Here is a 72,089-nt window from a genome sequence, read left to right as displayed (position 1 = left end):
AATGTTGAGTAAGAAAACAAAATAACAGGAGAAGTAACCAATAGCGTATACAAACACAGACATTTGCTTCTAATACTACAGAGACTTACAGGCCCACTGACCATCATTGTCACATGAGGCATTGGGAAACAATAAATGTTCTGGGGCAGGGGCTGGGCTCCAGAATGTAACAACGGATCAGTAAGTCCACATATGTGATATGTGATTTATTCATCTCATTACTTTTTTTTTTGTTTTGGTTTTTAGGGCGCAAAACTGCTATGGTCATTAGCGCCCGGTCCGTGACTTAGGAAACAGTAAAAACCGAAAATGGAAACCAGCAGCAATGGGAACGAAACTCAAAAAATTGGAGAAACTAAAAGCAGAAGGAAGGCTTAAAAATCCACTACAGAAAGGGGTTGGTTGTCCCCAAAAAAAGCTTCAAATGACTGACGTCATTTCACTGGCACTAATAAACTCGAGAACGCGATAAGCCGAGCGCGTGTCATCTGCTAAAATCGATGATATATCAGGTGACAGCTGTAGACGGGTGCGTAACGGAGTAAAATAGGGGCACTCAATTAAAAGGTGTCTTACCTTCCACACAGCTGAGAGCAATGGGGACAGTGGGGGAGGATCGCCACTTAAAAGATGTCGATGGCTAAAAAGATAGTGCCCTATCCGGAGTCTAGTTAAAATTACCTCCTCCCGACGACGCGTTCGGGAGGAAGAGGTCCAAGCACAAGGAAGAGCTTTCACGTCCCGCAATTTATTATGGGGAAGTGTCGACCAATGTGCGTCCCATAAAAGAACAACACGACGACATAAAATGCTCCGTAGATCAGCAAAGGGAATCGATTGAATAGCTGGCCGAAGAAGAGAGACTGCAGCCTTGGCCGCTATATCGGCCGCCTCATTTCCACAGATACCAACGTGTCCCGGGAGCCAGAGGAATGCCACCGAGACGCCCCCAGGTGGAGCAAGCGCAGACAGTCCTGAATCCGGTTGACCAGAGGGTGGACAGGGTAAAGAGCTTGGAGACCGAGGAGAGAGCTGAGAGAATCTGAACAGATAACATACTGTATCCGCTGATGGCGGTGGATGTAGTGGACAGCCTGGAGAACAGCGTAAAGCTCCTCAGTATAAACCGAACACTGGTCAGGAAGCCGAAATTGATTTGGGGTGTCACCAACAATATAGGCACTCCCTACACCTAACGATGTTTTCGAGCCATCAGTGTAAATAAATGTGGCTTCCTTCATTTGTGCACATAGAGCAGCAAATGCCCGACGATAAACAAGTGAAGGGGCACCATCCTTGGGAAATTGACAAAGGTCACGGAGCAGGCAGATCCGGGGCCGGAGCCAAGGCGGTGCTGTACCCCAAGTTGTCAAGAAGGTTTTAGGAAAGCGGAAGGAAAGAGAATGGAGCAGTTGACGGAAGCAGACTCCCGGTGGTAGTAGGGAGGAGGGGCGGCCTGCATACCCTACATCAAAGGAGGCGTCGAAAAATATGTCATGGGCTGGATTAGGAGGCATGGAAGACAGATGGCTAGCATAACGACTCAGAAGGACTGCTCGCCGATAGGACAGCGGAGCTTCAGCAGTCTCAGCATAAAGGCTTTCCACAGGGCTGGTGTAAAAAGCTCCAGACACTAAACGTAATCCACGGTGGTGGATAGAGTCGAGACGACGAAGAATAGACGGCCGAGCAGAGGAGTAAACTATGCTTCCATAGTCCAATTTCGAGCGCACTAAGGCGCGATAGAGGCGGAGAAGGACCTTCCAGGAGGTACCATTCAGGACACGGAGGGTGTTGAGGGATTGCAGACAGCGAGCCGAAAGATAGGAAACGTGGGAGGACCAGCACAGTTTTCTGTCAAACATAAGACCGAAGAATTTAGCGACGTCCGAAAATGGAAGGTTGACAGGTCCTAGATGTAACGAGGGTGGAATAAACTCCTTACGCCGCCAAAAATTAACGCAAACGGTCTTACTGGGAGAAAAACTGAAGCCAGTTTCGATGCTCCAAGAGTGGAGGCGATCGAGACATCCTTGAAGACATCGTTCAAGAAGGCTGGTCTGTTGAGAGCTGTAGTAGATCGCAAAATCGTCCACAAAGAGGGAGCCCAAGACATCAGGAAGGAGACAATCCATAATTGGATTTATGGCAATGGCAAACAGTACAACACTCAGCACGGAACCCTGGGGTACCCCGTTTTCTTGGGAGAAAGTACGGGAGAGAGTAGTGTTCACCCGCACTCTAAATGTGCGCTCTGCCATAAATTCGCGAAGAAAAAGGGGCAGCCGACCTCGAAAGCCCCAAGAGAACAGTGTGCGGAGGATGCCTGTCCTCCAACGGGTATCGTATGCTCTCTCCAGATCAAAAAATATTGCCACTGTTTGGCGCTTCCGGAGAAAATTGTTCATGATATAAGTGGAGAGAGCAACAAGATGGTCAACTGCAGAACGATGCTTTCGGAAACCGCATTGGGCAGGTGTTAAAAGACTGCGGGACTCCAGCCACCAAGCTAAACGGCAATTCACCATATGCACCAAAACCTTACATACACTACTTGTGAGAGAAATGGGGCGATAGCTAGAGGGGAGATGTTTGTCCTTTCCAGGTTTCGGAACAGGAACGACGATAGCTTCCCGCCATCGTCTGGGAAAAGTACTGTCGGTCCAAATTCGATTATAAAGGCGAAGGAGGTAACACAGACTATGGGTTGATAAATCCAGCAACATTTGGATGTGGATACCATTCGGTCCTGGGGTGGAGGAGCGAGAAGAAGAGAGTGCATGTTGGAGTTCCCGCATGGAGAAAACAGTATTATAGCTTTCGCGATTTTGAGAGGAGAAAGCAAGAGGTTGCACTTCCACTGCACGTTTCTTCGGGAGAAACGCTGGCGTGTAATTTGAAGAGCTCTAAATCTCAGCAAAGTGTTGACCCAATGAGTTAGAAATTGCGACGGGGTCCACTAACGTATCATGCGCGACAGTGAGCCCAGAGACCGGGGAGAATCTGGGCGCGCCAGATAACCGTCGTATCCGACTCCAAACTTCCAAGGAGGGAGTGAAGTTGTTAAATGAGCCAGTAAAGAATTTCCAGCTTGCCTTCTTGCTATCACGGATGACGCGACGGCATCGCGCACGGAACTGCTTATGGCGGATACAGTTGGCCAAAGTAGGATGGTGGCGGAAAACGCGAAGAGCACGTCGACGCTCACGTATTGCGTCACGGCATGCCTCGTTCCACCAAGGAACTGGGGGGCGCTGGGGCAATGCGGAGGTGCGTGGTATTGAACGTTCCGCAGCTGTAAGAATAATGTCTGTAATATGTGTGACCTCATCGTCGACGCTAGGAAAGTGACGGTCATCGAATGTCGCTAGAGACGAAAAAAGTGTCCAATCGGCTTGGGCAAACTTCCAGCGTCGCGGGCGCATATATGGCAGTTGAGGCTGCAGTCTAAGGACACATGGAAAGTGGTCACTCGAGTGTGTATCATCAAGGGAGAACCATTCGAAGCGCCGAGCTAGCGGAACAGTACCGACCGAAAGGTCCAAATGAGAGAAGTTTGTCGTGGAGGCAGACAAAAATGTAGGGACCCCAGTGTTGAGGCAAACTAGATCCGCTTGGTGGAAGACGTCTAGCAATAGTGAGCCATGTGGACAAGGATGTGGAGATCCCCAAAGCGGGTGGTGGGCATTGAAGTCCCCAACCAGCAAATAGGGGGGTGGAAGCTGACCAAGAAGATGAAGGAGATCAGCTCGTGCCATTGGTGTTGACGATGGAATGTATACAGTACAAAGAGAAAAGGTATATCCAGAAAGGGAAAGACAGACAGCGACAGCTTGGAAGGAAGTGTTTAAGGGGATTGGGTGATAATGGAGAGTATCATGGAGAAGAATCATGAGTCCTCCATGTGCTGGAGTGCCTTAAACAGAGGGGAGATCAAATCGGACAGACTGAAAATGGGGGAGAACAAAGCGGTCATGGGGACGCAGCTTTGTTTCCTGAAGACAGAAGATGACCGGCGAGTAGGATCGTAAGAGGATCGACAGTTCATCCCGATTTGCTCGAAGGCCGTGGATATTCCAGTGGATAATGGACATAGGGTGAACAGAAAATGGAGGAATGTGACCAAGGTTGCCGTCAAGTCAGCGACTGCTCAGAGCTTGCGACCGACAGCATGGAATGGCAGTCAGCCGAAGGCAGAAGATCCTGATCCATAGGTTGTTCAGGAGCAGCTCCTGCCACCAGCGATCGACCGGTTGGTCGGCCACCAGCAGTGCGCCTCGGCGACACAGAAGACGGCCGAGGGCGATTACCGTCAGGTGGTGCTGTAGATGAGATACGCCTTGGCAGAGAAGGAGATGAACTGGGTTTCTTACTAGCCTTCTTGGAAACATGATGTTTAGATGAAGGAGGAACCGATGGTTGTGAAGTTGGGGTACGTAAAAAATCTTCACGAGTATGCTCTTTTTTCGAAGTCTTGGTGTCTGACTTTTGGGCTCGAGATTTAGCAGAACCCGATGAAGGGTGAGCCATAGAGTGGGCAGGCGAAAGTGGGGAAGTTGAACGGGCGATCTTTGCGCTGGCCGATCTGACGACCGTGGCACTAAATGTAAGGTCACAAGTCTGCGTGGCCGCCTCCTTTGTTGGCCGAGGAGAGGCAAGGACAGTGCTGTATTTTCCTGTCTGAGGCACAGTGGGCTGTCGACTGGCGAATAATTTTCGAGCAGCAAAGGTCGACACCTTTTCCTTCACTCTGATTTCCTGAATGAGCTTTTCGTCTTTAAAAACGGGGCAATCTCGAGAGGAAGCAGCGTGGTCACCCATACAGTTGATGCAACGAGGGGATGGAGGTGGACAAGCACCCTCATGGGCATCCTTGCCACACGTAACACATTTGGCCGGATTGGAACAGGAGTGGCTGGTGTGATTGAACCGCTGACACCGATAGCAACGCATAGGGTTTGGGATGTAAGGGCGAACGGAAATTGTCTGATAGCCTGCTTTGATTTTCGATGGGAGTTGAACTTTGTCAAATGTCAAGAAGACAGTACGGGTTGGAATGATGTTCTTGTCAACCCTTTTCATGACTCTATGAACTGCCCTTACGCCCTGGTCAGACAGGTAGTGTTGAATTTCCTCCTCGGACAATCCGTCGAGGGAGCGAGTATAAACGACCCCACGTGATGAATTTAAAGTTCGGTGCGGTTCCACCCGGACAGGGAAGGTGTGTAGCAGTGAAGTACGCAGCAATTTTTGTGCCTGGAGGGCACTGACTGTTTCTAACAACAAGGTGCCATTTCGTAATGTGGAACAAGACTTTACAGGACCTACAATTGCGTCGACACCTCTCTGAATAATGAAAGGGTTGACCGTGGAGAAGTCGTGACCTTCGTCAGACTGAGAAACAACAAGGAACTGTGGCAACGATGGAAGGACTGTCTGTGGCTGAGACTCATTGAACTTACGCTTGTGAGCTGACATAGTAGAAAATGAGGAAACCATTGCGAAAGTATCCCCCATGATTGCCAGCGTCTCCGATGGCGCGCTCCTTCCTTGTGGGGGCCCTCTCTGAGGGCACTCCTGCCTTAGGTGATTGTTCACACCTCAGGTCACACCTCCCGACAAACGGACAGAGGGACCAATTGGCACTTTTGGAAGGTATCAGCTCAGGTAATCACCCCTCCCTGGGCCTGGCCGTTACCAGGGGGTACGTACGTGTCCTACCTGTCTACCCGGGGCGGGAAATTACGCGTTACCCCGTCACCGGCTACGCATGGAAATGCGTGGGTCGGCCTTCAGACACGCACAGGGAGGAAAAAAGAGAAAGGGAAAGGAAAGAAGAGAGGTCTCAAATGCCGCAGCGGAGAAAAGGGCAAAGAGAAGAGGTAAGGAAAAGAGAAGGACAGAGGAAGGACGAAGACTTACAAGCGGAGAAAGCAAAGAATTTGTTACAGTTTCGAGCATCTGTCTCCGGATGTAGGCACAAACCATACTCCCAGAGGGGGAGAAAGGGAAGGAAAGAGCCAGAGGTGAGGGGGGGCGGGAGAAGATGGGGGATGGGGAAGGATGCGGAAAGGGAAGGTATGCAGCCCGGAAAGGAAGGAAGGCCACGTTAGCTCAGGGTCCTGTGCTCGCTATGCACGTATCCACAAAAGAGTTGTGGACCCCCTGGGGGGTCATCTCATTACGTACAATTTTCAAATCATTTGATTTGACGTACAGGACACATATCAAGGTTTACAAAAGAAACTTTTTCGGTTTTTTTAAGAGAAATACAAAAGTTTACATTCTATTTTACATTTCTAAGTTACAGCTACACATGTACATAAAATAATACATGTAATATAACCCCTGTGTTCAGACTGAAGCTGTCCTCAATGAATTCATTGACAGAATAATAACACTTTTCCACCAGAAGAGTAAAGAGCAATCTTTTCAGTGGGCCAAGCTCCATTTTAAATATATTAGTGTCTTATTTTATTGAATATTTTTAACCCCATATACTCTGGCATTTGGGCATAAAGTTTTAAATGATGTGTTAGAAGTTTGAAGTTATCTCTGTGGCAAGAGCTGCAGTTGTGGTCAAAATGGAAAGTGTCTAGTGTACGTTGATTTTTATGTAGGAACACCACCATCTGATATATGTAAAGTGAGAGGATAGATAGTATTTTTAAATTTTTTAACAGTGGTGGACAGGATTCCCTTTTTTTTGCAACACACTTGTTTCTAATTACTTTCTTTTGTAATACTAGGAGCCTAGTGACATTTGCTGAATTTCCCCAGAAGATTATGCCATAACGAATAACTGACTCAAAGTAGCAGTGATAAACTATCTATCTGGTATCCATGTTTGTGGCACCTGACAAAATACACATTGCAAATGCTAAGTTGTTCAGTTTATTTGCTAAGTAATCTATGTGTACCTTCCAATTTAAATTTTTGTCAAGATTTAGGCCTAAGAACTTCATGTGGTTTGCTTCTGTGTCATCCTGAACAATGCAAGTTATCTTTATTTCAGTCCTTTCTACTGATTTAGCTTCAAATTGCATCATTTTTGTTTTAGTTACATTTAGTTTCAGTCCATTTTGATAGAAGCAAGATTCAAGTTTTTCTATAGTATTTTTGGCTTTTTCTGGAATATTTTCAGATACCTCATTTTCAATTAGAACTGATGTATCATCAGCAAATAAGACTGAATGAACATCAATAGCAAGTGGTAGGTCATTTACGTAAAAAATAAACAGATAGGGACCGAATATCGAACCTTGTGGGACTCCTTGGGGAACTGTTTTCCAGTCTGAGGAATAATTGATTCCATTTGAAGTTAAAATTACTCCGTTTCCTACCTGACAGGTAAGAGCTAAACCATTTTAAATCAGTGTCCCTCATTCCATACACCTGTAATTTGTGGAGGAGTAATGCATGATTCACTGAATCGAAAACTTTAGTTAGATCACAGAATATTCCTGTGGCCTTTCTACCTTTATCTAACGTGGAGCATATTTTTTTGGATAAACTCATTTATGGCACTCACAGTGCTTTACCTTGTTGGAATCTGAACTGGTTTTTAAAAATTATATCATTTACAGTAAGAAATTTATTAATTTGTTTTGCTGCAATCTTTTCAAACACTTTAGAGAAGACCGGCAAGAGAGAGATAGGGCAGTAATTCCCCATACCTATTGTCAATCCTTTCTTGAATAGAAGTTTGATCTCAGCATATTTCAATACATTTGGAAAGCATCCCTGTTCAAAAGACTGATTTATAATATTTGACAGTGGTTGAGAAATAATATCGTACACATACTTGATTACAGATGTTATTTCATCCCACCCATGTGAAGCTTTGTTTTTTAGAGACAATATTTCCTTTTCCACATCCCTTTGGGTGATTTTTTCACATTGTTTGAAAGATGTGTTCTGGCTGTTTTCCAAATTTGTAATGCCCTCATAGAATGTCATATCCACATCCGATATTACTACATTTAGGAAGAATTCATTGAAACAACTTGACATCTGAACAGGGTTTACTATAATTTCATTTTCATGTTTAATTTTCAAAATCTCTTGAATTTTTACTTTGGCACCTAATTCAGACTGAACAACTGACCACACTGCTTTTGTCTTATTTCTGTGTTCTCATGAATTTATTATTTGCCATATTTTTAGCTGACACTACAACTTTCCTAAATACAGCTTTATACTGTTTGACATAAGTAACAAAATCCAGATTTCTGTTTGATTTTAACTCATTGTGGAGCTCTCTCTTTCTGGCACTAGAAATTTTTATTCCTGTTGTAATCCATTTGAGTTTACCATTTACTTTCTTTTGCTTATTTCTACGAGGAAATGATTCATTAAATACCTCTAAGAAACATTTTAAGAATTTGTCATAGTTTATCGAGCTTGAAATATTGGGGTCTACAGGCCAACTTATCATACTTAATTTACTGCAGAATAAATCCATTTTACTTTTACTGAGATCCCTTTTTATATACACTTCTGCAGGCTTTAGGTTATTTGCTTTTGGTAGCTCAATAAACAGAGTTGAGTGATCTAAAATACCCGAGTCTAAGCAGTATTTGTGCAGGTCACTGATCTGCTGTTTTCCCTAGTGCCTTCAGAAAAATTAAGCTTGAAACCAGATTTCTGAATTAAGTCACGAAATTTTGTATAATCATTGCTTTCAACTAAGACATTTAAGTTGGAGTCTACTGCTATAACAACTTTTATCTTTCTTTCTTTCTGGAGTTTTCCAAGGAGGCATTCGAATTTGGCTAAAAACAATTTTGTTACCGCACATCCAGGAATTCTGTAGATTGCTATAACTAGTGTGTTCAGATCACTTAGTTCCACAGAGCAACTTTCAAACCCACTCTCTTCATTTAGATAATTAAAACTATCTCTTACTGTATAACTTACAGAAGAATTGACAAGAATGCAAGAGCCTCCACGAGATTTGCTTATTCTACAAAAGTTAGCAACTACCTTAAAATTATTAATACTTTTTAATACTTTTATACTATCTTCTGTTAACCAGTGTTCGTTTAGGCAGATTATTTTAATATTTACGGATTCTGAAAGCAGAATTTTTAGTTCATCGATTTTTGATTATGTACGATTTGGTAGTTCTGCCCCTAAGCCATTTATATTCCAGTGCATCAATAGATCATTTTTGCTTTTATCTATTTCACGTGCATCCTTTGTTTGGTACCTAAACTTTTTATTTTCAGTTTGAGTTTTCTCTTTGTCACCTCTATCAGAATGAATTAGTTTCCCTAGCTTCTTAGGATTTTACACCCACGATCTTTCGGGTGGCTATACAAGTGCAGGCCGTCTTTTCCCAAACTTATAGTTAAAGAACTTGTTTGGGTCAATGAAAAAAATAATAATAATAAATGTATGTGAAATCTTATGGGACTTAACTGCTAAGGTCATCAGTTCCTAAGCTTACACACTATTTAACCTAAATTATCCTCAGCTGCACAGTCTATGACTGCAGCGCCTCAGACCGCTCGGCTAATCCCACGTAGCTGGCGTCAATGAATACTGCACTAAGTCTGTTGCACTGTTCCCTAATGCCGGTATTTATCCTGTTGGTGTAACTATCACTTACTGATCTTCGGTGAATAATTCCACTAATTACCAGCCTGGATGTTAGGTATACAGTTTTCGTCGATCCAATCAGATTCCGTGTTTCATTCACGATTTATTCCTCACTGTTACTAAACGAGCTACTGTTCCTTGGCCACTAAGAGGCCAAGTGTAAGAAGTTGCTTGAAGAAGAGAACAGTAATAAGGAAGCTCAAATAAAACCAAGAATTTCAGGGAAAGATTTCAGCAAGGATGTAGGTATTCATTTAGATTCAGGGAACAAGGTATATCTAATACTGCACAAACTAACATTAACTACACAAAATAAGTATGTGTACTTAACAGTATCAGTAACTGGAATTTATGTTGTAGGTATAACTGGAAATAAAGGAAAGGGAAAGCTGATAAAGGAAGAAATGAGACTGCCCATAGTTATTAATACCTCTGCCTGCTATCAAAAATTATTAATTGTGCCAAACCAAAACTTAGATACGATTCTTGTAGTAACACGATTCACGTTTCCATCGCACTTCACCACTTTCGGCAACTACTGTCCGTGACGCGCCGTGCCGATGTGCGGCTCCCGCGATCTTTCGGGTGGCTACTGCACTTCTAGGTCTAGAATAAATATTGGGAAGTAAAGTGTCCCTCAGTTTTGACACAAATAAGAGTATGGCAGAAAAATGGGAATACAATACATAAAGTACCTTTTAAGAGTAATTTAATCACTATTAAACAGGAATTAAAAAAGGTGGAACAAGTCCACCTGGCAGCTACTGCTAACACAAATCCAATATATTGACCCTATAACAGAAGTGGGAAATAGAAAGAAGTGTTTTCTGATAAACCGGTTATTATTGATGAATATGTTTGTAGATTTGAGATAAGGGATGAGAAGACTTTCTTCTGCAAACCATATCCAATACCCAAGAGCTGTGGTGTTCGAAGAAGACATACAAAAGATGATCAATGATGGTATTATTGAGCCCAGACTGAGTGTACACATTGCCTTTTATAGTGATGGAAAAACTCACTGGAGGCTTTTGGTTGGTGTTAAATGCACAAACTTCAATCAACAGAGTGGGATAGGACTGTAAGTACAGGAAAATTGGACAAAGTTTGAGGAAGCCACTTTTTTCAGCTCCATGGTCTTAACTGCTGGCTACCAGCATTCACTATGTTGCTCATAATAATTCCCCTGCATTTCTGTTTTCTTATTCATTATTAGACTTAATGGTGCATTACCTCTCTCTGACTTTTTATTTATAACTCTGCACTGACCTGGCTAGAAGTCCTGTTCTTTCAGCTACCGCACTTCACTAATTCCCACTATAGCACTATAGGCTTATCTAACTCACACACACACACACACACACACACACACACACACACACACACACACACACACATCTGTGCGTGGTGGTGGCTGGATGCACAATCAATCGTGTGACACCATGTCAGGTTTGTGTGTGTGTGGATTTCTGCACTACATTTACATCTACATTGATGCTCTGCAAACCACTGTGGAGTGCAAGGCAGAGGGTACATCCCATGGTACCAATTATTAGGGTTTCTTCCCACTCTATTCACGTATGGAGCACAAGAAGAATGACTCTTGCCTCTGTGCATGGTGTAATTATTCTAATCTTGTCGTCTTGATCCCTAAATGAGTGACACGTAGAGGGTTGTATTATATTCCAACACTCATTATTTAAAACTGTTTCTTGAAATTTGTTTGTAGACTTTCTTGGAATAATGTTCTTCTACCGTCAACAGTCTTCCATTTCAATTTGTTTACATCTATCTTCAAGACTCCTCTAGTTCAGTTTCTTCAGCATCTCTGTGACATGCTCCCTTGGATCAGATAAACCTGTGACCATTTGTGCTGCCATTATCTGTGTATGTTCAACATTCTCTGTTAGTCTTATTTGATACAGGTCCCACACACTTGAGCAATGTTCTAGAACCTGTTACTTGGGTGATTTCTGAGCATTCTCCTTTGTAGACTGGTTCCACTTGCTCAATATTCTACCAATAAACTGAAGTCTACCACCTGCTTTACCCATGGCTGAGCCAATGTGATCATTCCATTCCATATTCCCACACAATGTTACACCAAGTTGTCTGATTCCAACAGTGACCCACTGATATTATAGTCATAGGATATTACATTTTTTCATTTTGTGAAGTGCAAAATTTCACATTCTTGAACATTTAGAGCAAGTTGCCAATCTCTGTACCACTTTTAAATCTTATTGACACCTGACTGAGTATTTATGCAGCTTCTTTCAGACAATACTTCATCATGGATAAATGTATCATCTGCAGAAAATCTGAGGTTACTGTCAATTTTGTCTGTAAGGTCATTAATGTACCACATAAACAGAAGGGCCCCCAGCACACTTCCCTGGGGCACACCTGGAATTACTTCTACATCTGACGATGACTCTCCATCCAAGATAACATGCTGCCTCCTCCCTCCCAAAAAGTCCTCAATCCAATCACAAATTTCACTTGATTCCCCTTATGATCATATGTTTGACAATAAGTGCAGGTGTGGTATTGAGTCAAATGCTTTATACAAACCAAGAAATACTGCATCTGACTACCTTGATCTAAAGCTTTCAATATATCATGTGAGAAAAGTGTGAGTTGGATTTCACATTATTGATGTTTTTGAAATCATGCTAGCTGGTGTTGAGGAAGTCATTTTTGTTCAAAATACCTCATTATGCTTCAGGTCAAAATATGTTATAAGATTCTACAAAAACCAATATTGGACGGTAGTTTTGTGGATCACTTCTACTACCCTTCTTGTAGATGGGTATGACCTGTGCCTCTCCCCAATAACTGGGCACGGTTTTTGTTCAAGAGATCTATAATAGATTATAGTTAGAGGAGGGGCTAAGTCAGGAACAAATTCAGTATAGAGTCTTATGGGGATTCCAACAGGCCCTGGAGCTTTGTTCAGTTTTAACGATTTTAGCCGTTTCTCAACACTAATACTTATATCATTAATCTTTTTAGTGGTACAAGGATAAAATTGGGACAATTCTCTTGGGTTTTCCTTTGTGAAGGAAGATTTGAAAATGGAGTTAAGCATTTCAGCTTTTGCTTTGCTACCCTCAACAGAATTTAGCATTTACGGTTTTTCTCTGCTACTCTTAATTTCATTTCCCGTCTCAATCGCTAGGGACTAGACACTAACTTTGGTGTCATTAACAGCCTTTATATATGACCAGTATTTCTTTGTATTTGTGAAATATGATTTGACAATATTCTGCTATGTTGGTCATTGAAGACATCATGCGTTGCTCACACATTTAATTCAGCATCTGTATATTTATAGTCCTATAATTTGTTTTACGCTTGTTATGTAGTAATGCCTGTTTCTTTAGAAGTTTCTTTGCAGTGACTGTATACCATGGGGGTTTCCTCCCACTGTGAAACCTTCTACTGGGTATGTACCTATCCAGTGAATGGTCAACTATTCTTTTAAACTTGAGCCACAGTTCCTCTACATTCTCCTGCCCTGTGCTGAAAGTTTCAAGTTCCTCACTGAGATATGACAGTGTTGATTTTTTATCCAGTTTACTGAACATACATATCTGTCTGCTTGTTTCAATTGTCATTTGTACTTCGATAATGATTGTTGCCACAAATACTCATGGTCACTAATAACAGTATCAATGTGGACATTTTAGTAGAAGTCAGGTCTCTTTGATGCCATTAGATCCAATACATTTTCATCATGAGTGGTGTTCCTAACTGTTTGTTCTAGGTAGTTTTCAGAGAAGGCATTTATAGTTTCACAGAATGTCTTATCATATCCACCACTAACGAAACTATAATTTTCTCACTTGATTGTTGGATGATTAAAGTCTCCACGAATGATTACAGGATGACTGGGGAACTTACGTGCAAGTGATTTGAGTATCTTGTCTATTGCCACAAATACACTACATCCATTTCCCATTTGCCTATACTTTTGATACACAATGAAAATTTCCCCAAAAATCTCACTGCTACCAGTTTCAGGTTTCAACCAGTTTTCTGTACCTTGATGAGGCCAAAAAGCCGACAGTGGTTTGTGGGACCAGGAGAGTAAGTAAGTAAGAGTAGGGAACAGCAGAGGTCCTGATATGCTACCCTGAGGTTCACTACGACTTATTTGGTAATGCTACCTCAATTATGACTTCCATTGATCGAGTAAAATCTGTTTTTTTGCACCTCCTAAATAGACAAGTCACAGCGGATGTAGGACAAAATGCCTCATGAATCTACAACAAGACTTGGCAGTCACCCACCATTCTGTCGATCATCACGCTACCTAGAGGCCACTTCCGTTTGTGTAGAAAGTACAGTTGGAAATAAAGGGGGTAATTTCCAAGAATGTTTCCTATCGAAGCCGCGCGCTCCACACGATAGATATCGAACGTGCGATTCTAAGCCGATCACGCAGCTATGGCGGGGGCGCATTATGAGCATGTTTATAGTGGGCACTGCAGCAACGGCAAAAGAAGATCGTTACAGTTGGAAATAAAGGGGGTAATTTCCAAGAATGTGTGCCTATCGAAGCCGCGGTCTCCACACGATATATATCGAACGTGACGATTCTAAATCGATCACGCAGCTATGGTGGCGCGCAGTATGAGCATGTTTATAGTGGGCACTGCAGCAACGGCAAAAGAAGATCGTTACAGTTGGAAATAAAGGGGGTAATTTCCAAGAATGTGTGCCTATCGAAGCCGCGGTCTCCACACGATATATATCGAACGTGACGATTCTAAATCGATCACGCAGCTATGGTGGCGCGCAGTATGAGCATGTTTATAGTGGGCACTGCAGCAACGGCAAAAGAAGATCGTTACAGTTGGAAATAAAGGGGGTAATTTCCAAGAATGTGTGCCTATCGAAGCCGCGGTCTCCACACGATATATATCGAACGTGACGATTCTAAATCGATCACGCAGCTATGGTGGCGCGCAGTATGAGCATGTTTATAGTGGTCACTGCAGCAATGGCAAAAGAAGAGCGTTACTAAAATAGTTGTAACAACAAAGGAAACGACTTACCACACTCGACGTCGACGTTGTGGTCATGAAGTCCATTTGATGTGTATGCTACGGGAAGAATTCCCTTTTTGCCGTAACCTGGGTAGACTCTGCAAGTGTCAGGCAGAAATATGGGTAGAGTGTCACATTTCCTACAAAAATTGAAACAATTTTCTACATTGCATAAGCATGGAATTAGATTCTCCCACGTAAGGCAATCGGCCGAAGAAGCGTCTACAATACCAGATATCCCACTCACTACCGTCATAAATCGTTTGGGTTTTTCTAGCCTCTCACAAATAATTTATCATAACGCGCGCCACCATTGCACATTCGATATCTATCGTTTGAAGCCCGCGGCTTCGATGGGCAAACATTCTTGGAAATCACCATAAAGGGTGTCGGCTGTGATGAAGAGAGGTAAGGACATTATGCAGCACCACCTAAGTGTCTCTAGGCGATGTACTATGCAATGAGGTTAGAACCTGCTTGGTACTAAGTCATTATGAGCTATCCTAGAACAATAACGTATTGTTTATTCTTCGATTTCATTTTTATTCGTTGACTTCGTATATTCTGCGGTTAACTCGAGGTGTTCCGATTGTTCGTTCTCGCGTGTATATTAAAATGTTGTTAATAAAGTGCTCGTACTAAAACTCAACGGGAAATAATCTTTCATTTCAGACAGTAACGCATTAACAATTTATTAGTGATTTAGCAAATTCCATGTTGTAGTGATTAATAATAGCCATAAAATTTACTAATTCGTTCAGACTTACTCCGAAGAACAAGATGCCTTCAACTTTGTGTAAGAAAAGTAGACAGTTTCGTTGTGTTTTAAAAATAGAAATATTAGTATCTGCATACCATTATACGCGTTATTATCGTAGAATAAAGAAGCTTTTAGTCACTTAAAACTAATTATGACGATAAAAAAATGTACAGCACCATTTTATTCAAGCTGTAATTGCCGTAGACCGTCAATCACATTTTTAATCATATTTTCACAACCACTCATTATAGTATTTTTATCCGAAACAAATAGGAAGAGAGAAAAAATTCGCAGTGAACACGCCCATGGATTATTTACGTTTTTGTACATTGTTTATATGCTATTGTGGCCAATAACGTACATGACTGAAAAAGCAGAAGTCGTGCGTTGCCATTTGAAAAAGGCGCCGTACAAGTACAAGATCAAAAGCGCAAAGCGAAGACGCAAAGCGATGCGCGGAATGCAATAACAAAAACATTTCATAATGTAGGCGCTATTAAGTTTATCTTGCTTTTAGAGGTGAGGAATGTATGATCGAACATGTGGACAGCATTTTTAATGCGTATAATAAGAAAAAGAATTGTGCTAGGATTGATTTTCGCCGTCTCTTTTACTTACTGCGTGGTAAGCTTCGTGAAAGAGGTACGTTGCTAAAGGTTAGGACATCTGATACTTGATCCAATACATTTCCTACAGCGGAAATGTATGTATGTTTCTTATTTAGTGTTTAATTTATTTGTGAGAGCAGATGGAGGCCGTATGATAAGGGAGAAATTGTTGTTTTCAATTGTGGTAATGACGCCTCTCAGAAATCAGGAGAACTACGAACCATTGTGACCAGTGCCAACACATGCCGAATACGTCTTTGGAACTTTGTGACGATTATTGCATTAATAAAGAGAAAAGTTTTTTGCAGTTCATTTGCAAAGCTCCGTTGCCTTGTCTCTTGTAAACAAGATAAACGTAACTACTCTGGCAGAAAAGAATGTGGTTTTGTAGTCTTTATTACCACTTTATATCATTTGTGTAAGGCAAGTAGGTTTCATTATGATATTGAACTGGTCATTTTTTTATGACATAGGAATAAAGCTGTTCAATTAGCCTTATGCAATAGGATGGAATGCATGCAACCATTCCACAGAAGCTATACAAATCTTACGCTATAATTATATTAATTCGATAATAATTGACACATTTAGCTTTGAACCTTTTGTCAGGTACATAATACTAATACTTTTGGAGTAGTTAGGCCTGAACATCTGTTTTAAATGCTGAAATGCCTTGATAATTTTTGATGTCACAAAGTAATTAGTTGTACAGCTTGTTTCTTGCTTGGAATGGTCCACTTTGTCTTAGTTTTGTATCTGAATATTCGACATGTATATCTTGGTTTCCTCTCGTGTTACATAAGTGAATATCTTGGTTTTTAACTACAAACCGTTTATCATCATCTAAGATTTTCCTAATAAAAATACTTGAGATAAATATATAAACAAGGTAATGGAAAGACTTGTAAGTCTTTTTTTTTTTTTTTTTTTTTTTTTTTAAAAAAGAGAGAGAGAGAGAGAGAGAGCAGTTGAAATACTTTCTGGAAGCTGCACCTTCTATGGCCCATATTGTGAAACAACTTTTGTTCGCTGCCACTTGAGTTTCACCAGATTATTACACTGTATCGCATTAGAGATTCTGCTTTGGCAAGAACATCCTTTTGCTTTTCCTTTGAAAGCTTGAAAGAATTTTTATCAGTATTAGATGTCAGTTTATTGGTTACAATTTATAGTGTAGCGTATGTTTAGTGGGTTACTTAAACATCATTATAAGGTATTTGACACCAACTGTCAGATACAGGCAACCTCCATCACATTTCCAAGAACTGCAGTATTCAACTGTACATGTTCATGTTGGTCCTGTGCGTTTTTTGAAATTATCTACCCATCTTCTATTAGGTCATCGTCTTTTTCTGTCTTATTTTGTGGAATTTAGCAAAGACTTTCCTTCATCTGCCGCTGTCCATTTGTCTGCCTATGTGTCCTGCCACTTCTGTTTGATTATCATTACAGTTTTGATTACTCCTTCCGTGCCATCCTGGTCCTTATGTTTGTTTTCCTAGTGATTTCCAACATATATCTCCCCGCCTACCTGTGGAGCAAACTTCTGCTTTTGAATGATTTTCATATGTAAAGTCCATTACCTGCTGACAGTAATTCAAAACTGATTATACTCACTTGTTGCTAACTTTCCCTTTCAGAACACTGGAAGTTTAATTTAAGGAAATCTAATTAATTCACCCAGCCATTTTTACTCTTCTGTTCATTTCCTTTTCTGTCCATCAAGCCATTGTCTTCAACTGCCCTGAATACAAGAGCCTGTTTGCTTTGTTTATTGTTTATTTGTTTTGTTTTATATTCATTGTGTTTGTTATGTGTTACCTTTCTGTCAGTTAGCTCTGTTAAAGTCTTCTGTCCATTATTGAAGTGTATCAGAACCAGGTAAACACTAAGAACTATAATGTTAATGTGTTTCCTTCTTCATTTTTCCCAGTTTAAGGCTCTGAAAGCTTATTGATTTTAAGGTTTGTCCTCTCAGATTTAGTTGACAACATGTCAAAAACATTATTACAATCTATGAATCTTAGGCACAGTGGCTAATTCCTAATAATTTGATCATTGTATTATTTCTTTTTGACTTAGATAATGATTTGCGGCTCAATATTCATTCCCCAAGGAAAATACAAAGAACAGACAAAAAAGTTAAAGTGTACAAGCAAGGAAGCAAATTAGTTTGTAACAATGCACAAGAAGAGCAACAAGAAATAATTAGTATGTAATGATGGACTAGAACCAAAGATTCAATTTCTAATTTGCTTTTTGTAATGAGCAGTTGCTTACCAAATGACCAGTAAGGAGAGCCATACTGTAAAAGATATAATAAAGAGTAATTGTAAATGAAAGATCTGTTCATTCGTTGAACACTGTTCTGTGAATTGCAGAGTAATCGTAATTGAATTGAATGAAATTTTATTGTCGGTTAGCTATTACAGAAATTGACAAAGTCAAGTTACATATATACAAGTTATACAGCATATGTACATGGGTTGAAGATCAATATGTCACTCTTGGTTTTCCATATAATACAATATTTAAAATCAAATAATATGAAAAACATTGCATCATAAATTACTCAGTTAAAGAAATTATGCTGTACTCTCCATACCAGTAAGATATTTTACAGTCATAAAATTCCTGATGTGTTTAGCAAGGATTTGCAGCTAACCAACTGAATAATTTGTCTTTAAATAAATTAAATGGAGCTTCTACCCATTCTAGTGGCAGTTTGTTAAACATCATATCCACCATTTCGTAGCTGTTCAGTGACTTGGATAATCTGTAGTAAGGTATGTCAAGATGGCTACTATTTCTGGTTCCATGAGAGTGTACATCTCTTCCACGCTGGTATTCTGATAAGTTGCTCTTTATATGCAGTAGAGCAGTGTAAATATACATGTTTATAACAGTTAATATTTTTAAGTTGATAAACAGTGGTTTGCAGTGGGCCAGTTCATCACTGTTTGTGATAATTCAAATTACTTTCTTCTGGAGTACCAAAATGTCGTGAAGGTGTGAGCTATTGCCCCATATTAAAAGCCCATAAGATATGCTTTGAAAAAAAGCAAAGTAGGCCGATCTTGCATAGGCCGCAGGAACATGGTTTTTTAAATTCCTTAGCAAATACACCACTCTAGACAGCCTTGCACTAATGTATTTAATATGTGGCTCCCAAGTCAATTTACAATCTGTAACAATACCTAAGAACTTAACACTATCCATGAAGTCTGCTACTGGCAGAACTCTTAAACTAAATACAATATTTTGAGTTTTACTCTCACTCGGCAGGAACCCATTAGCTTGAAACCAGACTGATTCTTGTGATATTGTGTCATTTGCTACAGTTTGCAGCATATCCTTGGCTGGGCTGATACTGAAAAAAGTGGTATCATCTGCATGGAGAATGGAGTGAGTATTTATGTAAGATGGTAGATCGTTTGTCATTAGGATAAATAGCAGACGTCTTAATACTGAGCCTTGTGGCACACCACACTTACCTTCAGCTAGCTGTGATCTCTGTTTACCAATACAAACAATTTGTTTGCGGCTGCTGAGGAAAGATTAGAAAATGTTGTAAACTTCACTGTTTGTGTTTCCGTAATAAACTAGTTTGTTGAGGAGTGAAATATGCTCCACACAATCGAAGGCTTTGCTAAGATCACAAAAGGTAGCCTGAGCAAATTTTTTTTCCTTCATAAGCACTAAGCACTTTTTTAATCAGGGAGTCAATGGCATGGACTGTGGATTTGCCCTTCCTAAAGCCAAATTGTACCGCAGTAATAATGTTATTACATGTCAGATAATCACACAACTGGGAGTTGATGATGGATTCCAAAACTTTAGATAAAATAGGTGTCAGAGGTATTGGGCGATAGCTAGATGGGCAATTTTTGTCTCCTTTCTTGTAAATGGGCACTACTCTGGATAATTTTAATACATCTGGAAATACTCTTTCAATTAGACATCTGTTTATACATTTAGTTATAGGATATACTATGTGCCCAATTATCTTTTTTAACTTATTGCAAGAAATACCGTATATATCTTCACTGTCAGAGGGCCTAAAATTATTTACACTAGTTAAAACAACATCTGGTGTGACCTCTGTTAAAAGGAATTTATCTTTCAGGGTGTAGTTTACATTATGATATTTAATGAGATCAGCTACAGTTTCGTGCGGCCTCCCAGTGCTTTCCCTAATTTGGTTAACAGATTTTATACAGTAGTTATTAAATTCATCTGCTGAAATTTCTACCTCAGCTTTCTACTTGCTTTCGGCCACTGAATTTATTATAGTCCATGCTTTTTTGCATTTATTTTTTGATGACTCAATGCTGACTAGGTTATGTTGTTTTTTGGCCTCATTTAAAGCATACTTATATTCCTTTTGTGCTCTTGAGTACCTTTGTTTAGCCATATCAGTTTTCTGAAGTCTGTAAGAATCTCCATACAACAACAATCTCCTTTTGATATTGGCTAGTTGAGTGGTATACCATGGATTCTTATCCCTATGTCTGTCACTGTTACTTTTAGGATTAACTTTAAATTTGTATTGAGGGCAGTTGGTCTCGAATATATTTAAGAAAGAATGAAAAAATCTTGTCGAACAATGTATTGCCAGAGCCCTGGGCATTATTGTTAAACATAGGTGACCAGTCATAATTACTGAGTGAGACCATGAAATTCGACAATTTTTCTTGCGTTATTGGTATTATGATGACTAGTTTAGGCTCTTTAAACTCCTTATATTCCATATTAGGCCCATCTGTACCTATTTTTACCCAAACTGAGTCATGGTCCGAGAAATCGAAGACAGCTACAACTGAAGATAGTATCTCCCTATTGACATTTGTAAGTATGCAGTCAAGACAAGCGAACTGTCTTGTGGGTTTGCAGTTCATAAAAATGAAGTTGAATTGTCGTAACGAGTTTTTAAATTCGTCTTTGTTTACATCAAATGTGGCATTGATGTCACCACCAATCAGTATACTGTATTTCTTCCACTGAGGACTAAGAACGAAAGTTAGTAAAGTCTCAAGTTTTTCTAAAAATATTTGTGTGGATAAATAAAAATGGGGGCAAAGTGTGGGGAAAAGATCTGGGGAGCCCAGGTATTAAAGGAAGAAAAAAAGATAATGTACAATATAAATATTGAAATGGAAGAGTGAAGCCTAATCAAAATACAAAATAGAACTAGATAGCTTAATTACAACTTGTGGATAACACAGTTCAAAATTATACTAGAATATGTATAAACACTTGGACTGTCATTGATTAACTTACATCATTACTAATATTCTGTCTAGTAAATATAAATGCCTTGTAAAAGACGTAAATTTATCAGTTCACAGATCACAGACAGCAAAAATAAAAGAAGTAGGGAAATTAGGTATTCTCAACTTAATCTGTTACTGAGATATTAGCAGTTCTAACATAACAGACCTACAGATAAAACTACAAAATGAAAAGATGTTCAGAAATGTACCTCTTTGATAGTGTTAATGAAAAATATAACTGTCTCCTAGTCTATTTACAAATTACTGAAGCGTGTTTGCCATGCAACACTAAACCACTAAGAAAAAAGGGGGGAAATCTGCCATGGCTAACAAAGGGATTGTTACAGTCCTGTAAAGCTGAAACTTCTTCACGCAATTTGGAAAGTTCCAGATAAGCCTATTCATTTAGTTGAATATTGTTGTTGTGGTCTTCAGCCCGAAGACATTTATTTGATGCATCTTTCTTTGCTACTTAGTGTCTCACATCCTCATCTGATTCCCTCAGCGTCACCTGATGTGATTTACCACCACTCCATTACCCTCGTTTTGCTTTTGTTGGTGTTCATCATATATCCTCCTTTCAAGACAGTGACCATTCCGTTCAATTACTCTCCCAAGTCCTTTGCTGTCCCTGGCAGAATTACAATGCCATCAGCAAACTTCAAAGTTTTTATTTCTTCTCCCTGAACTTTAACTCCTAAACCAATTGCTCCTATGCTTTTTCTTTACTGCTTGCTAGATGTTCAGATTGAATAATGTCTGGGATAAGCTATGACCATGTCTCATCCCTTTCTCAACCAGTGCTTATGTTTCATGTTTCTCAAATGTTATAAAAGCCGTCTAGCTTCTGTAAAAGTTGTAAATAGCCTTTTGCTCCCAATATTTTAACCCTGCTACCTTCAGAATTTCAAAGAGAGTATTCCAGTCAACATTGTCAAAAGCTTTCTCTAAGTCTATGAATGCTATAATCGCAGGTTTGCATTTCCTAATCTGTCTTCCAAGAGAAGTTGCAGGGTCAGTACTGCTCTCGCATGTTTCTGTATTTCTACGGAATTCAAACTGATCTTTGCCGAGGTCAGCTTCTACCACTTTTTCCATTTTCCAGTAAAGAATTCGTGTTAACAGCCTTTTAGTAATTGGAATCATAGTATTCTTTTTGAAGTCTGAGGTTATTCACCTGCCTTATACATCTTGCACACCAGATGGAAGAGTTTTGTTATGGCTGGTTCTTCCAAGTGTATCAGTAGTTTTGACAGAATGTCTTCTACTCCTGGGGCCTCGTTTCGACTTAGATTTTTCAGTGCTCTGTGAAAATCTTCTTGCAGTATCGTATCTCCCATCTCGTCTTCTACGTCCTCTTTTATTTCTGTAATAATGCCCTCCCTTGTACAGATCCAACCACCTGTCAGGTTTCCCTTCTTTGCTTAGGACTGATTTTCCATCTGAGCTCTTGATATTCCTGCAGCTGCTTCTCTTTTTGCCAAAGACCTCTTTAATTCCCTGGTGGGTGTTATCTATCTTTCCCCTAGTATACAATATTAGAGAAGGAAAGTGGCTACTCACCATATAGTGGAGATACCGAGTCACAATAGGCACAACAAAAGGATTCACACAATTATAGCTTTTGGCCATTAAGGCCTTTGTCAGCAACACACACACACACACACACACACACACACACACACACACACACACACACACACGTCTGCAGTTTCAGACAACAGATACCACACTGGCTTGTTTGAGACCGCAGACATATGTACAGTTTTTTTTGTCTGTGTGTGTGTGTGTGTGTGTGTGTGTGTGTGTGTGTGTGTGTGTGTGTGTGTGTCTATTGCTGACAAAGGCCTTAATGGGTGAAAGCTATAATTGTGTGAATCTTCTTGTGCCTATCGCGACCCAGCATCTCCGCTATATGGTGAGTAGCAACTTTCCTTCTCTAATATTGTTACATTCCATCCTGGATTTTCCATTGTTTGATTTTTCCGCTAGTATATATGCTTCTAACTCTTTATATTTGCCCTCTAGCCATTCCTGATTAGCCATTTTGCAAGTCCTGTCAATCTCATTTGTTTGATGTTTGTATTCCTTTTCACCTGCTTCATTTACTGCATTTTTATATTTACTCCTTTCATTAATTAAATATCTCCTGTGTTGTCCAAAGATTTCCACTCGGCTTTGTCTTTCTACCTATTTCATCCTCTGCTGCCTTCACTATTTCATATCTCAAAGCTATCAATTCGTCTTTAATGTAGTTCTTTCCCATGTCCTTGTCAGTTGTTGCCTAATGTTCCCACTGAAACTCTCGCCAATCTCTGGATCTTTTAACATATCAAAGTCTCATCATCTTAATTTCCTACCTTTTTGCAGTTCTTTAGTTTTAATCTACAGTTCATAACCACTAAATTGTGGTCAGAGTCCACATCTGCCCCTGGAAATGTCTTACAATTTAAAATCTGGTTCCAAAATCTACATCTTATCATTACATAATCAATCTGGAACCTTCCGGATCTACAGGTCTCTTCCATTTGTACATCCTTCTTTCATGATCCTTAAATCAAGTGCTACCGATGGTTAAATTATGCTCTGTGCAAAATTCTACCTGGTGGTTTCCTTCTCCATTTCTTTCCCTCCATCCATATTCACCTACAGTTTACCCTTGTCTTCCTTTTCTTACTATCGTATTCCAGTCCCCCATCTTTATTACATTTTCGTCTCCTTTAACTGTCTAAATAATTTCTTTTATTTCACCATACATTTCTTCAATCTGTTCATCTGTGGAGCTAGTTGGCATATAAACTTTTGCTAGTGCGGTGGGTGTGGGCTTTGTTTCTACCTTGGCTGCAGTAATTCATTCACTGTGCTGTTCATAGCAGTGTACCTACATTCCTATTTTCTTATTTATTACTAAAAATACTCCTGCATTACCCCTACTTGGTTTTTTTTTTAAATTTATAACTCTGTATTCACCTGGCCAGAAGTGTGTACCTTCTGCCACTGAACTTCACAAATTCCGACTATATCTAACATTAACCTATCCATTTCCCTTTTTAAATTTTCTAACCTACCTCCACGATTCAGGGATTACACACTCCGATCCACAGAACACCAGTTTTATTTCTCTTGTTGTTGATATTCTTCCCACCCAGAGATCCAAATGGGGGACTATTTTGCCTACGGAATATTTTATCCAAGAGGATGCTATCATCATTTAACTGTGCAGTAGAGCTACATGTCTCCAGGACAAATTATGATTGTAGTTTCCCCTTGCTTTCAGCCGTTTGCAGTACTAGCACAGCAAGACCATTTTGGTCGATGTTACAAGGCCATATTTAAATCAGTTAATTGATTAAAAATGATGATCAAAGTCATTTCAATGAAGATCTAAAAATAAAATAAAAAAATTACTGCACCTGGTGATATTCAAATCCACAACATCCTGCATATGAACCTTCTGTCCTATCCATTACAGCATGCAACCAGACTATTTCATGCACCCTATTTTAAAGCTACTGAGCATCACACGAAGTTCCAAAATTTTTTTTCGTCAATTACTTGCTAGTGAGGGCCCACCAGGTTGAATGGCTGCAATGTATGATACCTGGGATCTTAAACTACATAACCATATAGATGGTTTCAAAAAATTGATCCCACCACTGGGGACCTCTCCTTGTTAGAATGTGTGTGCCTTATGACTGTCTTGTGCCTTATATCTAAAATGACTTAACCTTGGTACAGAGTTATTGTTATTAAATTTTCTTTCATTTATGTATTTAAAATACACTCCTGGAAATGGAAAAAAGAACACATTGACACCGGTGTGTCAGACCCACCATACTTGCTCCGGACACTGTGAGAGGGCTGTACAAGCAATGATCACACGCACGGCACAGCGGACACACCAGGAACCGCGGTGTTGGCCGTCGAATGGCGCTAGCTGCGCAGCATTTGTGCACCGCCGCCGTCAGTGTCAGCCAGTTTGCCGTGGCATACGGAGCTCCATCGCAGTCTTTAACACTGGTAGCATGCCGCGACAGCGTGGACGTGAACCGTATGTGCAGTTGACGGACTTTGAGCGAGGGCGTATAGTGGGCATGCGGGAGGGCGGGTGGACGTACCGCCGAATTGCTCAACACGTGGGGCGTGCGGTCTCCACAGTACATCGATGTTGTCGCCAGTGGTCGGCGGAAGGTGCACGTGCCCGTCGACCTGGGACCGGACCGCAGCGACGCACGGATGCACGCCAAGACCGTAGGATCCTACGCAGTGCCGTAGGGGACCGCACCGCCACTTCCCAGCAAATTAGGGACACTGTTGCTCCTGGGGTATCGGCGAGGATCATTCGCAACCGTCTCCATGAAGCTGGGCTACGGTCCAGCACACCGTTAGGCCGTCTTCCGCTCACGCCCCAACATCGTGCAGCCCGCCTCCAGTGGTGTCGCGACAGGCGTGAATGGAGGGACGAATGGAGACGTGTCGTCTTCAGCGATGAGAGTCGCTTCTGCCTTGGTGCCAATGATGGTCGTATGCATGTTTGGCGCTGTGCAGGTGAGCGCCACAATCAGGACTGCATACGACCGAGGCACACAGGGCCAACACCCGGCATCATGGTGTGGGGAGCGATCTCCTACACTGGCCGTACACCACTGGTGATCGTCGAGGGGACACTGAATAGTGCACGGTACATCCAAACCGTCATTGAACCCATCGTTCTACCATTCCTAGACCGGCAAGGGAACTTGCTGTTCCAACAGGACAATGCACGTCCGCATGTATCCTGTGCCACCCAACGTGCTCTAGAAGGTGTAAGTCAACTACCCTGGCCAGCAAGATCTCCGGATCTGTCCCCCATTGAGCATGTGTGGGACTGGATGAAGCGTCGTCTCACGCGGTCTGCATGTCCAGCACGAACGCTGGTCCAACTGAGGCGCCAGGTGGAAATGGCATGGCAAGCCGTTCCACAGGACTACATCCAGCATCTCTACGATCGTCTCCATGGGAGAATAGCAGCCTGCATTGCTGCGAAAGGTGGATATACACTGTACTAGTGCCGACATTGTGCATGCTCTGTTGCCTGTGTCTATGTGCCTGTGGTTCTGTCAGTGTGATCATGTGATGTATCTGACCCCAGGAATGTGTCAATAAAGTTTCCCCTTCCTGGGACAATGAATTCACGGTGTTCTTACTTCAATTTCCAGGAGTGTATGTGTGCCTCATAAAATCTTTTAGCCTTATTTCTCTAAAATTATGTAAATTTACAGAAGTAGTATTGTGGCTAAAATTTATTAGTTACCTAAGTAAATTTGCAATTTGAATCAGTAAAACTAATGTTCTTTTAATGTAAAACTGACAAAGCAAATAAATACTTGGCCCTGCTCCATAGATATGCTTAATAAATAAAGAAGATAGGACCCAGTCAAGGGAAGAGACTGCGGTGAATTCAAACCATATGGGCAGATGGGCTAGCATTCATTTAAAACTTTCCCTTTGAATACATTTCCTTTCTTAGCTTGTGATTTATTTCTAAAACCAAATGGTAAATCTGCCAGCAGATTATCCAACAAGTGAGTTATGTTCTACATTGCAACTTCAGGCAGCTGCAAGAACAGCTGTTCACACACAGTTGGACTTACTGACAACAGGCATATAATAAATCAGCTCTTCATCTTTATACATATGGTTGACTTGAGTTCACAACTTTTATGACCTTTCTTGACTTATTTTGAGAAGGATATAATCATTGTCCACCTCAGATGCACAAATCATCTTTATTGTGTTTGTTTTTCAGTGCTGAAAGGGTGTAATGTATTTGGAGCAAATATAACTTTCCATTACTTTATCCTAGATGGAATTTACTTGAACTCTGAAGGTTGTAACAGATAATAATGTTCAATTATAACTCTGTGCAACTCTCTGCCTTGTAGAAGAATTTCTTAGCAAATGGTGTGATATATATATTCTGACAATTATTTTTTGTGTTAGTTTGCAATTCTCAGTGTTCCTTTGTGATTCACTTTCTTTTTCTCCCTTCTATTAAAGGAAATTTAAGGGAACTCTTATGTACGACCATCAGTATCATTTTATTATTACAGAATAGCTCCCAGAATAATGAAATTGAATCCTTGCCTGTGAGAAGATTTCAGCAACCATTTCTGTGGCATTCTCCGAAAGATGATTCAAATGGGACAGATGTCAAAGTTACAACGTGCAGGAATTCTGTGCAAGGGAAGGTGCTTATAGTTGATGACAGAGGTATGTATTTCTGATTTCTATCGTTTGCCTATTATCATTATATGTAGTGATGTAGGAAAGTTGTGTGTAGCTCCTGCCTAAATCTTTTACACCTGGTAACTATAAAATACCAAATCAAATATAGGCTGAAAATATTTTGATATAGAAAGAAGTTAATATATGTGTTGGTACTGTTAGAATAACAATCTAAAAATGGATTCCAACTTTGTAATCCTACCTGCCAACAAAGGCTCAGCCACTGTGGTTATGAACTGCAGAGATCACCTTGTGGACTCCACCAGCTATTATGTACATCCACTTACAAGCCCTGCCACAGTGACCCCATTCCAGAAATCCAACAGGTTCTCCAGCCCTTCCTCAGATCCATGGGTCCACCCTAGAACTTCCCCCTCGAGTCTCTCTCTCTCTCTCTCCTCATCCCAAACACTCACTTTACACCTATCTTCTAATTGTTCCTGAATTTTATAAACCCAACCACTGGGATGTCCCAATTGTGGCTGATAACTGTGCCCTCACAGAATCTCTACTCTTGTGGTAACATCTTCAGCCTATTACCCACACCTACACACCTGTATAAAATACCCAAACATTTCCTCCATTGACTCATCACAGTTCTTTTTCCTTTATTACCCAACACCCACCCAGACACCGCCGGTGGCACCTCCCTCTACACTCACATCCCCATGTCCTTGGCCTTGCCTACACTACCTTTCCTAGTGCCTGACTGACTCTAAACCTATAGCCTCCTTCCTCGTCACTATGTCCAACTATATCCCCACCCATAATTACTTCTCCTTTGAAGGCAACATTCACAAATGAACCCAAATGGTACAGCAATGGGCTCCCCCATGGCACCATCCTTTGCTAACATATCCATGGACCATCTAAAGGAATACTCACTAACCACCATGTATCCCAAACTCCTCAACTGTTTCAAATTAATTGATGATGCCTTCATGATCTGGACCAAGGGTGGGCATACCCTATTTACATTCCTCCACAGCCACAACAATTTCTCTCCATTTGCTTCACCTGTTCTTCCTCATCTACCTTCCTCTATTTTGACCTCCATCTCAAGGATGGTTACATCAGTCCACATCAGACCAACAAAGGAACTACCAATAATACCTCCACTTTGATACCTGCCACACATTTCAAGTCCCTTCCATACAGCCTAGCCACCTGTGGTCATCACATCTGTAGTGATTAGCAATTGGGAAGCTGAGATGGGGTCTATGCGAGATGTACATGAGAAAGCTATGGATGCCATTACAGCTGCGCATGCCATTTGTCCACCACTGATGAAGCTCCAGTCTAATGTGCAAACTGCAGCAGTGCCATTGCAAGCTGCCATGGCTGTGAGAAGTTTAAGGCCGTGGTAGCTCATCCTGAAATGAGAAATATTCTCTGTACTGTCATTACCACCCCTCCCAGAGTGGCATTCTGTTACCTACCGAACCTATTCATTAGCATTGCCCCCCCCCCCCCCCCCACACACACACACACTGCTGCCACCCTTGCCTCATCGCTCATATCCCTGCAATAGATCCAGGTGTAAGATCTGCCACTACCACCTACTCCAGTCCTGTCACAGGCACTCCTACCCAATCAAAAGCAGGGCCACCTGTGAAAGCACCCGTGTGATCTCCAGACTTAGCTGTAACCACTGTGTTGCATTCTAAGTGGGCTTGGCTACTAGTGAGCACAGTTACTGTCCACTTGAATGACCACCACCAAATTGTGGCCATGAGACGGAAGGATTGTCCAGTTACTGACGAGATGCTTCACTTTAATGACTGTTTCACAGCCTGTGTTATCTGAATTCTTCCCACCACCAGCTTTACTGAACAGTGTGGGTGGGAACAGTCTGTGAAACATATCCTTCATTCCCATAACTCCCTGGCCTCAACCGTTGAGGATGATCAAACGTCGAGAAGGTTCTAGTGTGAAGTGTGTTCCAGAAATTTCGTGTAAGTGGTGCTGTCTATAGAATATATATATGAGTACAGGAGAATAGTTGACATGTTAGTTTCATGAGAGTATTTTCTGTGTAAAGATCAATGTATCTGTTGTAAGAGTAGTAAAATCTGAACATGGTAGTGTTGAGTGGTTGTTAACGAAATAGAAGATTGTTATTTGATAAAGTATTGATTTGTGAAATTGGTCATGACTGATGTTAAGATAACTAATGGTTGGTGGAGAGGACCATGGGAACTGAGAAAAGCAAATGGATGTGTATCTGAAAATGAATAAATCTCGGACAGTAGCTTCAAGAGCAAAAATGAGCATGGAGAAGGCGGATACTTGGAACGAAGAAAATCTGAACACAATGAACTACAGATATTGGTTGAGTGATTACCAAAAAGCAGCTGAGATTTGTGAGTAATAACAGGGTGTATACACCCCGGGAGATCCGGGAAAAACCCGTGAATTTTTTCATCCGGGAAAAACACGGGAATTTTTTAGAACTCCAGGAATTTTTCAGAGTTTTTGTTTTCAATTAATTTTTTGTAAGTTTGATTGCTAACAACTGATAGTCTAACCTCGCTGCTACAGAATTATTTTGCAGCTATAAAACATAAACAAGAGAAAAAAATTAAGTAAAACTTAAGTTGCAAAGGAAATGCACCATTTACAACAAAACAAGCTGCACACACAAACTTTTGCCAACAACAAAACGTATCAAAGGCATTAGGACGAAAGACTATGCAGTACTTCATAACAGCAAACAGCTTGCAATGAGCATGACGTCACAATTGTTTACGTTAACATCATTAGAGAAGAAGCCAGTCGCGTATGAACAATACATTCTCCCGCTTCTGGCTACTTGGAAGTGTGGCTGTAGCAAGCAGCCAGATGCTACCCGTAAAATTTTTTCTGGCACACAGTGTTTACATTTAGTTATTTTGCTGTTTCCTCTTCATTTACAGATCTCACGTCATGAAAACAAAACGGACTTCTGTGGCCGGGAGCCATCAATTCATAGATTTCATAGATAAAATATATTCACATGATTATGGAAGACTAAAATATGTTATTCATTTCAGTTTTTTGGTTTTATTTTATTTCCAGGTTTTTAACAGTCAAGCATTAATCGCCTTGCAGAACGGTGAAGTTATTTTCGTCTGTTTGCTAAAGAAATTTGGCTGTTCTTAATCTTTTCCGCTGAGGCAGTCAGTTTATTTGAAACGAAGTGTTTCGTTCCATACTTTTGGCTAGTTTCAACTGTTTGCGATTTCAAGTGTTGGTTTTCATCTTTTGGCACGTATGGAATTATCAATATAATGAAATGAGAGTATGGCATAATTGGCCGGGAGGCCCCTATTCGGCGAAGTTCGGCCTCCAGGTGCAAGTCTTTATTTCATTCGACGCCACGATAATAAAGAACCAAACACGGGATCTACATCTACATCTACATGATTACTCTGCAATTCACATTTAAGTGCTTGGCAGAGGGTTCATTGAACCACAATCGTACTTTCTCCCTACCATTCCACTCCCGAACAGCGCGTGGGAAAAATGAACACCTAAACCTTTCTGTTCAAGCTCTGATTTCTCTTATTTTATTTTGATGATCATTCCTACCTATGTAGGTTGGGCTCAACAAAATATTTTCGCATTCGGAAGAGAAAGTTGGTGACTGAAATTTCGTAAATAGATCTCGCTGCGACGAAAAACGTCTTTGCTTTAATGACTTCCATCCCAACTCGCGTATCATATCTGCCACACTCTCTCCCCTATTACATGATAATACAAAACGAGCTGCCTTTTTTTGCACCCTTTCGATGTCCTCCGTCAATCCCACCTGGTAAGGATCCCACACCGCGCAGCAATATTCTAGCAGAGGATGAACGAGTGTAGTGTAAGCTGTCTCTTTAGTGGACTTGTTGCATCTTCTAAATGTCCTGCCAATGAAACGCAACCTTTGGCTCGCCTTCCCCACAATATTATCTATGTGGTCTTTCCAACTGAAGTTGTTCATAATTTTAACACCCAGGTACTTAGCTGCATTGACAGCCTTGAGAATTGTACTATTTATCGAGTAATCGAATTCCAGCGGATTTCTTTTGGAACTCATGTGGATCACCTCACACTTTTCGTTATTTAGCGTCAACTGCCACCTGCCACACCATAAAGCAATCTTTTCTAAATCGCTTTGCAACTGATACTGGTCTTCAGATGACCTTACAAGATGGTAAATTACAGCATCATCTGTGAACAACCTAAGAGAACTGCTCAGATTGTCACCCAGGTCATTTATATAGATCAGGAACAGCAGAGGTCCCAGGACGCTTCCCTGGGGAACACCTGATATCACTTCAGTTTTACTCGATGATTTGCCGTCTATTACTACGAACTGCGACCTTCCTGACAGGAAATCATGAATCCAGTCCATAGGCCCGCAGCTTGATTAGAAGTCGCTTGTGAGGAATGATGTCAAAACTTTCCGGAAATCTAGAAATACGGAATCAACTTGAGATCCCCTGTCGATAGTGGCCATTACTTCGTGCGAATAAAGAGCTAGCTGCGTTGCACAAGAACGATGTTTTCTGAAACCATGCTGATTACATATCAATAGATCGTTCCCTTCGAGGTGATTCATAATGTTTGAATACAGTATATGCTCCAAACCCCTACTGGAAACCGACATCAATGATATAGGTCTGTAGTATTGGTACTCCTAGAAAATTTACATACAGAAAACCACACTGAAAAGCTTAATATTAGGTTTGGACCTACTTCATTGTGAATCTGGACATACGAATGTACACTATAAGCGGAATTAGGTATTTTAGTATGGTTTACGTAATTCTGATGCTCTTGGATTATCGTGTGATGTTCTGTTTCTTTTACTACGTTATGTAAGTTCTCTTAATGCTTTAAACATACGAACATACAGGCTGCTCACGGGCAGTAACAACTGTTTCCTGGCGGCCAATGGCAGCTGAAGAAACGAACCTGTTTCTAATAGCTCAGGAAAATATCACGAATGGTGGTTTGAAAAGCGTCAATGTAAATATCCTTTTAAGCAAGATGAATTATGTTGCGTATGAGAATATTCTATGAATTTCTTAAATCATAGATCGTTTGACTGTCGTTTAAAACTTAATATTTTACTGGCGGATTTGTGTGATGTATCTTAAAGTGCAGCACACGTAAAAAAAGACCAGTTCAAATCTTAGCTTTCCTGGTGGCTAATTGATCTTAGAGTCCAGTATTATATATGAAAGCATACCTTCCCTTGCAGCCACACTTGTATATTAATTTAAACCATTAACTTTTTCTTCTCGTATGTTTGCGCTATTTAACAGCGATGTTGCTGTTGATTGACTACATCGCATGTTCTATGCTCTGAATACCTGCTTTCATTGGCTGGCGAGATCATGTGGCATGAGCTATGATTGACTTACAAAAACGCATCACAATCTCGATTTCAATGCTTCGGAAACTAACTTGCCGAGTTTGGTGGAAATTCGAATTTTTACTTTTGTTATATGAAAATGTGCAGCGTACTTGTTGCTGCATATAATTTTTTTTACCTCACTCACGGTCGTTAGCTAATATTCCTGGAATTTCAGGCCGGTGTATGAAACCTTAACCCTTCAAAGGATTGATAAGTTTTACAGCTCTGAGGGAACATATCCTGTCATTTAACACGGAAAAAGTGTGTTTTCGTCCGGGAGAAAGTGTATTTTTAACCGGAAAATCCGGGAATTTTTTTTCCTTGTCCCCGTATACACCATGAATAAGGAAACTGTGTTTGAAGCAGTAAAGCAGTTTGATGAATAATACTCCAAGGAACCTACAGCACTACAAATTGTTTGCAGAAAATTTTAGGCAAACTGATGTTAAAAGACTGTAATGACATGGCAACACTCTTCAGTATTTTGAAGAAAAGAAAAAAAAACTATGAACAAAGTAAATTTAGCAGGTGTGAAGGTGACAGAAAAGGAGAAGCATGTTGAGAACGTTCCAGCAATCTTTGAGCTATTGGAGGGTTGTCAGCATGGGCAAAGCAGTCGACATGGTCACGTGGTTGAGGTGAGCAATATGGTTTAAGAGGCAGTTGGTGTCATGAAGGCTTAGGCTATCAACAGAATGAAACTGGTGTGAGCAGATCTGTGGCTGAGGTACAATCCACTGCAGCAAACAATAATGTTGAGTCAGTTAATAACATACAGATGGATTGAATTATTTAATTGGATAGATAAAAAATCTACTGACCAAGCGACGACAGAACACACACGTAAAGGATGGTTGTAATTGGCAAGCTCTGGGAGCTAATAGCTCCTTCTTCAGGCAGAAGGGTTGAAGGGAAAGGAAGAGGGCTGAAGGGCTGAAGGAAAAGGACTGGGGAGGTCTAGGAAAAGTGGTAGATCACGGGAAAGTCACCCAGAACTGTGGGTCAGGGGAGACTTACTGTACGGGATAGAAGGAAAGACTGATTGTTGGGGACTGTTGGCAGTCATCTGGCAAATTATGCCTCTCACTTGCTTATGTAGTATTTGCTGCTTATCACCACCACCACCACCAACACCAACACCACCCCTTGACAGCTGACAACAAATGCAGTAAAAATTTAGTTAAAAACTCACTATGATCACAGTTTAATTCTCGCATTGGCTATGACATCCACAGCATAGCACCCAGGACACCACTGCACACTCATTGGCTGTCGGTGAATACATGACATAGGTGCACAGAAAAAGCCTAAACTTGATTGCCGTTGTTCATGAGTCCAATTAAGCAGATAAAAAAAAGGTTGTGTGTGTGTGTGTGTGTGTGTGTGTGTGTGTGTGTGTGTGTGTACACACACGCCTGCATCCATGTGTGCATTAGTACAAGAGAGAGAGAGAGAGAGAGAGAGAGAGAGAGAGAGAGAGAGTGCAGATATCCATAGAGTATCTAGAGAAAATGTATAATTTTTGTAAGACAGCTGAGAAGCTCCACATGGTAACAATATATTTTGGAAATACTGTAGAAGTAAAGGAGGCCACTCACCAAAAAGCAGAAGTGTTGAATCGTCAACAGGCACACACAAAAGGAAAGAAAATTTGTGTTATGATTTATTCCACATATGCATTAATAACTGACATTTAAATATTGTACACTAGGAAGTTGTTCACACATAGCTTTCATCCATTAAATCAGTATTTATTCTGTAACCAATAAGTTGTTCTGTCTCTATGCTGACACTGCTCTCTTATTTGATACAAGGCATTAAATTTGCTATTACAGCTATCTTTTGAAGATAGCACAAGTCCACCTATCTGAAAGAAGAGCAGAAGAAATGACCCAGAAAATGCCCATGAAATATCATTGACAACGATCTGTTTTAGAATTTTAGAACAAACTGGGAACTCTGTGTTATGAAGTACCTTGAACACAATTACCATTATGATCTCAACTAGCATGAATTACATAAAGAAAGATCATATGACACCCAGCTCATGCTTTTCTCATATGACATCCTGAAAGTTGTGGATCTTAGGGAATCAGGTGGACACAGTGTTATCTTTCATGGAGATTCAATGGCAGAATTAGAATTAATGTGAGGGATGCCCCAGAGAAATATGTTGAGACCCTTGCTGCTCGTGTTGTATTAATAGCCTAGCAGAAGATAGTGATAGTCAGTTCAGACTTCTCGCAGAGGATGCTGTTATCTGTAATTAAGTAGTTTCTGAAAAAAGCTGTACAAATATTCAGTTAGCTCTTGATAAGACTTCAAAATGGTGCAGATATTGGCAATTTATTTAAAATGCTCAGAAATGTAAAAACTGTGCCTTCGCAAAAGAATGTGTTAAGCTCAGTTGGCTGAATGATGAGACTTCGAGGTGGTGAGTGACTGGAGAGATAAAGCATGGGAGATCTGTTTCTGGACAAGGTTGGGAGAGTAATTTTAGAATGTTTAGATCTCAGTGAGACCCTTGGTATATTTGGCGAGGGACTGCTCATCACTACAGATGTGATGGCCATATGTGGTTAGGCTGTATGGAGGGGCCTTTTTGGTATAGAATGAATGTCGGTTGACATAGAGGGATTGCTGCTGGTTCGTAGGTTTGGTATGAATGAAGTACTGATGTCACCATCTTTATGGTGGAGCTCAGCATTGAGGAAGGTGGCTTGTTGGGTTGAGTAGGACCAGGTGAAGCAAATGGGGGAGAGGGTGTTGAGGTTTTGGAGGAATGTGGATAGGGTGTACTCACCCTTGATCCAGATCACAAAGATGTAATCACTGAATCTGAACCAGACAAGGGGTGTGGGATTTTGAGTGGTTAGGATGGATTCCTCTAAATGACCCATGAATAGGTTGGCATAGGATGGTGCCATGCAGGTACCCATTGCCATACCATGGATTTGTTTGAAGGTGATTCCTTCAAAGGAGAAGTAGTAGTGGGTGAGGATACAGTAGGTCATGGTGATCAGGACGGGGGTTGTAGGTTTCGAATCAGTTGGATGTCGGGGGAAAGGTAGTGTTCCTTAGCAGCAAGGCCATGGGCATTAGGGGTGTTAGTGTAAAGAGACATGGCATCAGTAGTGATAAGCAGGGTGTTGTGTGGTAGAGGAACAGGAACAGTGGAAATTCAGTGCAGGAAATGGGTGGTCTCTTTTATATGGAAGGGTAGGTTACGAGTAATAGATGAATATTGAATAAAGAATGCAGCTTCTTGAATTTGTATAGCCTTCCCTCCTGTCAACAATATTCCTTAACAAAGAGGTGGCCAATTCGAATGATGGGATTTTAGCCTTGTAGACGAGAGCATTGCCACAGCTAGAATTACACTTGCTTGTATTTTTCTTAATTTAGTCGTACATGTGCTCCTGACTCAATAAATCTTGCGCTGCAACTCAGATATTGTCAAACCATCTATGTTATGATCGCACATGACGGTCTCAGCGGGAGCAATATGTTGCTTATTTTTGTAATCAGCGTCACTGAAATCCCAGAAACATCTATTCACAGCATACATATCCAAAAAGCGAACATTATTCTCCGTTCCCCCACTTCATATTTCAGTTTGTCTACACTCTACAAACAAACATAACCTCAAAACTCACGCAACTAGTGTCGCCAAAGTTGGTACACGCCGAAAGTGTTTAGTTTCACCAACAAGTTGCGCAAATGCACGGCGCGCAAGCGCAGTGGCCGGTAGCGCAGTTGCCTGCAACCTAGTGTCATCATGTAAACTAGGCTTAAATGTATGAGAGTTCATTTAAGGGGAAGGACTTTTTTTGAAAGCAGAAATATTTCTAGTATTCTTTTTTGTTGTGTCTGCCTGTGATCAGTGCCTCCTGTATGTGATAAGTAACAATTTATCATTTCCATCATGCAATTTCCAATTTATGAATTGGCACATACTTGAAGGTAGACATCAACTGTTCCTAAAAAGCTACCTCCTCCTGAGCTGCTAGAGTCCCACCCCAACCCCTCTCCATACCTCCTGCCTCTCTCTCCCACTATCCATTCCACTGGACACAATCCCCCCCCTCCCGCAAACTAGCCCAACTGCTGAAATGCAGCACTGGCATTGTGTGTCCCGTCTGCGCCATGTAATGACATAGGCTGCACCGCTTTGTGTATGTACGTGTGTGTGTGTGTGTGTGTGTGTGTGTGTGTGTGTGTGTGTGTGTGTGGGTGTGGGTGGGGGGGGTGTCTCTTTTTACTCCTGATGTATTTACATTCTGCCAGAACTTTTTTTTAAGCTGTCATTCTTCCCACACTCCATATGTGAATGGTTTGGGAAGAAGCTCTAAGACGAGGTACAGTGGAAAATTCCTTCTGTCAGGCACTTCTCAGTGATTTGCAGAGTATATATGCTGATGTAGATGACTGCTAAGGGGTTCTGATATGGCATATTTTTTTGGGCAGCAGGTATTGAAATGGGAGTGACTTGTGAACGGGATAAAACTTATTTTGTTAATTGTTACTTATTTCTTTAAGCTTGGAGGAAAACCAGAAACAAAAGACAGTGACTTGATTATGATGTCACATATTGCCTCTTTATTATAAAAAAATATATATTTTTTTAAAATTTCATTTCACCCTTTTAGGCTATATATGTTCACGGACTGATGTTTTATCAACTGGATGTTGCAACACAGATATAGATACTACAAAGCAATATTCATGTGAAACCTGCAAAGACAATGGATGCTGTAGTATTTATGAATATTGTATATCATGCTGCTTACACCCAGATAAGGTAAGCTGATGTAAGAACTTTTTATTCTGTCATCTTTTACATTTGCTAACATTGTATTCTGCACTTGGTAGCTGCTCTGGCTCTGTGTTCACGATCCTCCTGCCGTGAAAGTATTTTTCAAACCTGTGGCAAACAGTGTACAGCGCAGTGCAATATTTAATTTTCGATTTCTTCTTGTTTATTTTTAACCAATGTCACTGTTGACGAGCTTTGTCACAAGCAATAGTTTCAACATATAAACTATGTTAGCAGTTACATTCATAGGTGCAGTGTAACACTGTTTACTGGTGGTAACTTAATGCATCTATTCACATTATTTTGATTCAAATTTTATGTCTTTGGTGACTAAATAGTGCATTAGTTAAGTTTTTGATAATTAAAAACAAACCATCCAACCACTCAATCATTGTCTCAAATGCCTACATCTATACACACTTAAGATTAAAAATCAAACTTTGTTGTTAAATGTTAAGTGTTAACACAAAAGATAGCAAAATTAGAGGACACAAAATTACATTAGGCAAAAGAGCAATCTGTTTCACCATGGGCTATTTAACCATAACAAAGGCAAAATATTATGTATTGTTCAATGGAAATGATTTCTACTTCCACAGTCATTCCCAAATCCCTGCTGAAACTTGCTGAAATGGAATTATGCAAATTGAATGATTAACAAACTAGTAAGTTATTAGAGGTGAAAGTGGTTATTTTTGGAATCAGAAAAATATGGGCTATAAAACTAGGGTACTATATTTTGCAATCACTATTTAAGATTTGATCTTTCATGAACACAATTTTTGAAAATGAGTAATTTTTAAATAATTTTAAAATGTTTGCTGAAACAAAAAGAACGAAGGCTTTTAAATAAGCTCTGACAAGTTAGAAATAAGCAGTCATTTGCTCAGTCAAAATTTCATCTCTGTATGTTTTTATCAATAGTAAATTGTGGATATTTCTTTAGGAAAAAACTATTTCCTGGTGAAGTACCTAATATTATTGTCGGCAATTGAGAAACTATACAGTGAATAAGAAAGTTTAATATAATAAGGCATGCATAAGAAACTAGCTATTTGTATAATTGCTGCATGTGTACTCTTAACAAAATGAGTTCAAATAAAGGAAACAAATATATATACTGGTGACAGGAGTGGTATAAGAAAAACTAGGATGATCCACCTCTCTCATATCCATTGTTATAATTTTTCATTGTGCCATAAAAACTCCAGAAACCACCCAGTATGCACAAAAAGTTCAAGGAACGAAGTAAAGGAAATTTGGTGAATTATTGTGCGAGTGCAGTCTTTCTCAGCAAATTTCATATATGAAGTCTTCACGGGTTGTCAGCTGAGTAGCGTTGTCGTCTCATAGCAACGTTTTGATGGAATGTGTCTCCACCATCTTCGCCCAAAGATGATGGAGATGCATTCCATCGAAACATTGCTACGAGATGACGATGCTACTCGGCTCACAACCTGTTAAGACTTCATATATGGTAAATTATTGTGTGTAAAATGAATCAATTTAGGAAGGCGAAACAGCCTGGAGACAGCATGGAGACAGCAGCAAAGGCCAAGGTGACGCTAATTTCAATTCACTGAATTATTCATGAAAGTAGCTGAAAACACAGGGACAAAAAATGGACTATTGAAAACAGACCCATTAAATTTACTTTGACAGGCATTGCTTACTTCACTTGTGGACACTGATGTTGCCAGATAAACTGTTGACAAGATAATAAAAATCATTTGGTCACTGACAAACAGTAACTCTTCTGATTATGATGATTGGATGTGTAGGATGCTGATACTTCTGTAGTTAACAGATGTTTTGTTTCGTGCAGTGGGTGGGTACTGCTGATGTGTGGTATTTTTTGTTTTTTTGAGCTGCCATGTGTTCTTTGAAACTAATCTCAAATGATGTGCCTGTCTGGCCTATGTAGAAGCAGTCACAGTCCAAACGTTCAATTTTGTACACACCTGTGTGATGATGTGGGTTTCGTGTGCTGATGTTGTGGGGTAACTTCTGTCCAATCTTTTTTTCTGTGGTAATGGATATGTTTATTTCATATGAAGACATTGGCAATCTGATATGAAATGTTACTAAGAAATTGGATTGTATGGAAAACGTTTTCTTTTTGTTTTTTGTGATTCGATTGCTTTGCCACTGTAGAGTGTTTTAGCGTATCTACTATGGAGCTGTTGTAACCATTTGCAATTTCAATTTCTTGTTGATATTTGTCTGCAGAGAGTGGTAGTTGGATACCTGTATTGATCTTGTACCGGAATGCTGCCATTTTGTGGGCTATAGTGTGACAATCAGGGAAAACAGAAAGGTGGAAGGAGTATGTAGAGGGTCTATACAAGGCCGGTATTCTTGAAGCCAATACTATGGGAATGGAAGAGGACGTAGATGAAGATGAAGTGGGAAATATGATACTGTGTGAAGAGTTTGACAGAGCACTGAAAATCCTAAGTTGAAACAAGGCCCCAGGAGGAGACAACATTCCATTAGAACTACTAACAGCCTTGGGAGAGCCAGCCCTGACAAAACTCTACCATCTGGTGAGCAAGATGTATGAGACAGGTGAAATACCCTTAGACTTCAAGAAGAATACAATAATTCCAATCCCAATGAAAGCAGGTGTTGACAGATGTGAAAATTATCGAACTATCAGTTTAATAAGCCACGGCTGCAAAATACTAACACAAATTCTGTACAGGCAAATGGAAAAACTGGTAGAAGCTGACCTTGGGGAAGATCAGTTTGGATTCCGTAGGAATGTTGGAACACATGAGGCAATACTGACCCTACGAAGTATCTTAGAAAATAGATTATGGAAAGGCAAACCTATGTTTCTAGCATTTGTAGACTTAGAGAAAGCTTTCGACAATGTTGACTGGAATACTCTCTTTAAAATTCTGAAGGTGGCAGGTGTAAAAAACACGGAGCGAAAGGCTATTTACAATTTGTACAGAAACCAGATGGCAGTTATAACATCTACATCTACATCCATACTCTGCAAGCCACCTGACGGTGTGTGGCGGAGGGTACTTTGAGTACCTCTATCGTTTCTCCCTTCTATTCCAGTCTCGTATTGTTCGTGGAAAGAAGGATTGTCGGTATGCTTCTGTGTGGGCTCTAATGTCTTTGATTTTATCCTCATGGTCTCTTCGTGAGATATATGTAGGAGGGAGCAATATACTGCTTGACTCTTCGGTGAAGGTATGTTCTCGAAACTTTAACAAAAGCCCGTACCGAGCTACTGAGCGTCTCTCCTGCAGAGTCTTCCACTGGAGTTTATCTGTCATTTCCGTAACGCTTTCGTGATTACTAAATGATCCTGTGACGAACTGTGCTGCTCTCCATTGGATCTTCTCTATCTCTTCTATCAACCCTATCTGGTACAGATCCCACACTGATGAGCAGTATTCAAGCAGTGGGCGAACAAGCGTACTGTAACCTACTTCCTTTGTTTTTGGATTGCATTTCCTCAGGATTCTTCCAATGAATCTCAGTCTAGCATCTGCTTTACCATCAATCAACTTTGTATGATCATTCCATTTTAAATCACTCCTAATGCGTACTCTCAGATAATTTATGGAATTAACTGCTTCCAGTTGCTGACCTGCTATTTTGTAGCTAAATGATAAGGGCTCTATATTTCTACGTATTCGCAGCACATTACACTTGTCTACATTGAGATTCATTTGCCATTCCCTGCACCATGCGTCAGTTCGCTGCAGATCCTCCTGCATTTCAGTACAGTTTTCCATTGTTACAACCTCTCGATACACCACTGCATCATCTGCAAAAAGCCTCAGTGAACTTCCAATGTCATCCACAAGATCATTTATGTATATTGTGAATAGCAACGGTCCTATGATACTCCCCTGCGGCACACCTGAAATCACTCTTACGTCGGAAGACTTCTCTCCATTGAGGATGACATGCTGCGTTCTGTTATCTAGGAACTCTTCAATCCAATCACACAATTGGTCTGATAGTCCATATGCTCTTACTTTGTTCATTAAACGACTGGGGAACTGTATCGAACGCCTTGCGGAAGTCAAGGAACACGGCATCTACCTGAGAACCTGTGTCTATGGCCCTCTGAGTCTCGTGGACGAATAGCGTGAGCTGGGTTTCACAAGACCGTCTTTTTCAAAACCCATGCTGATTCCTACAGAGTAGATTTCTAGTCTCCAGAAAAGTCATTATACTATACATAATACATGTTCCAAAATTCTACAACTGATCAATGTTGGAGATATAGGCCCATAGTTCTGCACATCTGTTCAATGTCCCTTCTTGAAAACAGGGATGACCTGTGCCCTTTTCCAATCCTTTCGAACGCCACGCTCTTCTAGAGACCTACTGTACACCGCTGCAAGAAGGGGGGCAAGTTCCTTCGCATATTCTGTGTAAAATGAAACTGAATCCCATAAGAGTCGAGGGGCATGAAAGGGAAGCAGTGGTTGGGAAGGGAGTGAGGCAGTGTTGTAGCCTATCCCTGATGTTATTCAATCTGTATATTGAGCAAGCAGTAAAGGAAACAAAAGAAAATTTCGGAGTAGGAATTAAAATCCATGGAAAAGAAATAAAAACTTTGAAGTTTGCCGATGACATTGTAATTCTGTCAGAGACAGCAAAGGACCTGGAACAGCAATGGAACAGAATGGACAGTGTCTTCAAAGGAGGATATAAGATGAACATCAACAAAAGAAAAACAAGGATAATGGAATGTAGTCGAATTAAATCGGGTGATACTGAGGGAATTAGATTAGGAAATGAGACGCTTAAAGTAGTAAGTGAGTTTTGCTATTTGGGGAGGAAAATACCTGATGATGTTCGAAGTAGAGAGGATATAAAATGTAGACTGGCAATGGCAAGGAAAGCGTTTCCGAAGAAGAGAAATTTGTTAACATTGAGTATAGATTTAAGTGTCAGGAAGTCGTTTCTGAGAGTATTTGTATGGAGTGTAGCTATGTATGGAAGTGAAACGTGGACGATAAATAGTTTAGACAAGAAGAGGATAGAAGCTTTCAAAATGTGGTGCTACAGAAGAATGCTGAAGATTAGATGGGTAGATCACATAACTAATGAGGAGGTATTGAATAGAATTGGGGAGAAGAGAAATTTGTGGCACAACTTGACTAGAAGAAGGGTTCAGTTGGTAGGACATATTCTGAAGGGATCACCAGTTTAGTCTTGGAGGGCAGCATGAAGGGTAAAAATGATAGAGGGAGACCAAGAGATGAAGACACTAAACAGATTCAGAAGGATGTAGGTTGCAGTAGATACTGGGAGATGAAGAAGCTTGCACAGGATAGAGTAGCATTGAGAGCTGCATCAAACCAGTCTCTGGACTGAAGACCACAACAACAGTGTGCCAAGAGGAGCTGTGGATTGTAGTATGTTTTGTGGTAGGCTTCCAATAGATTTCAGACTGATGTCTGTTATTCCTTATTCTTTATTATAATAAGGTCTAAAACATTTATACTGTCATCTGCTTGGTGTTCAACTGCAATTTTTTTCATATTCTCAAAGAAGCATACACATTCAATAATTAGAGAACACTTCACCCCAAAACACAGCAGAATTTACACAACATTTCACAAACATAGAAGTTCCTGATGGAACCACACTTGCCTCATTTGTCATACAAAATCTTTATTCCAGTGTGCCAATAGTCGTGACACTACAGATAATTAATGCCAACCTACAAAAGCACAAAAAAATCCCTTCAACTCACATTATTGAACTAATGGACCTGCTCGAATTCACACTTTCACACAACTATTTTAAATTTAACAATAAAATTTAAAAACAGATACGGCCTGATAGTGGGCTAAAGCCTTTCTGGATTGTTAGCTGAATTATTTATAAGTAATTTGGATGACAAAATCTTTAATTCTATCACCACCTCCTCAAAAATATCATCTATTACTGCAGATATGTATATGATACCATAATTTTAATCAGTGGCGCAAAAGATGACATCAGTGAGTTGAACCAGTTATTCAACATTTCTCAGGAAAATAAAACTTGACAAAATTGGATTTATATACCACCTGAAATATTTACATGTGATATGTTACGGCAGTGAAAGAAACCTGTGGCCTCTGGAGGTACTCTATTTTTCTTATTTTATTTTTACCGTTAGATGTATGTTTAGTTTTTTGTCAAAAGAACCCCAAAACCATATTCTGAAATAGTGTTTTGTTTCTCCCATTAGACAGTGCCACAATACGTCCGAAAAATTGTAACACAACACATAGACACATGTCATATTAACAAATGTAAAGCCACCTGATGGTGGAGATTTAAACATTTGAAACGTGTCATGGAGGTAAATAAACAGTGACTGATAATAGAAAACTTGTTGTTTCATTTAATCTCCATAATGGCCACGGTAAAGCCTAACCAAAAATGTTCGCATTTAAAATTCCGGAACTTTGTCCACAAAATTTTTCTGCACTTGATTTTAACTTACTGTACATGGTGTCCTTTGAAATACTCTCTTCCACAATTGATACAGCGCTCCCAATGCTGTTTCCACTTCCTGAAGCAGTCTTGGTATATCTGTTGCTGGATCGCACGAAGTGCCACCTGCGAATTTTCTTCTATCTTATCTATCGTTGCAAATCTTCCTCCTTTCAACAGGGTTTTCAACTTTGAAAATAAAAAAAGTTCGTAGGGGCCAGATCTGGAGAGCACAGAGGATGAGGCAGCACAGTGATTTTGTTTTTTGTGCAATAGATTGTGAGGCAAAGTTCTTCCTGTTCTTGACTCGTGACCCATGGGACGGACTTGGCAGCAACACGATGCATTCCAAGATGCTGTGTCAAGATTTCATGACATGATCAACTGAAATGTTACATTTGTCTGTAAACTCCCGGACAGTCATTCTTCAATTGGCATGCATAATTTTGTTTATGTTCCTGAAATGAATGTCTACGGTAGACATCGGAAGCGTCCTAATGAAGGTCAGCTTTAACTTCCATCCAACCATTTTTAAAGTGTGTGTACCATTCATAACACTGACAAGGGGAGGCTGCCAATTGTGAAATTGTGAAATTCAGATTCGATTCATACTGCGCATAATAAAAGCTCATGGCCAGAGGTGTAATGTGGCAAAGCACCAAGATGCGCTTCTCAGCCGTTGTCGAGAAAATCGACAGTTAAAAGAAACCGCTGCGGTGAAATACTCTCTACGATTAATCATTTTCTATAGCGTCGTGGTGCAGCGGTAAGCGTTCGGGTTCGTAATCCGAAGGTCGCCGGATCGAATCTCACGCCATGCAAATTTTTTTTTTATTATTATTATTATTTTTTTTTTTTTTTGTAATTCAAATGTACACACACACACACACACACACACATTATATATTATTCCCGGGAATCAGTTGCGGCAATTATACATATAATAAGTTGTTGAAAGTCGTTTGTCGTGGAAAACTAATACTTGAAATGAAACACAATATCACAAATAATATTCAAGTGGATACAATTTATTGAAAAGTTCGGTATACACTCGCACATCATGAACAATTAGTGACCAGAAGTAGCTGGAGTATCGCACAAACCAGAGTGATAGTTATCATAGAAACATGGAAAACAGAAAACAGCACGACATTGAGCACATCTGATAAACGATGTGTTTTTACAAGAACAATTGTTTTTTAAATTATCTGTTGGGAAACGCACCTGATTGATATTCTGAAAAATTGTTCTATCGTTCGTCTGGTTTGATGCATACCACGCGTATCGTATCATATCGGCAAAAATCGGAGAAGATAATTGGTGGTGGACGATGGATTGGACTTTTATACAATCGTCTCTGGAGTTGATGTCACGGTTTCGCTCGATTAAAAAAGCACAATTTTGAAGGCGCTTTATCAAATTTTTTACCTGCCGGTAAAAATACACGTCACATGGTTGGACGAGAGGAGTGGACTTTGGAGGAATGACTTTTATAGTGCACGTTGGTAACTTCTTATCGTCCTGGAACATCTCATCGTATATCGCCTGGTTCGTTTGCCCACCCCAAGAGTCAATCAGAAGGAGAAACTCTTTCTTTTGTACATATGGTTGCAAAGCATTACGCAAGAAGTCTATGAACAAACCCGTTGTTAGTTTACCGGATTTGGAGGATGTAATAACAACTTTGGTATACTTCTCGGTGTACTCGTCGACTGTCTTCTGTACTCTGAGTCCAAACGTACCTGTGGGTTCTTGGAGGCATACGAAAACAAGAGACAAGACTCGTCCAGACATCGTGATTGAATATTGTGCCATATACGAATGCGTCACCTTGTTCATGTCGTGTCGGGTTACCAGGACAGCCTTTGACCCTTTTTCGGCAAGAGTTCTGTTGAACGTGGACTGGTACTGGCACCCTGACAAACAAAATATAAAAATATAGTTTATATAAGAAATATACGAAATCTGTGTTGTCTATCATATATCAGATTATCATATTCTATCATCGTGTCATATGACATTTGTGAACAGCTCTTTACGTACCTGTTTGATCAGTATTAATTACGAAATCTTTGTCGAAGTTAGTTATCAACGTTCGCGTCTGGATCCGAAATGTGTCCGCTGCGGCCAAAATTTCGTCTTGGGTAGCCGTCTCTTTCCGGGAAACAAATTTTGTGATTTTCCGTTGCCGAATACCATGCTTCTTTTTAAACTCGGTGATCCACTTTTTTGAAGCTTTGAAGTTGAAATCTGGGAACTGACTTGCAGCGCCCAAGGCCCACTGCTGCAGGTTTCTGGTAGTAACTCGCTGGAAGTTTTGTCGAGCTTCTACGAAGCGATCATGCACCCATGAACCGATGGTACAATATTTATCAAATTTGCTACCGCCACGTTTGATTTGCTCTTCCCACCTGGATAAATAGCTCATATTTGTCAAACGAGAGCACCCCTTTTTTTGTAGAGTTTTGAGACTTCAGCCTGGATGTTCTTTGGCCAGATTTACAGCTCTAATTTTGTAATCCAGAAAAATATAGTCGTACCTTTTTTTTTCTTCTCGTCCGGCTTGTATTTGTCTGATGATTTGTTGGCAATGGGACTCATTTCAGCAACTTCGTAGGCATTATTATCGTCGATTTCATTAGTGTCTTATCAGTTCCTCATCATGAACGAGGGTTTTTTCGGCGAGCATTTGCAGTGTATTCTGGAACATTTCTTCCCCAATTACCATGGCTTCTTCGTTGATTGATAATGACGGTTCTGCTGCGATGCCATTACTGTTACGAAGGAGGCTTTCAAAATACACCAACGCATCTTTCAATTGTTGTTTCGCCACTTCACTGTGTATAGAATCTTCTTCGATCACATCACTTTCATGCGAAGGGCCCGGATCGCTCTCCAATTGTGCCGCCTCCATTTTTCCGTTTGTTTAACAGGATGTACCAAAGCTCTCACGTACGCACTGATTTTTGACGATGTTATAAGTCCCCCCTGTGGGTTCGGGGGTAAGATTAAGCCCGCGGTATTCCTGCCTGTCATAAGAGGCGACTAAAAGGAGTCTCAAACGTTTCGGCCTTCTGTGATGGTCCCCTCTTGGGTTTGACCTCCTTTTTTCCAAATTTCCGTTGTTAGTGCGTGCCATTTGGGGAAGGACGCCTTACGTGGTGTTTTTCTATTGGTCCATCATGCACCACCATCTTGCATGTTACCTATTGTCGTGTGGGGGGGATTACACCCAACATCTTCTGGGTTGTCTCCTTCTCGTCTTGTGCGCAATCCTCTTCTTAGCGCCCACGACAACTGTGGACCCATTCAACACCTAAAATCCATCACGGTAGCCAGTCCGTTGTGGTGGGGTCGTCATGTACCCTCTTGGTGGTAGCCCCCTGACCACGCAGGGATCGCACTACAGATGCCAGAGCTGTTTCCTCCCCATGCATGCCAAGGAGTATGTGCCCATCTTGTCTGGGGCACGGGGACTCCGGGCAACGGGATATCGGCCAGGTACCCGTTGCTTTGGCTGGGTGGCGCCCTTGGGGAGAGCCCTCGTTCGGAGTAGGTGGCATCTGGGCGGATGTGGCGCAATGAAGCGCAATAAATCACACCAAGCTGGTGGTCGCACGGCCACCAGCGTCTCTAAGCGAGGCAGAGTAGACTTTGATGCTGCGCAATATGACCCTCAGTCGTTCCCCTCGTTGGCTGCGCCATGGGAGGGACGTAGATCTAGTGCCAAATGGGAGCCTTATGCACCACAATACCTTGTCTGCAGCAGGACTGATGGTGACTCCTTTCTTACAACAAAGCCTCTGTTTTTTGTGGAACACCTGGAGGATAAGTTTGGGGAAGTGGCGGGGTTGTCTAAAATGAGGAATGGGTCCATCCTCCTCAAGACGTCTTCCCCATCCCAGTCACGAGCGTTGCTCTTGTGTGATAAGCTGGGTGACGTCCCTGTTACCGTCACTCCCCACAGTAGCTTAAATATGGTCCAGGGGATTATTTACCATCGTGACCTCTTGTTACAATCCGATGACGAGCTGAGAGCCGACTTGGAACGCCGTGGTGTACATTTTGTTCGTCGTGTACATAGAGGGCCCAAGACTAACAGGGTGGCCACCGGTGCCTTTATCTTGGCCTTCGAGGGTGATGTCTTGCCCGAGAAGGTCAAGGTAATGGTTTACCGTTGTGACATCAAGCCATACGTCCCTCCCCCGATGCGGTGCTTCCAGTGCTGGAAGTTTGGGCATATGTCCTCCCGTTGCCCATCCAGCGCTACATGTCCCGATTCTCCATGTGCGCCTCCGCCTGTATGTGTCAACTGTGGGGAGCACCACTCTCAATGCTCGCCGGATTGCCCCGTTCTTCATAAGAAGCGGAAGATAATGGAATTTAAGTCCCTGGACCGGCTTACTTATCGAGAGGCAAAACTGAAATTTGAAAGGTTGTATCCTGCTTCCCTTCGCCCATCTTATGCTGCAGCCAAGTTATCGTTGCCCTCGCGAGCGACGGTTGTCGCCTCATCTGTGCCGCCTTCAGTGGGCCCTCGGGGCTGTGCATCTCTGTCTGCCCCCCTTGTGTCTGGGGGCAAGCCTTCCTCTGTTGCCCCCTTAACGGTTGGGGGCAAACCCTCTTCTGTCGCTCCCCCCACACTTACTTCGGGGGGTGACATCTCCTCCAAAACCGGGGGGGGGCTCGATCCCTCCCCCTCCTTCTCCGCCGGCGTTGCCTCTGCCGGTTCCTCTCTCGCGGAAGGGGTCTCTCGGGGCTCTCCCTTCCTCCGTTTCTTCTCCTACCCAGCCGGATGTCAGCCAGTGGCTGAAGGTTCCGCCACCTGCTGGTCGTAGGGCTTCTGCGTCGTCGTCAGCCTCCGATGCTCCTTCAGAGAAGCTCTCCCAGCCCTCTCACCCTAAGGGCCGACGCGAGAAGAAGGAACGGAATGTGTCCAAGAAGAAGGACGTTCCGGCGGTTTCAGTACCGCCTGCTGTACATAGTCCTGGCTCCGGGGATGAGGTGGAGATCCTCGCCTCTGCCGCGGATCTCGCCCTCACGGAACCCTTGGGGGCCTTTCCTATGGACACAGCTGCCTCTCCCCCGGTGGCGGCAGTTGGCTCTGAGGCGCCGTCTGCCTCTTAGTCGCATTCACGCCCTCCCAGTCCCTTCCTGCTTCCATTCTCCAGTGGAACTGTGGCGGTTATTTCCGCCACCTGCCTGAGCTCCGGATGCTTCTGAGTGTTTCCCCTGTTCTCTGCATTGCTCTGCAGGAAACTTGCAGAACCGTGCTGCCTGTCACCGAGCATCAGGTGGAGTTTGCCTCTTTGTTCACCACTCTGTCTGTAGCTCGCCAGTACCCCTTCAGACGCCTTTAGAGGCAGTCGCTGCCAGGGTTGAGCTCTCGCCGGCTATTACTGTTTGCTCTGTTTACATTCCTCCAGATGGGGCACTCCCCCGCCATGTCTTGGCTGCGCTGCTGGCACAACTCCCGCCACCATTGCTGCTTCTGGGCGATTTCAATGCCCACAACCCTCTATGGGGTGGGACTGTCTCCGATGACCGCGGTCGGGCCGTGGAGCATTTGTTGGCTCAGCTCGACCTTAGCCTCTTGAATACCGGTGCTCCCACGCATTTCAGTGTGGCCCATGGCTCGTTCTCGGCCATCGATCTCTCTCTTTGCAGCCCCGGACTTGTCCCATCACTCCACTGGAGGGTGCATCCTGACCTGTGTGGTAGTGACCATTTTCTCATCTATTTGTCACTGCCCCAGTGTCATTCTTCTGGGCGCCTGCCCCGCTGGGCTCTCCACAGGGCTGACTGGCCAGCTTTTACTTCCGCTGCAACCATCGAGTCTCCCCCACAGGGTGACATTGACGAGGTGGTCCGTGTCTTCACTACGTCCATTATTTCGGCAGCCGAGGCTGCCATCCCCCGCTCTTCTGGACTCCCTCGGAGGAAGACTGTACCCTGGTGGTCGCCGGAGATTGCTGAGGCTATTCGCGACCGTAGGCGGGCTCTCCAGTGTCATAGGCGGCACCCGTCTCTGGAGACCCTCATCGTCTTTAAGAGGCTCCGTGCCTTGACCCGTCGTCTTATTGCACGGCGTAAGCAGGAGTGCTGGGAGAGGTACGTCTCATCCCTGGGCTCCCGTGTCTCCCCCTCGCTCGTGTGGTCCCGGATCCGGCGGATTTATGGATACCAGACCCCTATGGGTGTCCCTGGGATCTCCTTGGACGGCGCTGTCTGCACGGATGCTGCCGCCATTGCTGAACACCTTGCTGCGCACTTTGCTCAGAGCTCTGCGACTGCAACTTATCCCCCTGCCTTTCGCTCTCTCAAGGAGCGGGCCGAGCAGACGCCATTATCATTCCACATGCGTCGTTCTGAAAAATGCAATGCTCCTTTCAGCGAGAGGGAATTCCTCACTGCCCTCGCCGATTGCCCTGATACAGCACCAGGACTAGACTGCATCCACGCGCAGATGCTGAAGCATCTCTCCAGGGACTGCCAGCGACACATCCTCACCATCTTTAACCGCATCTGGAGCGAGGGCGTGTTCCTGTCGCAATGGTGAGAGGGTGTTATTGTCCCCATCTTGAAGCCCGGTGCGGACCCACTGGTGGTGGCAGCTATCGTCCCATTACCCTCACCAACGTTTTGTGCAAATTGCTCGAACGTATGGTGGGGCAGCGTTTGTGTTGGATCCTTGAGTCGCGCGGTCTCCTCGCTCCATCCCAGGGTGGCTTCCGTCGGGGCCGGTCTGCAGTGGACAATTTGGTGCGGCTGGAATCTGCTATCCGTACGGCCTTTGCCCGACGTCAGCATCTCGTTGCTGTATTTTTTGATCTGCGGAAGGCGTATGACAACACATGGAGGCATCACATCCTTGCTACGTTGCATGAGTGGGGTCTTCGTGGTCAGCTCCCGGCTTTTCTTCAAACCTTTTTATTGCGCCGCTCTTTCCTGGTGCAAGTGGGTGCCGCCTCTAGTTCATCTTATATACAGGAAAATGGGGTCCCGCAGGGCTCGGTGTTGAGCGTCTCGTTATTTCTAGTGGCCATTAATGGTCTGGCTGCAGCCGTGGGGTCGTCGGTGTCTCCTTCTTTGTATGCCGACGACTTCTGCATCTCATTTGGCTCCACGACTACGGGAGTCGCTGAACGCAGGCTGCAAGTAGCCGTTCGCAAGGCAGCATCATGGGCTCTGACTCATGGTTTTCAGTTCTCTGCAGCCAAGACTTGAGTTATGCACTTCTGCAGGCGTCGGACGGTCCACCCTCATCCTGAACTTTACCTCAACGGGCACCTGCTTGAAGTGGTGGACACTTGCCGCTTCTTAGGACTCGTGTTTGATGCCCGGCTCACATGGGTTCCTCATATTACTCAGCTGAAGCAAAAGTGCTGGCGGCACCTCAACGCCCTCCGCTGCCTCAGCCATACATCTTGGGGTGCGGATCGCTGCACGCTGTTGCGATTGTACAGAGCCCTTGTGCAGTCCAGGCTTGATTATGGGAGCCTGGCCTATGGGTCTGCATCACCCTCAGTGTTGAAGTTGTTAGACCCCATACACCACTGTGGGGTTCGGCTTGCAACTGGCGCTTTTCGTACGAGCCCCGTGGATAGTCTACTGGTGGAGGCCGGGGTTCCCCCACTGCGGATTCGCCGCCATAGACTGCTCGCCGACTATGCTGTCCACGTGCATTGCTCGCCAGGCCATCCCAATCGTCGCCTGCTTTTCCCTGTCACGGTCCTCCATCTGCCCGAACGGCGACCTCGGTCTGGGCTTTCCATAGCTGTCCGCGTCCAGTCCCTGCTGTCGGAACTGGGCTCCTTCCCTCTTCTGCCTCCCTTCCGGGTCCGTGCACCTACGCCTCCCTGGTGTTTGCCCCGGCCGTCCGTCCGTCTGGACTTGGCACAGGGACCCAAGGACTCGGTTCCGCCTGTGGCCCTGCGTCGCCGTTTTCTTGCGCTCCTCGCTTCATTTCCGGGCTGTGAGACTGTCTACACTGATGGTTCCCTGGTTGATGGTCGCACTGCCTACGCTTTTGCTCACGATGCCCATGTTGAACAGCGCTCCTTGCCGGCTGGCTGCAGTATTTTTACTGCAGAGCTGGTGGCCATATTGCGCGCTCTTGAGCATATGCGTTCCTGCTCAGGTACGTCCATCGTCATCTGTAGTGACTCCCTGAGTAGCCTCCAGGCCATCAACTGCTGCTATCCCTCTTCTCCTCTGGTGTCCTCTATTCGGGAGTCTGTTTCCACCATTACCCGCTCTGGAAGTTCGGTGGTCTTTGTTTGGATGCCAGGTCACGTTGGCATCCCAGGGAACGAACGTGTCGACAGGCTGGCCAAAGGGGCGATCGACGCCCCAGCTTTGGAGATCGGCCTCCCAGCTCGAGATCAGCAGTTGGTGTTGCGCCATAAGGTGCTTGGGATGTGGGCTGCTGAGTGGCGTGACCTGACATCCCCGAATAAACTGCGGGCTGTTAAGGAGACGACCGATGTGTGGCGCTCCTCCCTGCGGGCTTCTCGCAGGGACTCTGTAATCCTGTGTCGGCTCCGCATCGGCCATACCTACCTGACGCACGGCCATCTTTTGCGTCAGGAGGATCCCCCCCTGTGTCGGTGTGGGTCCCGGCTGACGGTCGCCCACATTTTATTGGAGTGTCGCCGACTGCGCACCCTCCGGCAGTCTTTTAATCTCCCGGGCACTTTGCCTTTGGTTTTATGTGACGATGCCTCCATGGCTGATGACGTTTTAAATTTTATCCGTGATAGTCCTTTTTATGGTTCTATTTAGGGAGGTCCTGCACCTTTCCCATTCTGTGTCTTTTGTCCTCGCGTCTCTCCAAATTTGTTGCTGTTTTGGTGTATAGTCTGATGGTTGACTCTTTCCCTTTTTTTGTCTCGCGGTCAGTCAACCAGTCTCCGGCCATCTTCTTTTCTTCTGTTTCTTTCTGTCTGGTGTTCATCTGTACTCTTCGTGTTTGTAGTGTTCGTTACCGCATTTGTGTTCTTGTAGGGCCTGGGGGGGGGGGGGGGAGTCTCCTTCCCCTTGGGGTTTTACCTGCTTCGTGCTTTTATGTCTCGCCTGTTTTTGGAATGGGGGACTGATGACCTTAGCTGTTTGGTCCCCCTTAAACATCCCAACAACCACCACCACCACCTGTTATAAGTTGCGCTAGGGACCGCATCTACCTTCTTTCGAAGTTAGCAGGCAACTACGCTGTTATGCGGCGGCTCGTTTCGGCCCATTCAACATCTGTCCTTCAAGTGCAACGAGCGAGTAATGGAGTTTATATTTCATACCTGCCACAGCAAATTTGTGTTCGTGGGGTCTCTATTATAATTCGAACGTTTGACTTACAATATATGTATTCGTTTCGGAATATCGTTTCTACGTCTTCCGTTAACTATACATGGTAAACATTATGAAGACAATTAATAACATTTGTGAAATACAACTTTGTTTGCGGAAAACATAATGATGTTCGACGTCGCCAGTTCTTCCACGACAAACGACTTTCAACAACTTATTATATGCATAATTGTTGCAACTGATTGCCGGGAATTATATATAATGTGTGTGTGTGTGTGTGTGTGTGTGTGTGTGTACATTTGAATTACAAAAAGACATAATAAAAAAATTTGTATGGCGCGAGACTTGATCCGGCGACCTTTGGATTACGAACCCGAGCGCTCACCGCTGCGCCACGACGCTGTAGAAAATTATTAATCGTAGAGCGTATTTCACCACAGCGGTTTCTTTTAACTGTCGATTTTCTCGACAACGGCTGAGAAGTGCATTTTGGTGCTTTGCCACATTACACCTCTGGCCATGAACTTTTATTATGTGCAGTATAAATTGAATCTGAATTTCACAATTGGCGGCCTCCCCTTGTGAGTATGACTTAAGCATTCATCACCGTAGGCTTCCTGCATCATTTGATACGTGTGTGTAAAGGTTTTCTTGAGTTTCGTGCTCATGGACTGTGCGGCTGATCCTGGCGGAGGTTCGAATCCTCCCTCGGGCATGGGTGTGAGTGTTTGTCCTTAGGATAATTTAGGTTAAGTAGTGTGAAAGCTTAGGGACTGATGACCTTAGCAGTTGAGTTCCATAAGATTTCACACACATTTAAACCTTCTTCTTCTTTTTTTTTTTTTTTTTTTTTTTTTTTTTTAAATTCACAAACTGTGTGACATAACATTATGCTCAATATAGCGCTGAACAATAAGTAATAGACATACAATGATAAAACATCTGGCAGTTACACATTAAACACAGGAATGTGCAGGGATGCCAACTGCATTTTGTTCCAATGCACCATTGGCGTGCAATTACAAATGTTCTGGAATTTTTTGAACAGATCTCATACATCTTAAAAACTGATAGAAAAATTAAAATTTTAGGTCTTGAAAGGCCAAGGAAATAGAAGCATATCTTAACAAAGAAAACACTGTCACATTAACTAAAGTTATCACAGGAATAAGACTAAATTCAGAGTTGGCAAACATTAAATCTGGCATTTTACAAGATCTACTGCTTGTCCTGCTCCTATCTTTATCCTAAATAACTGATTTACAGGGTGCTTTCGAGGACTCTCAAAAAACTGTGATGTGTACTTACAAGACTAGTATCCTGATCAACAACACAAACAAATTCATATTAGACACAGCCTGGACAATAATAGAACAGGCTTACAACAGATTCACAGCAACAGCTTTATCATTAATTTTACAGACACATGCAAATGAGACTCCATATGTGAAGTTCCATACCTACTTAGTACTATCATACAACATAGTCTACTGGGGCAATGTTCCTAAGCCGAAAGAAGTATTTATTCTACGGAATCCTACAGTAAGAATGTTATCTAAATTTGATAGCTGAACACCATGCAGCCATTTATTCAGAGACCTAGGGGTGCTAACACTAATAAGATAAAACAGTTATTCCCTAATGGTATTTGAGTTAATAACAAATGTGAATTTAGGATAACTGTGAAATTTAGTACCAGAGTAACAGAAGTAAAAATATTTTCCACAGAGACTATGCATTCCCATCTAGGTGTCAGAATGGAGTTCTATGTTCTGATTTAAAAGCCTATGTGATTGGTAGTAGGCAACAGCCAGGAAACTGAAAAATCTCCATGTGCTGAAAAACAAAGTAAAACAATGCCATATTGGCCACCTTTGTATAATTTATCATAAAATGATGATGATGCAATATTCTTTTCGACATGCAAGTGTGTCCAAAGGAACAGTGCATTGTAATTCTTAACAAAAAAGGCACTGTAATGTCATTTTTATCTGCTGATACTGGCCAAGTATTTATACATATAAAAGCAGGATACATAAAAAAGTGTGTTCACACTTTGAAGTAAAATGTAAAATTTATTTTTGTTTTTGGACATGTACTTTCCACTTAAAGTAAGAATTCCAGTTGCAGGTTAAAGTAAATGTTCATATTGTTGACCTTCAGTATCAATATATTCCATAGTATGCATCACAACAAATTCACCAAAGTGTCCAATGGGACTTCTGCACACACCATTTGAATTGTATCCTAAATTCTTCACATTATATAGTGTATGACTGTGTACTTTCTCTTTTTCTGTGTCTCTCAACAAAAAATTGAGCTGTTTGAAGTTTGGGAAGCATATAGGAAACTCAGTTGGCCCCCTGCATCCTATTAACTTGTGTGGTACATTTTCATCCAGATATACTCCCACTCCCTGTGGTGGGATGCCATATTATTGGAATAAAATCTGTCATCGCCGTACCCCAAATGGATTCAGAAATGTACTGCCAGGACTGTAAAAGATAGGTATAGCACCTATGGATGTAACAGAAATACTCAGGGAACTTAAATGGGAATCCATCGATGAAAGACAGTGTAGTTGTCACAAATCCTGTTGGATAAATCTAGAGAATTTGTATTTCAATAAGATGGTGCAACCATTATTCTGCCACCTTCCTATATCTCATATAAGCATCATGAGAATAAAATAAGAGAGATTAGGGCATATGGACTCAGTTTTCCCTTGTGATGCAAATGGAATAGAAAAAAAAGGAGGTAATGTTGTTATGATGTACTCCATGCCATGCACAGTACAGTGGCATGCATGTTATATATGGAGGTGTTCATAGCTTCAAAATGGAAAGGGTCAGTGAGTGTTTTTGGAGACTAACTGCACCATACATTCACAGCCGTAAAATTCAAAATCTTTTCAGCAGTAATACGATATTGTTTTCAGCTCAGTATATGTATTTATGCCAATGAAAATTCCATTAAGTTTGAAATATGCTTCATCTGACCAAACAATGCTACAAATAAATACTGGTTCATGTGTGACCATCCCCTGATCCCAATCACAAAATACTATATTATCCTATGATCATGTTGTCATCATTTAGCTGTCACAGCAGCTTCAGGATTAAGTTATGCATTTACTTCTTCATCTCCATCTAAAACTGCATCTGTACTATGCAAACCACTTAGAAGTTCACCATAGAGGGTACGACCCATTGCACTTTTTCCCATTCCGATTGATTAAACGCCTCGTGTGTGTGCTGTAATTATTCTAATTTTGTCTTTGCAATCCCTATGGGAGCAATACTGAGGGTGTTGTAATATATTCCTAGATTCATCACTGAAAGTTAGTTCTAAACATTTTCCAAGTAGATTTTCACAGTATAGTTTGCATCTCTCTTCAAACATCTTGCAGGTTCATTTCTTTCAGAATCTTTGTGACACACACCCATGGGTCAAACAGACCTGTGACCATTCATGCTTCCCTTCTTTGTATTCATTCAGTATTCCCTGATAGTTCTGTTTGGTGTGGGTTACACACACATGAGCAATATTCTAAGTTGGGTCGAAACAGTGTTTTCTATGCACTCTCCTCTGTAGACTAGTTGAATTTTCCTAGTATTCTTCTAAGAATCACAGTATGCCACCAGCTTTACCTACGACTGAGACTATATGATTGTTCCATTTCATAACCCCACAAAGCTTTACAGTGAGGTATTTGTATGAGTTGAATCCAACTGTGACTCCATTACACTGATAACCTCACAGTTGAACATTCGTAAACTTTTTCCTCCTGTGATTCATTGATGTTATATATTTCTTCTTATTGACAAGTGCACAATTTTACTTTGCTTAACATTTAAAGCAAGTTCTCATTCTTTACACTATTTGAAATCTTATCAAGCTCTGACTGAATATTTGTGTAGCTTCTTTCACACAATCATTATGGATAACTTTGCCATCTGCAAAAAGGTTGAGGTTACTGTTGATATTGTCTGTGAGGTCATTAATATACAACATGAACAGCTAGTGTGGGACCCTAGCACACTTCAGCGGGGCACACTTGAACTTGTGGTGACAAATTACAGTGACAGTAGTCCAGAGATGATAGTTGAGATGGCTGAGAAGTTCACCACCATTGTTGATTCTTTGTAAATTACTGGTTGTCATAGTTTAGTGTTTATCAGATTTGGTTTTTGGGTTTGACATGAACCATCTTCCAACAAATATTTGATTACTACAGACGGCTCACGATAATTTGTCGCTATCAGAACTGGGGGAAAAAATCGGACGCAATCTCCCAGTTCTCACCAGTGGCTACAACATCAAGGAAATGTGCCACAGTTAAGAGGGCATTGGAGGATGGATCTCAAGAGAACAACACAGGAGAGAGGAAGGTGGAAGCCATATAGAACTCATCGCTAGTTGACGTTCAAGGCAGACATGGTTTCCTCAACAGTATGACCACATGCCATGTTCGAGAAGGGAAGATTGGGTAGCGTGGTGCTGGTATCACAGGAAGTTCAGTTTACGGGCTAGGAAGTGTGGACAGACATGTGGGTACCCAAATGCCAAGAGCAGCTGTGAAGGTACATTATTGATCACCAGCAACAATTTTATTACCCCACAAACCCCAGTGAGAGACAGGAGCAACACAACATGACTGTAATATGAAGTGCTAATCAACAAACCAGCAATATCAAAGATGCATATTTTTGTCATGGACACCTTGAATGGTAAAGAATACTTTGTCGACAGCAGATCAGATATTAGCATTCTGCCCCAACAGTGCATTGCGATGATGCACCCCAAGCAAATGTTTACGCCGAAAGCAGTGATTGAGACAATGCTATGGACGTCTGGAAAACTTGAATGTCAGTGACACTGAGTCCAAAGATTCAGGGAACATGGAATTTCATCCCCAGGGGGATAGACTTCCTAGGACATCCACTAACTAATTGATATACATCAAGTTACTAATTAATATAAATAGTCAACAACTAATTACTAGCAACTTCTCACACAAGATTCCTGCCATTAAACTGGTGGAATTTCAAACAACAACAAGCATAGCTAAGGATGATGACCCATTTCAACAGATAATGCACTACCCGGAGTTAAACATGACGGAAGCAGAGTCAGCGTGCAACGATGCAGTACATCAGAACTGTACCTGGTCTGCCAATCTACGCCTGGGCCTGCTGTCTAGCACCAGAGAAGTGTGCAGCAGCCAAACAACACTTCGATAGATGGTTAGACATAGGGATTGTACGTCATTCAGACAGCTCCTTGGCATCACCTCTACATCTGCTGAGTAAGAAAGATGGTACCTTAGGACCTTGTGATGATTTCAGGGTGTTTAACACCTGAACAGTTGGACAGTGCTAGACCATTAATGCAAACCCAAACATTCAAGACTTTACAGGTACATTACATGGGTCAACATTATTCAGTGCCACAGATTGTGATAAGACGTACCCCTGGATCCAGAGGGCTCCCCGTGATATTCCAAAAACATAACACCTTTCCAGCTCTCTGAATTTCAGTTTATGCCGTTTGGGTTATGGAATGCTGCACAAATATGGAGTGATTCATAGATGAGGTCTTACATGGATTAAATTTTTTGTAGCCTATATTGATTATATTTCTGGTGATTTCACAAGGCAGGGAAAAACACAAGAGACACTCATGACAATTATTGAGTCACTTACAAAAATTTGGCATGCTTTTAAACCTTGATAAATGTACATTAGGAAAAAGGAAGATCAAATTTCTGGGGTACGAGGTAACAGTAGAAGGTATAAAGCCTCTTCCAGAGCATGTACCGGGTGATTAAAAAGTCAGTATAAATTTGAAAACTGAATAAATCACGGAATAATGTAGATAGAGAAGTACAAATTGACACACATGCTTGGAATGACATGGGGTTTTATTAGAACCAAAAAAAATACAAAAGTTCAAAAAAGTCCAACAGATGGCGCTTCATCTGATCAGAATAGCAGTAATTAGCATAAAAAAAATAAGACAAAGCAAAGATGATGTTCTTTACAGGAAATGCTCAATATGTCCACCATCATTCCTCAACAATAGCTTAGTCGAGGAATAATGTTGTGAACAGCACTGTAAAGCATGTCCGGAGTTATGGTGAAGCATTGGCATCGGATGTTGTCTTTCAGCATCCCTAGAGATGTCGATCGATCACGATACACTTGCGACTTCAGGTAACCCCAAAGCCAATAATCGCACGGACTGAGGTCTGGGGACCTGGGAGGCCAGTGGCGGCTGAGCACACGATTATCACCAAACGACGCGTGCAAGAGATCTTTCACGCGCCATCTGTCGGACATTTTGTGAACTTTTGTTTGTTTCTGGTTCTAATAGAACCCCATGTCATTCCTAGCACGTGTGTCAATTTTTACCTCTCCGTCTACATTATTCCGTGGTTTATTAAGTTTTCAAATTTATACTGACTTTTTGATCACCCTGTACATGCAATAGTACATATGCACCAATCAGAAACATTGCAAGAGTTATGTTGTTTCTTGGAACTGATAAATTTTTACAGATGTCACTTAAGGATTCTTTGGTGTCGGCTGCTTATGTCATCCAAGTCATACTGCAGAAGTAGTTCTAAGGTTGACACATGCTAGACCGCCGTTGGTGCAGAAGTGCAGCAACGGACAGCAGGGATATGGCAGCTATTGGCATTCTATTCAAGAAAGCTCATGCCACCTCAAACTCTGTGGCCAGCTGTCAATAGGGAGTTTTTGGCAATGTGTGAAGCAGTAAAATATTTCCGTGCAGATTTAGAGGCAAGACCCTTCTCTGTTTATACAGACCACCATCCGATAGCCAATGCCTTTGAGAGGATTCACCAAGAGAGTTCCCCACATCACATCAGACATTTAGAATTCATAGGACAATTTACAACGGACATACGTCACATCAGTGGTTATAACATTGTGACATACTGTCTATCAACAGAGTGTACAGCGATTCAAGGAATTTCATGGTCAGCTATTGTGTTGGCACAAAAAATGGACAAAGAAATGCAGAGATTAAAAGACGACAAAAATTCGAGTTATGAATTGAAAGAAATTTGTGCGCTGGCCACACAAACAACATTGCAGTGCGACAGTTCGTGGTCAGATTCGCCCCTACATTCCTGAACAATGCTGTAAGACTATATTTCACATGGTTCACGACCTCTCACATCCAGGAATTCAAGTGTCGGCACATGCAGTTACTCAGTGTTTTACTTGGTCAAAAGCAGACAAGAATTTTTGACAGCTGGCAAGAGAATGTTTATAATGTCAACAATCTAAGGTCTGATGGCACAAGAAGGCCATGGGTACTGGCTGTGGTATCTAGCAAGACACCTCGATCAACAACAGGACAGTGCAGCAGAGTGTTCTCCTGAGCTGGATGTCACAGTTAACCTACATGTCCAGAGGTTCCAGGTGCACCACGGTTCCAGAACATTTTTACAGTTGGAATAGAAGAAACAGCAGCCATATTCTCCAGAGTGTTGCCTCATATTGGTACCTGCATGCCCCACATTCAAAAAGGGGGAGCTACTGCAGCAAAGTATTACAGTGACAGTAGTCCAGAGATGATAGTTGATGTGGCTGAGAAGTTCCAGCTGTTGTTTATTCTTTGTAAATTACTGCTGGTAACATTGTTAGGCAAATAAGTAGAATGATGAAACTTCCTGGCAGATTAAAACTGTGTGCCAGACCGAGACTCGAACGTAGGACCTTTGCCTTTTGCGGGCAAGTGCTTTACCAACTGAGCATGACCCAAGACCCGTCTCCACAGTTTTACTTTCAGCGGTACCTTGTCTCCCTTTCAAACTTCACAGTTCTGGCACACAGTTTCAATCTGCCAGACAATTTCATATCAGAGCACACACTGCTGCAGAGTGAAAATTTCATTCTGGAAAGTAGATGTCTTGGCTTTATTTCACTCCTTAGAAGGTGTCTGTGTTTTTTCAGTGCTCATAGTAATTTATCATATAGCTTATCTTGCTGTTTGTAATGACGTCAGTTTGTGCTACTTTTCTGATATGGTTATTCATCATCATCACCATCAGTTTTCCACTCCAATTGTCCAGTTGGGGTTTATGGGTGCTCTCCACCTGTGTCTGTCCATGCACCATTCTTCTCTAAGGACTGTATCCACACTGCACTTGTGTTCCAATGTCCTTCACCTGATCCAGCCATCTCTTCCTTGATCATCTACCAATTGCATCTACACTATGTGATCAAAAGTATCTGGACACCTGCAAAAACATGTTTTTCATACTAGGTGCATTGTGCTGCCACCTAGTGCCAGGTACTCCATATTAGCGACCTCAGTAGTTATTAGACATCGTGAAAGAGCAGAATGGGGGATCTCTGTAGCACTCACGGACTTTGAACGTGGTCAGGTGATTGGGTGTCACTTGTGTCATATGTCTGTACGCGAGATTTCCACACTCCTAAACATCCCTACGTCCACTGTTTCCAATCTGATAGTGACGTGAAAATGTGAAGGGACCTGTAGAGCGTACAGGCCTACCTCATTTGTTTACTGAAATAAACCACCGACAATTGAAGAGGGTCGTAATGTGTAATAGGCAGACATCTATAGCATGTGTAGTGCCAAGAGTAAAATTCAGAGGCGGTGGTGTTATGGTGTGGTTGTGTTTTTCATGGAGGGGGCTTGCACCTCTTGTTGTTTTGTGTGGCACTATCACAACACAGGCCTACATTGGTGTTTTAAGCACCTTCTTTCTTCCCACTGATGAAGAGCAATTCGAGGATGGCAATTGCATCTTTCAACACGATCGAGCGCCTGTTCATAATGCACAGCATGGGGTGGAGTGGTTACACGACAGTAACATCCCTGTAATGGACTGGCCTGGACAGAGTCCTGATCTGAATCCTATAGAACACTTTGGGATGTTTTGGAATGCCGACTTAATGCCAGGCCTCACCGACCGACATCAATACCTCTCCTCAGCACTCTATGAAGAATGGGCTGCCATTCCCCAAGAGACCTTCCAGCACGTGATTGAATGTATGGTTGCAAGAGTGGAAGCTGTCATCAAGGCTATGGGTGGGCCAGCACCATATTGAATTTCAACATTACCGATGGGGGCCGCCACAAACTTGTAAGTCATTTTCAGCCAGGTATCCAGATACTTTTGATAACATAGTGTATATGTGGCTCCTTTTTTTTTTTTTAACTTGTTCTCTCCAGCTTCTTCCATTATTTTTTTCATTTCTTGTCCTGTCGTCCCTAGTTTTTTGGACTACACTCTACCAGGACTTCATTTATGTGGCTTGCAGTATGTTTTTGTCTTGTTTAGTTATTGTCCAAGTTTTTAGGCCATAAGTTATGACTTTCATCATTTCACTTCACCTTTTCATACTAACTTCAGGCTTTAATCTCTATCTTACAATTTTCTAATTTTCACAGAATATTCAAACTTGTAATACTCCGCATTCCAGTTTGCTCAGTTGATCCTCACCAGCCCCCATCTGAAGACTAGAATGGGGAATTTGACCTTGGGAGATAGTGTTGTCGTTTTTTGGGCAAAGGTACGGGCCAGAGTGAGATTATACAGTGAAAGCCCGCATTTACACTTTTCAAGGCACTTAAAAAAAAAAGTGTAAAATATGGGAAAATGTAAAATGAGCTGTAAAAGTTACATGTAGGATATCCCCTTGCTTTATATATGATATATATACATATAGGCTATAAAATGCTTGTCGGGGGCTTATTTATTATGTAATACAAATCGGTGATGTAACTGGAACTGATAAGTCTGGGAAGTAGAAACGTTTGATTCATTTTCATACATCATGCTCAACGTTTTTGGAAAGCATGCAAACAATGAAACACTGTATCAGTTACGTATTTTTTCATGTGTAGCACATTATGCTTCGAGAATTTTTCCTCTAACATTTACAAAGTAATCGGGTTAGTGTTTGCGTATGTGGTGTTCTTTGTCTCTTGCACTTTTGTCATCTTTTTGAGTTTATAAGGTACTGTGCTTCCTCAGTTATGTAGAAAACCACACACATGCAAACTATAACTCACATTGTTTGTTTGCGTAACACCACAAAAAATACATACATAAATACAGCACTTGACAATGAGAGTAAATTCTTGAAATATGATTTGCTCATCACAAAATATTGTAATTGACACTGCTTAAACCGAAAACATTTGAGCAACACAGAGTGAGTGAACATGTCAACTAGCGCTACAAGTGGCCAAACGGTGAAACACGCTAAATATGGTTCGACAGAGGTGTCAACACGATCGCAACAATGATGAAACTGAGCATGTGCAGTAGACACAGTTTGGAAATGGTTGCGGTTGCTGTGTGTGCGCGAAATCTTATGGGACTTAACTGCTTAGGTCATCAGTCCCTTAGCTTACGCACTACTTAACCTAAATTATCCTAAGGACAAACACACACACCCATGCCTGAGGGAGGACTCGAACCTCTCGCCGGGACCAGCTGCACAGTCGTTGCGGTTGGTCATTATATCTTTATTCAAATGAAAATAGTTACTCCCATCAGGCACCATGCCGAGTAGAGATCAGCGGCGGCAGGAGATAGGACACGAATTGCTCCCACTTTTACACTTTTACTGGTTCAAATCTGCTGAGTAGGGTGCTCTGGTGTTAAGAAATTTAACCACATAATGTTTGTAAACACTACTTGACAGCCAACATCATTCCAGTGTCATTTTACGTCAGATTTTTCCCCACAAACATTTTTTCATAAAGCATAAACCGCGGGAAAATTATAAATATATTGACACAAAGTCGGGTGGGAATTAACATTGTGGACCTAAGAAATTTGACAAGAGTGATAAAAAAATGTCATAAAAGGAGGGAAAAAATTTATTTCAGGAACGGAAAAGTGGGGTTATATTTCATGTCAGTAGACTTTACACCCCATGAACAAACATCTTATGTCTGTAATTCAGTTGTTGTCATAGCCTTTCGCATCCCAATAGCCGTCTTCAGGTGTAGAGTACCACCCCAAGGTAGCAGGGTGTTCCGAACTGAAATCACCTCTTTCATTTTTTTTAAATTAATTTTTTTAATGGCCATTGTGGAAATGAGGGTGCCATCATATGACTTTTATCTAAAGCTTTGGCATTGGTGGATATGAAATACAAGATCCTGAGATTCGTAATCGAAGATGGTACCTCCTAGACTACAGTTGCATAATTTGTGACATAGTCATACAGGAGGCCTGCAACCATTGTGTGCACTCTGAGCGTGTCTTACATCTCTTTTTTATTGATCTGTTGATTTTAGTGACCTAATAAAGCAGTGATGCGAGAGATGCTCGGAATAGACTACAGTGGCCACCATTCTGACTGCACAGTTTAATAATTTGAGTTCACTATTATTTGATATGGTAAATGATTTTATTTGTTGTGCACTATGTTGTATTCTGTAAAATTACTGATGTTTACACATTGAGCCTAGCACAAAAGCCAAGGCCATATAATCCCTTGTTATTTTTAAACTGTGACAAACTATTTATTGATGATCATTTTATTTTTTCCTTTCTATTACAGAAAAATGTTTTGCAGAATGTCTTGGGAAAAGCATCAGAAACTTTCAATGTGCTATTCGCCTCTGTCACAGACCATTTTGAGCTTTGTCTAGCGAAATGTCGAACTAGCTCTCAGAGTGTGCAGCACGAGAATTCTTACCGTGATCCACGTGCGAAACACTGCTACGGTGAGACACCCGCTGCTCCAGCAGGACCAGCTGGTGAAGGTGGCACTGCACCATCATGAGACTGTCAGAGCAGTGTGAGTGCATCCCTTTAATATGTGTGTGGGCTCAGTGAATGACTCGGTGCTCGTGTTGTCTTTTCCCTGGTGAGTGCTCTGGACTGACCCCTAATGACTACAGGGAAAAAAGAAACTATCCTGCTGTTCATTGAAAGGTGAGATGAAATCAACATTGTCAAACTTCTTTTATCCATGTTAAAATTATTCCCAAATTAATGTTTAGTTTTTGACCTTGTTTCTTTCTGTAAAGAATTCTTTTGCAGATTGTAAGAAAGGAGGCATAATATCAGTGTGGGTCAGTGTAAGTTCAGTTGCTGTCTGATTAAATTAGGTTGCATTGAAAGGAAAATTCATTTGAGATAACTGTAAAATTACAAGGAGACAGAATGGCTGGAAAATGCTTTGCTCCCTTTCATGAGGCAAAGCAAAATTACTAAATACTGCAAACACATATAAAAAAAAATGTACACCTCCGTCTAAGAATTTGTAAGTTGAAGTGTGATAAGTTGTGGAAAGTTTCAAGGAGGGCCTGTGCCTGGGCCAAATCACTCAGACTGCAGTTTGAGAGGGACTCATCTGTTATGCGGACAAGGAGAGACAAAAATCAACAGGGAGATGTAAGAGAGAATAGGAATCAAAGATCACATATTGGTAAGCACTGTGCTAGCTTTTGTCCAGATATGATAGAAGGATTGAGTGAGCAGTATAATGAATGGAAGAGAAATAAATAATGTAATCGAGACCAGGAGGACAGTAGAAAAGGTGGTGAGGAAAATCAAAAAGGAGAAGGGGAGTGAAGATGATGGTAAAAAAATGATAAAAGTAATAGAGCAAATAATTAAAGAAATATAGAGCAAATAATTAAGGAAATAATAAGATCCAAACTATGAAAATAAAACAAAAAAGAGAGAAAAAAGGGGGAGAGGTGTTATTAATAGAAGCTAGATTGAAGGGTGGGTTTGGGGGGGGGGGGGATATGTTTGGAGAGCACGTTCCCATCACTGGAGTTCAGGTAAGTTAATGCTGGGTGGTCCCTGTAAAGTAGCAGGCATTCGTGTCCCTTGGGTCACACTGTAGAATGGGCTCAGTAAGTTGATAATTTGTGTTCATGAGGTGGCCAGTTTTTCTATGTCTATTCATGCACTCGACCATTTCATGACCATAACTTTCAAATTACAGATGACAGTGGTGAAGGGATGTACTACATGTTGGCAGGCGTCAGGCCATGTACTTTTGTATTTGCTGGTTGAAAGGGCATTGCAAAAAGAAACAAAAATGTGTATTTCGAATAATTTGCTGAGAGGGTAATGGTGGTGGTTATTTTGGTGACAGCAGTAGAAAACAGAAGAGATTGTCTTGCATATATTGACACTGTAATTACTTGTTTAAAGTTAGTGGAAATTAAAAGAGGTTACACACAGTAGATGTTGTGAATCTAACAACTTAACTCCATACAACTAATGCAAGTACATTTTATAAGATCAAAACATGAGTCTATTTATATACAGTATGAGGCTTGAGTTTCCCCCAGCATATAAAAGGTGTGAAAGAATTTATGGGAATCCATCCGAAAGATGTCCTCGACAACTGCTAGTATTTTTGACAGGTGTGTGCCATGTCATTTTCAATGTAGAAGTCATCATCCTGTAAACTGTTTGAATATTTGCTCATATTTTATTAGAAAAATCAGTCAACTGTCTGTGAAAGCAATTTATTAGAATTATTATGTATTTTAGACAGCTTCATCTTCAGATTTCTAGAACTGCTGTAATGAAATAATAAATTACTGTTTGTTAGTTTGGTTCTTGTACTCATTCATTTTCCCAGGGTGTTCTACTTCTGGTGAACATTTTTTTTCCATTGTTTGCAACACAGCTCTAATCTTAATTTATGCTATTGAGAGAAACATAATAATCTAGGCATTCCAGAGATCCATGCCAGTATTTCTTAGTCAGGTACACTTATAAATAGAGAGACAATATTAATCTGATCCATGAGATCCAACAGTTCGTCCTTTCTACAGCCAACTGGTATGGAAATATTCTCCATATCAGATTTTGAGTAATATCGTTTCTCTGGAGGCAACTGTTGGTGACACGAGTAGAGTTGATGAGCGGATCTGATTAAGTGATGAGTAAGTCAGAGTTTTGAAGTGGTGGTGTGCCCCCTCCAACCATCTCTGGTGCTGTCATAGGAGATGATGTACAATTGGAGCCTGTCTGGAGCAAATAGAGCAGGTGGTTATTTAACAAGAGCATAGCCAGTCAGTAGATGCAGAGTTACTGGGTAGTGCACTCTGAGTGGGCATCAATAAATAAAAGTAAAAATGTTCACTTTCATGTAATGGAAGACACAGTGAACTTTCGCAATGTGCTGTAGTACATTTTACAGGCCACACAGAGCAGCAGTTTCTCTGAAAGTACTACTACATTTGTAATCACAAAACATACTATGTTCTGTTTAGGTACAGCCAAGCAGCTTGGCACAGTGGCTCTGTTAGGTGCCATGCTTCAGATCCAGAGGGCTAGGGTTCAATCCAAAGTTGATCATAGATTTTTTTTCTGTCACTTATTGCATCTTTCACTTCTGGTAATAATTTGTTAGTGTGAAAAATGCCAAGTTACCCCATGGTACAAAGTCCATATCTGTCTCTCTCCATCATCATCATCTAATTTATGTCTGTGGCTTCTGTGTCTCCTTCCTTTATCCCTAACTTTTCTCTCTTCTCTTAAACCCCATGCTTTCTAACTTCAGCCATTGCTGACATTTTGTTGCCGTCATCACTTTTGTCCCATTTTGCAGTTTAGCATGGGAATCTAAGCAATTTTCACTTATTGTATTTCTCCCATCTCATTCTTTTCTTGTGTCAAAGAACAAGTCTATAATTTTCCAAAAGCTTGAAATTTTCTCTCTTTTTTTTTGTGTGTTACTTTTCTATCAGTTTGCTGTTGTCTGGTAAGTAGTTATTATTTAAATAATTAATAGTTTGAGCTGTTATTTTTTACATTAAAAGAACATTTTTCACCAGTGAAGAGCTCTTAACACATGGATTATAAATATCAAATTTATATATTTGGATAAGGAAGGCAGAAACTAATAAAACATAATTTTCTTCTTTAGGTTTTGGCGGTGCTCGTTGTGAGAAGATATTCGTAATTGTTACTGGTATTGTAGTCATTACAGAAGAGTTGTGATTCCTGTATCACCGACATTGTGATACATCAGTGTGATAACCACTATATTACATGAAACTCTGCAGTTTCACCCTAGCACTTGTCATTTCCCATTAACTGTGATTGTATTGTTTTGCAAAAGTCATCTCGTACGTTGCAAAGCTGCGTAATATAATGATTTTTGTATACTTAGGGTTTTAGCAGTATATTTGGAATTGTGGTATGTTCAAGTTGGCATGTGATTGGAAGTTGTTGTCGAATGTGGTAAGAACTGTGCTCCTTTTAGACTCAAATTTGACTAAGTCATAAAATATGCAATTTGTTTTATATATGCTGTTTATTTATGACAGCTGTTAGATTTTGATGTAATGACATGACAGTATTTTATTTTATTGAAACAGATTATATTCTATTAATAAGTTTCAAGCATATATCAGAATGTTTTTGTTCAGAATTGGGCGTTCCTTTAATCTGCTGGTGCTTAATAGAAAATTTCTGTATGAAATTAACTATGTATGTTTTCAGTCCTTTGTGTAATCATAGAAAAAAATAATTTAAAGTTTTAATACCTTGTTTGCTTACTATAAATACCTCACATGGGAGCCTATTATCTAATTGAGGTGTGTAACCTATATACCAGATCATAACTTATCTCCATTGTCACATTGGATGTTTCACACAATAACATATGAGGGTTGTGCAGAAAGTAATACACTGCATTTTTTCTTCAACAGTTCTGTATTGAACATAGTGAGAATTACACACACGAAAGAATGGTGTTTTATCTACACACCCTATTTTTTTCACTTAATCTCCAACCTGTTATATGGCCTTCCTCCAGTACGAAACACAGGCGTGTATTCCCTGTCAGTACCTATCCTTGTCCAGGTGGCAGAGCCAGTGCTTCACTGTGGTAATCACCTCCTCACTATCCTCAAAATGTTTTTCATGAATGCCTCTGTCCTCGCGAATGGCATCATCAGCTCACTGCAACATGTCATGTGTGACAGACGTGGATGATATCCCCAACCGCTGGAAACTGTGGAGCTCCACCAAACCATCTTCTGATGACCCACCCTCCGTGCCCAGCAACTAACTGTACTGTCGACAGCAGATGCTCCATAGCCTTTGCACAAGTGTTTGTGAATATTCCCCATGTTTTCTTTCTGTGCAGTGAGAGATTCAATAATGACACATTGCTTGTAACATACATCACCTACAGTCAGTCATTTTGAAACTGTCCTGCAGCTGCGCTATCTGTTGTGATGGAATCTTGAGACTTCAAATAATACAGGCATAACAATTCACATTCGTAGAATTGTTTTCAGTTGAGAAAAAAAAATGTGGTGCATTACTTACTGGGCAATCCTCATATATTGTGAGTTAGAACAATACTTAGTGATTGAAAATGTTAATCGCAAGTTGAGATGCAAATGGTTACTTCATTAAGCGACATAATACATTCATATTGTCTCTGTAGCAAACTGAAAAGGAAATAACCAGAGTGACAAGTCATTGTGCAAGTCCTCGTCAAATCGTTTGGACTCTAATAGTATAAACATTTTTTTCTGTTTGTGATTTAATATTTTATAGATCTATATGCTCTCTTGCCCCTCCCCCTGCCCCATAGTCAGATTTTATTTGAAAGTTTTACAGCCATATAAAATGATAGTTTTCCACACTATTTACCAATGACTAGGTTCTGCCTAGTTCAGTACAGATGTTCAGAGGAGTTGCCCTCAAAATGTTCTAAATTTTGACAGATACCATGGATCTATTGTTTTTTAAGTAACCACCATATATATACTCCATATATATATATATATATATATATATATATATATATATATATATGAAAGATGATGAGACTTACCAAACAAAAGCGCTGGCAGGTCGATAGACACACAAACAAACACAAATATACACACAAAATTCAAGCTTTCGCAACAAACTGTTGCCTCATCAGGAAAGAGGGAAGGAGAGGGAAAGACGAAAGGATGTGGGTTTTAAGGGAGAGGGTAAGGAGTCATTCCAATCCCGGGAGCGGAAAGACTTACCTTAGGGGGAAAAAAGGACAGGTATACACTCGCACACACACGCCTATCCATCCACACATATGCGTGTGTGTGTGAGTGTATACCTGTCCTTTTTTCCCCCTAAGGTAAGTCTTTCCGCTCCCGGGATTGGAATGACTCCTTACCCTGTCCCTTAAAACCCACATCCTTTCGTCTTTCCCTCTCCTTCCCTCTTTCCTGATGAGGCAACAGTTTGTTGCGAAAGCTTGAATTTTGTGTGTATATTTGTGTTTGTTTGTGTGTCTATCGACCTGCCAGCGCTTTTGTTTGGTAAGTCTCATCATCTTTCTTTTTAGATATATTTTTTCCACGTGGAATGTTTCCCTCTGTTATATATATATATATATATATATATATATATATATATATGATATGGTTATATCCACCAGGCCTCAATCTCCGCTAATTTCAAGTTGCCGCCACTCATACCTCACCTGTCATTCAACAACATCTTTGCCTCTGCACTTCTGCCTCGACTGACATCTCTGCCCAAACTCTTTGTCTTTAAATATGTCTGCTTGTGTCTGTATATGTGTGGATGGATATGTGTGTGTGTGCGAGTGTATACCCGTCCTTTTTTCCCCCAAGGTAAGTCTTTCTGCTCCCGGGATTGGAATGACTCCTTACCCTCTCCCTTAAAACCCACATCCTTTCATCTTTCCCTCTCCTTCCCTCTTTCCTGATGAGGCAACAGTTTGTTGCGAAAGCTTGAATTTTGTGTGTGTGTTTGTTTGTGTGTCTGTCGACCTGCCAGCACTTTCATTTGGTAAGTCACATCATCTTTGTATATATATATATATATATATATATATATATATATATATATATATGTGTGTGTGTGCGCGAGTGTATACCTGTCCTTTTTTCCCCTTAAGGTAAGTCTTTCCGCTCCCGGGATTGGAATGACTCCTTACCCTCTCCCTTAAAACCCACATCCTTTCGTCTTTCCCTCTCCTTCCCTCTTTCCTGATGAGGCAACAGTTTGTTGCGAAAGCTTGAATTTTGTGTGTGTGTTTGTGTTTGTTTGTGTGTCTATCGACGTGCCAGCACTTTCGTTTGGTAAGTCACATCATCTTTGTGTGTGTGTGTGTATATATATATATATATATATATATATATATATATATATATATATCCCTCTTCGTATCTGTCCCCCTGGTTACGATGCAGTTAAATCTGGTGACACTTAAATATTCCAGTTGCTTTGCGACATAATATGTTCATCTTTAAATGAAATGAATTTATGTCAAGTTATTGCAGTTAGAAATTTGATGAAACATAAGCAGTATGAATGGGAGGAGTAATTCAGCATACATCTCAAGATCTGCTCATTGTCCTGGAAATCTTGCCAAGAACTGGATTCATGTTTGAAATTCAATCAGCACGTAATGTGAAATAAGAAACAGATATTCCTTTTTTCTTCTCATTGCAGAGTTATTGTACACAGTGATACAGATGGCGTGTCACAAAACCTCCAGTCAACAATGACCACC

General features: G+C 41.4%; 1 protein-coding gene across 2 annotated transcripts; it reads left to right on the top strand.

The window, feature by feature from the left end:
* The first annotated feature begins 15,847 nt into the window (after positions 1–15,847).
* Positions 15,848–69,087, top strand: LOC126241446 (SREBP regulating gene protein). 2 transcript variants are annotated; one of them, XR_007545368.1, is made up of 5 exons: positions 15,848–16,059; positions 27,391–27,550; positions 37,604–37,755; positions 65,127–65,503; positions 68,469–69,087. XR_007545368.1 is itself a non-coding variant. In XM_049948006.1 (5 exons), exons 1-4 carry the CDS (start codon positions 15,958–15,960, stop codon positions 65,349–65,351), a joined length of 639 nt encoding a protein of 212 aa, XP_049803963.1. In that variant the 5' UTR covers positions 15,848–15,957; the 3' UTR covers positions 65,352–65,366; positions 68,469–69,087. The 2 variants fall into 2 exon arrangements, 1 of the variants encoding a protein (XP_049803963.1); XM_049948006.1 differs by having other exon boundaries at positions 65,127–65,366.
* Positions 69,088–72,089: the final 3,002 nt, after the last annotated feature.

Source organism: Schistocerca nitens, chromosome 1 (genome assembly GCF_023898315.1).
Source record: "Schistocerca nitens isolate TAMUIC-IGC-003100 chromosome 1, iqSchNite1.1, whole genome shotgun sequence".
NCBI classification, from domain to species: Eukaryota; Metazoa; Arthropoda; class Insecta; order Orthoptera; family Acrididae; genus Schistocerca; species Schistocerca nitens.
The sequence above is the reverse complement of the archived record's forward strand: the minus strand, read 5'-3'. Positions and strand labels throughout refer to the sequence as shown.

What these genes read in the sequence shown, in the direction of transcription:
- LOC126241446 (XM_049948006.1), top strand. Translation starts at nt 15,958, where the DNA reads ATGTGGACAGCATTTTTAATGCGTATAATAAGAAAAAGAATTGTGCTA. An exon ending in TGGTAAGCTTCGTGAAAGAG is followed by an intron (nt 16,060 to 27,390) that starts GTACGTTGCTAA and finishes TTATTATTACAG; the next exon opens with AATAGCTCCCAGAATAATGA. An exon ending in GCTTATAGTTGATGACAGAG is followed by an intron (nt 27,551 to 37,603) that starts GTATGTATTTCT and finishes TCACCCTTTTAG; the next exon opens with GCTATATATGTTCACGGACT.